This window comes from Scardinius erythrophthalmus (genome assembly GCF_964197995.2).
Source record: "Scardinius erythrophthalmus genome assembly, chromosome: 14".
Taxonomy (NCBI): Eukaryota; Metazoa; Chordata; class Actinopteri; order Cypriniformes; family Leuciscidae; genus Scardinius; species Scardinius erythrophthalmus.
Genome location: NC_138234.1, coordinates 28,924,200 through 28,996,288, shown reverse-complemented (window position 1 = coordinate 28,996,288; position 72,089 = coordinate 28,924,200). Strand labels below are relative to the sequence as shown.

General features: G+C 41.4%; 1 protein-coding gene and 1 long non-coding RNA gene across 2 annotated transcripts; both read right to left on the bottom strand.

The window, feature by feature from the left end:
* Positions 1–36,909: 36,909 nt before the first annotated feature.
* Positions 36,910–40,576, bottom strand: LOC308701444. Its single transcript, XR_014031438.1, has 2 exons — positions 40,434–40,576; positions 36,910–37,121 (listed from the first exon to the last, which is right to left on the bottom strand). It is a non-coding gene; the product is annotated as an uncharacterized lncRNA (long non-coding RNA).
* A 6,751-nt stretch (positions 40,577–47,327) lies between these two features.
* LOC308702208 (E3 SUMO-protein ligase ZBED1-like) lies at positions 47,328–49,680 on the bottom strand (the record flags this gene model as incomplete). Its single annotated transcript, XM_081384873.1, has 2 exons — positions 47,328–48,006; positions 48,569–49,680. 2 exons carry the CDS (start codon positions 49,678–49,680, stop codon positions 47,328–47,330), a joined length of 1,791 nt encoding a protein of 596 aa, XP_081240999.1.
* Between the last annotated feature and the right edge of the window lie 22,409 nt (positions 49,681–72,089).

The following is a 72,089-nucleotide window of genomic DNA, read 5'->3' as shown; positions in this document are numbered from 1 at the left end:
ACAAAGATATGGTATTAAATATGTTATATATTTAGCCTTTTTTTAAATTCTGGCTGATGATTTCATGTTATTGCCGGTAACCAATAAATGGGCATATTAAAACTATATTCTATTTTGGTAGTGTACTACTATAACAGTTTAGGCATCACATCAGTTTAATTTACAGGATGAAAAGTGGATATTCATTTTGAGGTTTACTAAAGAACTGTTATTCAATTTTTACTTTCATTTAAGATTCACTTTAAGTGAGTTACCCAATCTAAATGTAGAAATGAGCATGCGGATAATAGGCTAACATTTAATCGCTTTGATCCATTATAATGTCTTAGGTCTGCCTGCTGTTATTGCTATATCTGTTATAAATAACAGACTGTTTTTTTTGTGGTGTACAGCCAAAAAAACTGTAAGCGGAGAGACACCGGAAGCTATTTGATTTTTAACAGGAATGAAAGCGAGCCTGTGAGAGATAGATACATCTCTTCAGTGGGTTGTACTGTTATTTAATGTGTTTTGTTATGTTCTGCTGACGAAATGCTGCAAAAAAAAATATCTTTCCAAAAAATGTCAGTAGACAAAAAATAAATAAATAAATAAATAAATTAATTAATTAATCCAGACATGAGCTGTGGAAAATTACAAGTGATCTAAGAGCTTTACCGCTTTCTGGTCCTCTTCCTCTTACTTACCCATTACTTACACATCCCAGTATTTCTCGTTCTCTCTTTGTCCTGTTTTAGCTGTTGGTTAGCGTCTCTGGACAAGGCGGGAACGTTTGATCCAAAGCGGCCGATGTTGTGGGGTTTCTTGCTCCCTCTAGCGGTCATGTTGTGTTTTAACACAACTCTGCTTGTCTACTTCTCTCAAACCATCTGCTGTGAAAATCCCAACCTGGGGTGCGTTTCCCGAAAGCATCGTTGGCCAACTATGGTCGCAAGTTCCGTCGTTACCAATAGAGTTCAATGGACATTGCGATGAACTTGCGACCATAGTTGGCCAACGATGCTTTCGGGAAACGCACCCCTGAAGAGGTACGTAACTGAACCGTGAACGAATGTTCCGGGTTTAAATCAAGTCAAAGTGTTATAAAGACATTCCTTTAAGATTTGATTCGGATTGGAAATAGTTTATTGAAGATAATGTAGGCCTAACTACAGTAGGAGCTGTCTAATTCTCAGAGCTTTAATGTTTAATGGCAACATAATATTAGCAGTTCAATAAAAGTTAATATTGTCTATATTATTTTTTGGTTCTTTAGCTCGCAAATATGAAAGTAAAACAGTAGCAAAACTCGAGAGCATGTAAATGTGAATTTGAGAACTTGTACAATAAATATTCGTACTTGTACATGAACATTTACACTCACAGCTTCAATGTGAAAACCTGTACAATAAAAATCTGAAGTTGAATGTTGAAATTTGCACTCGCAGACAATAGTCACAAACCTGTATTCTGAATCTGAAGCTGCAGACAAGTAGACACACATGTGTAAAATGCCATTCACAGAAATACAACGACAGACACAAACTTGTAATACATATTTTGCGTTTAATCTTTCGTTCACATTTGCGGTACTTCCTCAATAGGGCTTGGGCGTCGTGACGTCATACTTGGCGTGGCGGCCATGTTGATGGCCTCGCGAATGTAAACATACAGCAAGTCAACGAGGAGAAGCAGTGTTGGGAGAAAGAAAAAATATGTTAAAATCCCGAAAAGGATGTGGAATTTACGGGGATACGTTAAATAGGGAAGCCAGGGACCAGTATGAGGACAAAATCGGCAAAAAAAAGTGTAGTTAGTAGCTGTCAACCCTCACGTTTTTCCGGGTTTCTCACGTATTTGAGCTCTTTTCCCGCTGTCTTCCCGTTTTAGTATTTACCTATAAAATATCCCGAAAAATTACAATTTTAACATTCATCTTTCTGTTGCTATCCCTCTGCAAAACTGCAGCATTAACTGAGCGAGTTGTGAAGCTAGGTCTAACGTGACTTTGCTTTCAGATTGGCGTGAAATCGTGCTCTCTCACAACAACCACGCTGTTATCTAAAAAAGGCCAATATCACGCTAAGGTTGCCTTCAAGTAAGCAAAACGATGCTTTGAAAACATCTGTTTTTCTGGAAGGGCAAGGGGGTAGCAACAGGACAACAGTACAGAGACTGACAGGTCCGATGGAAGGGCTAACATTAATGTTATGATAGTAAGTTATTAAAATACGGGATATTTTACAGGAAAATTTGTCCACATAACTTACTGGTCCCTGGTTTCCCTATTTAACGTATCCCCGTAAATTCCACATCCTTTTCGGGATTTTAACATCTTTTTTCTTTCTCCCAACTCTGCTTCTCCTTGTTCGACTTGCTGTATGTTTACATTCGCGAGGCCATCAACATGGCCGCCACGCCAAGTATGACGTCACGATGCCCAAGCCCTATTAGGCACTTGCAACTTCTCAAATCGGTCACTGCAATTTCAAATTTCGCGCCTTGACTTTTGCTACTCTTTTCGCGATATATCAGGTGCAAAACTAACTTGTGCACTTGAAACTCAGAGGCGGCGAGAGAGAAAGGGGGGCGGGAGGAGGGGGGGGGGGTCAAAGGAGCCGTTTTATTGGTTGGCACCTAGCCAATGAAATGGGACTTCGATGATGTCACGAAACCCGCGTGCACTGAAACACTAACATGGCTTAATGCATTAGACTGATATTAAAATAAATAAACGATATTATCAAACTCAGTAGACACAATGCTAATGCATACTACAGAAAAGCAGATGAGCACAGAATATGACGTAAAACATATGACGTATGCCATATATAGCCTATATATATATATATATATATATATATATATATATATATATATATATATATATATATATATATATATATATATGGTATATACCATAGACTGTAAAAGACACACACACACACACACACATACACACACACACACACACACACACACACACACACACACGTACGTATATGTATATAATTTATTTATGTTTTGTTTGTTTTTGTGTGTCCAACAGTTAGGCTAGGGTGAATATTTAAAACATTTACATTTTTCCAAAGCGACTTACATTGCATTTCAAGGTATACATTTTACATTCTTATCAGATAATTTAGGTGCATTTTCATATTGCAATGGAATTGGCATATATATATATATATATATATATATATATATATATATATATATATATTGTCACGGTTCATAGATCCAATGTCTCTCCTCGTCTCGTGCTTTGTTTGTTTACGTGTGTGTGAGCGCGTGAGTGGGTGTGTCCGGCTCGTTACCTCTGATCAGCGATCCAGCTGCAGTCACTAATCATCAGCTGCAACCCATCTCATCACAGTATATATTCTCATCACTTTCTCATTTCCCCTGTCAGATCGTTGCATGAAGTCTCTGTGTGTTTCTGGTCCCGTTCTTGTTCCTGTTCTTCGTTGCCATCCTGAGTTCCTGTGTTCCGGTTTCGTCTCGTGGATGTGTTACTTGTCTGGATTACTATCGTCACTTCAGAGCACTCATCACTGTCTTCACCGTGTCTGACCATCAAAGTCCCTGCGCCACCGCCTGCATCACCCTGGACTTTGCATACCACTTCATCTATTATTCTACTACAATAAAGAGTTTTACTTGCAGCCTGCTTCCTCGTCTCTGTCATAACAGAACGATCTGACCAACATGGAAGCAGCGAGTAATTCAGCGCCCTCGTTCGAGGATTACGTGAGTAACAGCATGGCACGTATGGATCTTCAAGAAAAGAATATTCACGATACTGGTCGCGCTGTTCAGGCGTTAGTGGCGCAGGTGTCCGAGCTCACCCGGCAGATCCATCAGATGCGAGCTCCCGCTGCGCCGCCCACACCAGCTGTTCCCCCCACACCATCGGAAAGCCCATCCCAGTCAGAGCCACGCCTACCTGTTCCAGAGACCTACTCAGGTGAACCGAATTTTTGCAGGGCTTTTCTAATCCGATGTTCCATGCATTTCTCCCTTCAGCCCCGAACCTTCGGCAGTGAGCGTTCTAAGGTGGCCTTCGTTCTCACCCTCCTGACTGGGAAAGCGGCATTATGGGGAACGGCGGTGTGGGAAAATCAAGACCCATGCTGTTCCTCGTTCCAGGAGCTCTCCGCCGAAATGAGAAGAGTTTTCGACCGTGCTGTCGCCGGGAGAGAGGCCGCAAGGATGCTGGCCGATTTACGTCAAGGAGAAAGATCTGTTTCAGATTTCTCGATCGAGTTCCGGACCTTGGCGGCGGAGAGCCAGTGGAACGAGGAGGCGCAGTGGGACATGTTCCTGCATGGGCTGGCTGACCGCGTCCAAAGGGAGATCTACGCCTTGGACCTACCCCAATCGCTTAACGACCTCATCGCTCTGGCACTTCGAGTTGACGCACGGCTGGCCAGAGTTGGGAGCCGCACTAGGAGCAGTCACCCTCTGGCAGGAGCCGAGGGTTCACGGCTTGGAGGCGGGGACGCGGTCAGCCCCGTCTACGATCACGAGCCCATGCAGGTGGGTCGAGCTCGGCTTTCCCGGGAGGAGAGGGAAAGGCGGAGGTCCCAGGGCCTTTGTCTGTACTGTGGAGGAGCCGGGCACTATGCTTACAACTGCCCGGTAAAAGGCCAAGCCCGATAGTGAGTATGAGGCTACTATCGGGTGGGATCTCCGCCGAGAAGACCTCATCTACATCTACCCTCCTTCCGGTAAGACTGAGATGGTCAGCACGCACTCACGATTGTCGGGCACTCTTGGACTCCGGGGCGGAAGGTAATTTTATGGACCATTCATTTGCACGTCAGTTCCAGATTCCCCTCAAACCCCTCACTCATCAGATCGCTGTACATGCACTCAACGGACAGAAACTTCCTACCATCACTTTCGCCACTGAAGATATCACCCTCATCACATCAGGCAACCACACTGAGACCATTTCATTCTACATTCTGGACACTCCCCTTGCACCCATAGTTCTCGGTCACCCCTGGCTCATCCGTCACAACCCTAAAGTGGACTGGCAGCTCAAGTCTGTGTCAGCTTGGAGTAATCGTTGTCATGAGTCTTGTCTAGTGTCTGCTTGTCCGTCTGTTTCTGTCTCTGTGTTTCAGGAGGAGGCAATGGATCTGTCTAACGTGCCCGCGGAGTACCTGGACCTGAAGGAAGTGTTCAGTAAGTCTCGGGCTGCTTCTCTTCCTCCGCATCGTCCCTATGACTGTGCCATAGACTTATTACCAGGTACGGCTCCGCCTAAAGGCAAGTTATATTCACTCTCGACACCTGAGAGGGAGGCTATGGAGAAATATATTTCTGATTCTCTAGCAACGGGGTTCATTCGCCCTTCCTCTTCACCAGCGGGGGCGGGGTTCTTTTTTGTGGGGAAGAAGGACGGATCCTTGCGACCTTGTATTGACTACCGGGGGTTGAACAACATCACGGTAAAGAATACTTATCCTTTGCCGCTGATGTCTTCAGCCTTCGAGAGGTTGCAGGGAGCGTCCATCTTCACAAAGTTGGATTTACGGAACGCTTATCATTTGGTCCGCATCAGGGAGGGGGATGAGTGGAAGACCGCTTTTAACACCCCCAGAGGGCACTTTGAATATTTGGTTATGCCTTTCGGGCTTTCCAATAGCCCAGCGGTCTTCCAGGCACTCGTCAATGACGTGCTGCGAGATATGATAGATCAGTTCATTTATGTCTACCTGGACGACATACTGATTTTTTCTTCTTCTCTCCAGGATCACGTGCAGCACGTCCGGCGAGTGCTTCAGAGGTTGCTAGAGAATGGGCTTTTTGTCAAGGCGGAGAAATGCGATTTTCATGCACAGTCTGTTCCATTTCTAGGGTACATCGTGTCAGTTGAGGGAATGCGCATGGATCCTGAGAAGATCAAGGCTGTGGTGGATTGGCCAAGCCCAGAGTCTCGTAAGGCCCTACTGAGATTTCTGGGGTTCGCTAATTTTTACCGGCGTTTTATTCGCAACTTCAGCCAACTAGCCGCACCTCTGACCGCCTTGACCTCCCCCAGAACGACGTTCAGGTGGTCAGACGCAGCCGAGGCTGCGTTTGCCAAACTGAAGGGTTGCTTCGTTTCAGCCCCCATTCTGACAACCCCTGATCCATCACGTCAGTTCGTGGTGGAGGTCGACGCGTCAGAGGTGGGGGTAGGTGCAGTGTTATCCCAGCGTGCTCTCTCAGACGACAAGATGCATCCTTGCGCGTTTTTGTCTCATCGGTTATCGCCTGCCGAACGCAATTATGACATTGGGAACAGAGAGTTGTTGGCAGTCAAGTTAGCATTGGAGGAGTGGCGGCACTGGTTAGAAGGGTCGGGGGTACCTTTTATCGTCTGGACCGATCATAAGAATTTGGAATACATTCGGACTGCTAAAAGATTGAACTCCAGGCAGGCTCGGTGGGCACTTTTTTTCGGTCGTTTTGACTTTACTCTCTCGTACCGCTCGGGTTCTAAAAACATCAAACCCGATTCTTTATCGCGTATTTTTGATCGTTCCGAACGCCCGTCTACTCCCGAGTGCATTTTACCAGAGACCCTATTCATCTCCACACTCGTATGGGAGGTCGAATCGAAGGTCATGAAGGCCTTAGAAGGGGTAACGCCCCCGGTCGGTTGCCCACCGAATCGTTTATTTGTGCCTGAGAGTCTACGGTCCAGCGTTATTCAGTGGGGGCATTCTTCCAATGTGGCTTGTCATCCAGGAGTCAGTCGTACTAAATGTTTAGTTAAGCAACGATTCTGGTGGCCTCTCATGGCTCGTGACATTCACAATTTTGTTTTGGCTTGCTCAGTTTGTGCCACTGGTAAGACTTCCAATCGACCCCCGGATGGGTTACTCCTACCGCTGCCGGTTCCTTCGAGACCCTGGTCCCATATCGCACTAGATTTTGTTACCGCCCTCCCACCCTCTCAGGGTCACACGGTAGTTTTGACCGTGGTGGACCGGTTCTCGAAGGCGGCCCATTTCATTCCCTTGCCCAAATTACCCTCAGCCAAGGAGACAGCGGTGATTGTCGTTAACCACGTCTTTCGGTTACATGGCCTCCCGACAGACGTGGTTTCTGACAGAGGACCCCAATTTGTGTCCAAATTTTGGCGAGAATTTTGTAGATTACTGGGCGCGACTGTCAGTCTGTCTTCTGGGTTTCATCCCCAGAGCAATGGCCAAACTGAGAGAGCCAACCAGGATTTGGAAAGAACGTTACGATGTTTGGTCTCCAAGAATCCTTCCTCTTGGAGTCACCAACTCTCTATGGTGGAGTACGCCCACAACACGTTGCCAGTGTCATCCACGGGCCTGTCTCCGTTTGAGTGTAGTGTAGGGTACCAGCCACCACTCTTTCCTAGTCTGGAATCCGAAGTCGCGGTTCCCTCCGCTCACGCCTTCGTCCAGAGGTGTCACCACACATGGACTAGAGCCCGCGAGACTCTACTCCAGGTGGGGTTGCGCACCAAGGCCAAAGCCGATCGCCACCGGTCTAGGCCTCCCGTTTACGTCGTTGGTCAAAAAGTGTGGCTTTCTACCAAGAACATTCCTCTCCGTTCCGTATCCAATAAACTTGCTCCCAAATTTATTGGCCCGTTTACTGTCACCAAGATCATTAGTCCGGTGGCAGTCCGCCTCAACCTTCCTCCTGCGTACAGGAGAATTCACCCCGTTTTCCATGTTTCCAAAATTAAGCCTGTGTTTCGATCAGCGATTAACCCGCCAGTTCCGGTTCCTCCCCCGCCGCGACTCGTAGATGGGGAACCCACTTATTCGGTCAATCGTGTACTGGACTCTAGGCGGAGGGGACGCGGATTTCAGTATTTGGTGGACTGGGAAGGTTACGGTCCTGAGGAGAGAAGTTGGGTACCGGCCAGAGACATTTTGGATCACTCCCTTATCGATGATTACAATCGGCAGGTAAGGGGGCCTGGGAACACCAGGAGGTGTTCCTAGGGAGGGGGGTACTGTCACGGTTCATAGATCCAATGTCTCTCCTCGTCTCGTGCTTTGTTTGTTTACGTGTGTGTGAGCGCGTGAGTGGGTGTGTCCGGCTCGTTACCTCTGATCAGCGATCCAGCTGCAGTCACTAATCATCAGCTGCAACCCATCTCATCACAGTATATATTCTCATCACTTTCTCATTTCCCCTGTCAGATCGTTGCATGAAGTCTCTGTGTGTTTCTGGTCCCGTTCTTGTTCCTGTTCTTCGTTGCCATCCTGAGTTCCTGTGTTCCGGTTTCGTCTCGTGGATGTGTTACTTGTCTGGATTACTATCGTCACTTCAGAGCACTCATCACTGTCTTCACCGTGTCTGACCATCAAAGTCCCTGCGCCACCGCCTGCATCACCCTGGACTTTGCATACTACTTCATCTATTATTCTACTACAATAAAGAGTTTTACTTGCAGCCTGCTTCCTCGTCTCTGTCATAACATATATATATATATATATATATATATATATATATATATATATATATATATATATATAGCAAATGTGTGTTCAGTGCAAATAAACTTGCTGCCTGTGTTTTATTAATAAAGTAACAAATTATATGTTTTTTTTATTGTTTTTAATTTTTATTTTATAACTGTTGGTCCATTAAGCCTCATTAAGCTTTTCTTGGGTTTCGAGGAAAACGTACAATTAAACGCGTTGCGTTCATATTCTGTGCTCAATTTTTTCTGTATAGGCTATGCTTTATGGTGTTTCCTGAGTTTGGTCTTTTAATACCACTGTCTCAATTAAACGCGTTGCGTTCATATTCTGTAAAACGATTCCAGTAAAACTAATGATATTTCATAAAAATATTTTCCAAGCGTTTTAAAAAATAGCTGATACATATGCATACAAATGTTTGCATGCTGGCTGGCGTTGTTCATTGGTGAGGCGTCGACCAATAAAATGACTTCATTCCGACCCCAGCCCCGCCCCCGACTCTGCTCTCTCAAGTCTGCATTTACAAGTGCACGAGTGAGTTTTGCTACAGGCATATCGCAAAAAGAGTAGCAAAAGTCAAAGCGCTAGGATTTGAAGTTGTACTGCCAGATATGAGAGGTTGTGAGTGCCGACTTGTGGTTGTACAACGAAACTGAACTAAAGCACAAAGATAAATGTGTAGTACACAATTGTGCCTGTCATTTTTTTATGTAAATCACACTTTACACATTTGTAATTATTAATCTGCAACTTCGAATTCAAAACACAGGTGTTCTGAGTTTTGTCTGTGTGTGCAAATCGATAGATGCAGCTTTTCACATCAGAGCTGCAAGTATAAATTTCAACTTACAAATACAAATATTAATTTTACAAGTTCTCACATTCAAACTAGCAAGCTCTCGAGTTTTGCTACTGTTTTACCTTCATACACAAACCACTTCTTTAAAGAAGATTTTGAGAAGTTTCTCTCTGGCTGTGGTGCTCGGTTTGTCCTGGGTCATTGGTTACTTTGTGCTCATCACCCATGACAAAACACTCTACATCATTCTCAGTGTGGTCTTCTGTCTCTGCAATACAACACAAGTGTGTTATTACACTGTTAATAATATTTTTGACACATTATTAATACTAAGGACAGTACATTTTTTTTGGATTTATTCAAGCTGTCTTGCATTGTTTGGTGACTGACAACCTAATTTTCTGTCTTTCAAAGGGTGTTCAGATCTTCTTTTTATTTACACTGAAGTCTTTTCTAAAGACGAGAGCTCGATATAATCTGGATTCTAAGACTGAATCAAGGGGAGAGCCTTAAAACATGGAAAATGGACACAAAAAGCCAAGGACAAGACAAGATGTCTGCTGACATTTATTTTAGTTCAGTTTAATATTATTTAATACATTATTCAGTTATCTCATATACTCTCATTAGGTACTGTACAAATTGATTGTACTTAAAAATGTAAATAATTTCAACCTAAATGACATTAAATTAATTAGTTGAAGCTTGTATGACTTATAAAAAAAGTTGAAAATTGCTTTTGATGAGTTAAGCAATGTAAAAGCATAGGTTGTCATTACTTATTGATCACATAATTGTTTACATTGTATAGTAAACTTTAGATATTAGCCTATAATATATATAATATGCAAACAGTCTTTTCAAAAACTTTACTTTAGTCTTTGATTTATATCAGACTTGCTTTAGGACAAATTATGGATTTTAATTTTCTTACTGTTTATTAAAAAATGTTTTTTTTTTTTTTTTTTTTTTTTTTACAAATATGGGCCCACTTTTATTACATGTCTTTAACTACTTACATAAGCAAATGTTTGGTACAATTTCCTTGTTGTGTTCATGTTTTATTTTGTTATTGAGGTAGGATACAGGTAAGGTAAGCTATAATCATTAGCTTAAACATTTTTTGGTACAATTTCCTTATTGTGTTTGGGTTTTTTCTTGCTGTTATTGAGGTGGGATACAGGTAAGGTTAGGGAAGCTAATCATTACCTTAAAAATTCATTCATACTTGTAGAAAGTAGACATTTTTAATTTCATTTTTAAATTCCTCTACATCATTCATGAGTATCAGCATTAAACATGTTGACAATGGGTAAATAGGATGAATTAATGAATTATTGAGCTTTCAGTCTCAAGACAAAATGTCCCTCCAAAATTTTGCATGCAGGTTTTGGGGATATATAAAGATTGGTAAGAAATATATGCTGTGCCTGTGTGAATAACAAAGAATAATATGTAATATACCAGTGGTTCTCAACTCCAGTCCTCGTGACCCACTGCTCTGCACATTTTGTATGTCTCCCTTATTTAACACACCTGAACCAGATCATCAGCTCATTAGGAGAGACTCCATGAACTGATTTGAGTGTGTCAGATAAGAGAGACATACAAAATGTGCAGAGCAGCGGGTCCCGAGGACTGGAGTTAAGAACCACTGTAATATACTGTTATTGTTTAGCGCTGTTTTGCTGCCTCGTTTAGCTCTGTCTGTAATGTAAGTTTAATTGGAAATGGATGATTATTTCCATGACCGATGGACTTCCCACTCCAGCAAAGATCCAGCCCTTTATAAACCAGACAGTAACAAGAGTTCATATTATAAGTTAGCTTTATATTTGTTGTGTGTAATGGACCACTTTCTGCTCTTAATCTTAACCACAGGTAATGTTCACTTTTGAAATTGTTAGAATTGTAATACACGTTAATTATACATAGTTAATAGTTTATTTATCATAATAATGTGTATATACACACTGTAATACATAGATTGAATTCACCATACTATGTTATTATTATTATTAATAACAATTAATAGAAATAATAAAACAATATTTCTCCACTATTGTCATTATAATTAATTAATAATGGGTATATTTTAGACATTAATGCATTATTATTTCATTGTGATACTTTATCTGATTGTGCAGCAAGACATTACTTCTCATCTTTTGTTTCTTTCTTTACCCTTTTTGCACAACTTGCATTCCTGATTGTTTGTTTGTTTTCTGGGTTATTTTCCACATAGGTGTTTTTCACATCACAGTTCTGTGTAACCACTGCATGTCACATCCTAATTTTCCAAATACTTGAGATAGAAGTAGCCTACTAATTTGACGAAGGCATGATACATATCGCTACAAATCACATGAAGGGGGTTTGTGTGATGTGTTTGTGTATACGGTGCAAAAATTCACAGTTGTTATCTTGAGCTATTTCTGATCTGACCCATATAAATTACTTGTATGGCTATAGTCCAATTTATCCGAGTCATATCAAATAGTTTTTGACTTAATGTTTATGTTTTAACTAAAGTTTTGTTTGAAACTACACAGTTCTGCTAATATTTGATGTTATTTAAAGTATGTTTTTCAACCTGCCTAAAGTGCCTAAATGGCACTTAGAAATAAAAACAAACTGAGATTGGTTGCTTTTCAGGTTAGTTAGACTGATTTTTCCTGTCTTAATGGCTGGTTCTTGGAATAAGTTGGCAAGCTGGACCAGATTTATACAGGGACTTTGGCTCTGTAAAGGCAAGTGATCACAGGTTGATACTGTCAGGGATTTCAAGGAACAGGACTCAAATGTGACTCAAAATTTATTGAGTTATAACAGTCAATCAATGTCCCAGTAAAAGATCAAAGTCCTTATGGGTGGCTAGATAACAGATGAAGAGGTCAGGAGGCAAAAATATGAGCACGTACCTAAGACTCAGCAGAAACGGGAAAATCCAAATCCGAACTGGCAGCCAGTTTATACAGTCCATAAGAACAGGCAGAGGTTCAGACCCAGGCAGACGATCACTTGACATGTTGAAACGCAGACAGGAATAATCCATCGGAGCAAGTCACTAGCCAGAGGTAGCAAGAATCACTGGCATAGAAAAAAGCCGGGCTGAATAAACAAATGAACAAAAAAACAAAATGAGACAAACGTGTAGTCAAATAGACAAAACACACTGGCAATGAAAGAGAAAACTGAAGGGTAGAAATAGGAACACATAAGAAAAGAATGAGAAACAGCTGTTTGCGCGTGCACGTCCGCATTTATTACGAAGCCCGATCAGCTGCGTGCGGACGTGAAAAACTAAAAACAATTGAAGGAGAAGAGACAGATAAAACTTGCAACCTGACAGATACCTTTTGTCTAATGTTTGTCTTTGTAAACAGCTGTTTTTGAACAGACTTGGTGTCAAAACAATTCGACCGACTCTATAAACATCAGCACCTCAACATTCGGCACCTTTACACTCCAGACAACAACCCAGAGATCCACCACTACAGCACCCCTGGACACCAGCACCTCAACATTCGACACCTTTACACTCCAGACAACAATCCAGAGATCCACCACTACAGCACCCCTGGACACCAGCCCCTCAACATTCAACACCTTTACACTCCAGACAACAACCAAGAGATCCACCACTACAGCACCCCTGGACACCAGCCCCTCAACATTCGGCACCTTTACACTCCAGACAACAACCCAGAGATCCACCACTACAGCACCCCTGAACACCAGCCCCTCAACATTCGACACCTTTACACCCCAGACAACAACCCAGAGATCCACCACTACAGCACCCCTGAACACCAGCCCCTCAACATTCGACACCTTTACACCCCAGACAACAACCCAGAGATCCACCACTACAGCACCCCTGAACACCAGCCCCTCAACATTCGACACCTTTACACCCCAGACAACAACCCAGAGATCCACCACTACAGCACCCATGGACACCAGCCCCTCAACATTCGACACCTTTACACCCCAGACAACAACCCAGAGATCCACCACTACAGCACCCCTGGACACCAGCGCCTCAACATTCGGCACCTTTACACTCCAGACAACAACCCAGAGATCCACCACTACAGCACCTCTGGACACCAGCACCTCAACATTCGACACCTCTACACCCCAGACAACAACCCAGAGATCCCCCACTACAGCACCCCTGGACACCAGCACCTCAACAATCGACACCTTTACACCCCAGACAACAACCCAGAGATCCCCCACTACAGCACCCCTGGACACCAGCGCCTCAACATTCGACACCTTTACACTCCAGACAACAACCCAGAGATCCACCACTACAGCACCCCTGGACACCAGCACCTCAACAATTGACACCTTTACACTCCAGACAACAACCCAGAGATCCCCCATTACAGCACCCCTGGACACCAGCGCCTCAACATTCGACACCTTTACACTCCAGACAACAACCCAGAGATCCCCCACTACAGCACCCCTGGACACCAGCGCCTCAACATTCGACACCGTTACACTCCAGACAACACCCAAGAGATCCACCACTACAGCACCCCTGGACACCAGCACCTCAACATTCAAAACCTTTACACTTCAGACAACAACCCAGAGATCCCCCATTACAGCACCCCTGGACACCTTTACACTCCAGACAACAACCCAGAGATCCACCACTACAGCACCACTGGACACCAGCGCCTCAACATCCGACACCTTTACACTCCAGACAACAACCCAGAGATCCCCCACTACAGCACCCCTGGACACCAGCGCCTCAACATTCGACACCTTTACACCCCAGACAACAACCCAGAGATCCACCACTACAGCACCCCTGGACACCAGCGCCTCAACATTCGGCACCTTTACACCCCAGACAACAACCCAGAGATCCCCCACTACAGCACCCCTGGACACCAGCACCTCAACATTCGGCACCTTTACACCCCAGACAACAACCCAGAGATCCCCCACTACAGCACCCCTGGACACCAGCACCTCAACATTCGACACCTTTACACTCCAGACAACAACCCAGAGATCCCCCACTACAGTACCCCTGGACACCAGCGCCTCAACATTCGACACCTTTACACCCCAGACAACAACCCAGAGATCCACCACTACAGCACCCCTGGACACCAGCGCCTCAACAATCGACACCTTTACACTCCAGACAACAACCCAGAGATCCACCACTACAGCACCTCTGGACACCAGCACCTCAACATTCGGCACCTTTACACCCCAGACAACAACCCAGAGATCCCCCACTACAGCACCCCTGGACACCAGCGCCTCAACATTCGACACCTTTACACCCCAGACAACAACCCAGAGATCCACCACTACAGCACCCCTGAACACAACAATGACCAAACCCAATCTGGTGTGTGAAAACAAGGGTACCTTACTAAACGGGATCTGCCTCTGCCCAGACGATTGGACTGGAACTACCTGCAACATCTGTAAAACCCATTTAAAATATTGCATGATATGTAGACTGAATAATCTTGCTTAAGTTCTCAAGTTTACTGACAGTCTTCTCTCTTTTTTTTACAGCAAATTTCTGCCCTGAACAAAGCTCCACACAAACTAGTAAATTCACCTTTCCAAAAACGGTCTTAGGCCAGTTTGCTTCCTCAGTTGAGCGATGTCCATCAAATACACCAAATGGTATTTCAGACTACCTTTCTGTATTTACAATATACTCTCTACTTTAAATATCTCTTCATTTAACATGAATGTTTTTCAGCTGGAATCGCCAAAGCTTCGGCCCTCTGTAACAGATCTACTCACTTATTTGATCCTCCAAACACTCTAGAGTGTGGTTTGACCCTGGACACCATTAATAATGATGTAAGTAATCAATGTCTAATGATTGTAATGTATAGTCATATAAAACATGAATTTTACTCAGATGAAAACAGAAAAGGTTGCATGATTGCATAACTGATTTTTTTTTTTTTTATGAAGCTTTCTGGAGGTCAAGCCAGTGTCCTCAAATTAGCCTCCAGTACCCAGATCCTCACATCCATACCGGAACGGCTAACAGCCCACAACATCACAAATGCTGTAAAAATAACCAACATCCTGCTCTCCCGTAATGAAACTGCACAAAGCACGGTACTTATTAAGCCTTAAACAGATTTTAAAATTTAATGTCTCCTGTCATGAGGGACATTTCCAGATTTTCTCCATTTAAACTTTGTGTGTGTGCAGTTTGGAAACATTACCCTTTTTTATGTTTTTGTAAGAAGTCTCTTATGCTCACCAAGGCTGCATTTATTTAATGTAAAATATTACAAAATATTATTAGAAATTAAAAGAACTGATTATTTGTTCCTGTGATCAAAGCTGAATTTTCAGCATCATTACTCTAGTCTTCAGTGTCACATGATCCTTCAGAAATCATTCTGATATGCTGATTTGATGCTCAAGAAACATTTCTTGTTACATCTTATTCATATATAAATGTTTATAATGTTTTATTATTATCATTATTAATAATAATTATTATCAAAATAATTATATATTATATATTCATTGTATTATTATTATGAGTCAGTTTTTAAATGTTAATTTTTAGAGTAACAATATAGCAAGACAATTTGTACTTGCTCTTGTTCATGTCTTTTTTCTTTCTCTCTTTACTCTGCACAACTTGTTTTTCATAATTTACATGTTGTTATTTCCATATGCAGTGTAAACATTGCATATCAGTGCCAAATTTTCCAAACTTCACATGAAATAGACAGATATACTAATTTGACTACTCCAGGTACACCACAAAACACTATACACTATACATATACTGCGTATGCAACCATGCAAGTACATTTTTTTTTGTACTCCTTTGCTAAGGTTTTTCTACTCAGCACTCATATTGTGATACATCACACCCATCTCACTCATAGAACCAAAAGTATGTCTGCAACATGTTTATAATACTGAAAAAAAAAACTTTAATACCACCTGCCTAATCTGCCGTTGGTCCCTCTGCGTGCTGCCAAAACAGTGAAGACCCACCGAGGCATGGACTCAACAAGACCCCTGAAGGTGTCCTTTGGTATCTGGCACCAAGACATTAGCAGCAGATCATTTGAGTCCTGTAGGTTGCGAGGTGGAGCTGCTGTGGATCAAACTTGTTGGTCCAGCACATCCCACACATGCTCAATTGGATTGAGATCTGAGGATTTTGGAGGCCAGAGTAACACCTTGAACTCTTCATCATGTTCCTCAAACCATTCCTGAACAATGTGTGCAGTGTGGCAGAGTGTATTATGCTGCTGAAAGAGGCCACTACCAGCAGGGAACTCCACTGTCATGAAGGGGTGGACCTGGTCTGCAACAGTGTTTTGGTAGGTGGCACGTATTAAACATGAATGGCCAAACCCAGGGTTTCCCAGCAGAACATTTTCCAGAGAATCACACTCCCTCCACCAGCTTGCCATTGTCTCATAGTGCATCCTGGTGTCATTACCTGTAATTTTTTACATTATAATTTTATTATGTAAAAAAAAAAGGGACTCATTGGACCAGCTGACCTTCTTCCACTGCTCCAAGATCCAGTTTCGACACTCATGTGCCTATTGTAGACTCTTTCGATGGTGGACAGGGCACTCTGACACTCTGACATAGACACTCTGGTCTGATCTACGCAGTGAGTGTGATGCAGTGTTTTGTAGCCAGCCTTGAGTACCCAACACCCTGTTGTCGGTTTGTGGTTTATCACATCTTGGACCACTGTTGGTAAATTCTCACCACTGCTGACCGTGAGCAGCCCACAAACTTTGCCATTTCAGAAATACTTGGACCCAGTTGCCTTGCCATAACAATTTGGACCTTATCAAATTTAATCAGATCTTTATTCCTGCCCATTTCTCATGCATCCAACATGTTGATTACAAGAATTGATGTTGTTTGCTTACCATCGAATCAACCCAGACCTTAATATGTGCTCTTGATAGGAGATGATCAACGATATTTGCTTCACCTGTGACCGGTCATAATGTTTTGGCTTATCAGTGCTTTTACAAACCAGAGTTGTTTAGAGAAACTCTTTTTCTTCATTGTTCAGGATATTGCAGTGTCAGCAGTCGCCACAGTCAGTCAGCTTCTGAGCGCAGGTCATGGGATGTACTTTTCCGTCAACCAAACTGCAATAAATGAGTAACAAAACAATTCACACTCACTGCACTGACACTGACATACAGAACCATCTCAACCAAATTCATAAGCACTTTCTTTTTGACCTGCTAGTCTGACTTTTTAATTGTGTTTGTTTAGACTAACACAGACTCTACAGAAACTCTCTCTGCGTGAGGAGTCAAATCCATTGCTGGTGCAACCGAACATGGCAGTGCTGTCACTGAAGGGGCAAACTCCAATCCGACAAGTGCAATTAACCTCTTTTAAAGGCAAGTTTGAAGCTTTAATATACAACAGAACTCTCAAGAAAAAAGGTGCATTCACGACATGTCAAAATGACAAGATTCTGACTTGTTAAAACTGTTCATGACCTTGTAGAACTCGCAATTGCAGTTCTACAAGGGTCCAACTTGTACCACCAGGCCACTGCAGATTAATTTTGCCATTAATAGTGTTACCATAGAGATGCGTAATTACAAATCTAAGGACATGAACAGCTCTGAGTAGAACGTCACATGTTGTGGACTTGACCTGGTGTGAATGCAGCAAAAGAGGAAGAGTCATGATGCAGTGTTTTTATTTATGTACACTGCTGGTCAAAAATGTTGAATATTTTAGAAATGTTTATGTTTTCATAAGAAGTCTCTTATGACTGCTGCTAAGGATGCCATTTGCCCCAGGAGCCTCTGAAAATATTTCAGTGGTACCGCTGTTTTGTGCTTGAACAGGTTTTGTGAAAGACGTCCTGTCATGGGGATTGAGTCCAACTTCACACAGAGAAAAGAGATGCTCTGCACCGGGGAGAGCTTGCTCTTTTCCCAGTTGACCCGAAGTCCCAGTCGGGTAGGTGCTTGAGGATCTAGTCCCTGTGCGCAAACAACAACTCTCACGAGTGGGCTAGGATTAGATACTGTACCATGGAGGGAGTTCAGTTTGCGAATACCCACTTACTTTAACGGTGCAGGGGCAGCTTCTGCGACTTTCGTGAGACGCGAGGAGACAGGGACAACCCGAAAGGGAAGACTTTGTACTGGTATGCCCCTCCGTCTAAGGCGAACTGTAGAAATGGTCTGTGCCACGCAATGATAGAGACATTGAGACAAGTACACGTCCTTCAGGTCTATCGGCACAAACCAATCTTGGAGTCTGAAACATGAGAGCGTGTGTTTTTGTGTGAGCATTTTCAATGGGAGCTTGTACAGGGCCCGAGTCAGAACTCGCAGATCTAAGATTGGTCTCAACCCACCCCCTTTCTTGGGTTAGATGAAGTAAGGACTGTAAAACCATTCTTCTCGGCTGGTGGGACAAACTCTATCATGTCCTTTGCTAAGAGGACAGTGATCTCCACCCGAATGACAGCAGCGTTCTCGCCTCGTACAGAGGTAGAAGGAACGGCGCTGAATCTGTGTGTGCGCCTGAAGAAAAGAACAGCCGAACCGGACTGTTCTGATGAGCCAGCATGACGGGCTGGAAAGCGCTAGCCAGTGCGTCCAGACTCTTTACTAGCGATACCAATGGAACCGCATTTCATATGAGGCGGGTTGCGAGGGGGAACAGTGGTTGCCACGTCGGGAGGTTTTGCATCCCTTGGCACTCGTGGTGAATGGTGTGTAAAAACACCTACTTTGCTCACAGAATCCGCTGTCGAGGGGGCTGCGCCTTGTTGATTGTCTCACACTTACCTTTACTCTCTTGCAACAAATTGCGGGGAGGCCAAGTGTTCTGTTCGTATCCATCAAGGTTCTGGTGGGAGTATTCGATGTCTGGCCATCGTAAAAAAAAAACAAGGGCCATGAACACCGTGTGTGTGTGTGTGTGTGTAACCCAGCGAAAGAGAAAATTGCTATTTTTCTGACCATGTAAATGTCCCACCCCCCTCCCATGGGAGTGAGGCTCGCTCCAAGTCTGATGCTTGGATGCAGGCCAAGGAAGTCATGGCTGCCAACTCGATGTCAGCCACAGACTGAACTATGACACCCGAAGATGGAAGTTCAGACGAGTCAGAAGGCATAAGCCCGCCCTCTGATGCTGTGATTGATTACTCATCTTCCTCATGAGCCCAGATTAAGAAATTAAGCTCACCCGTGGACGAGCAGCCTAACTCATCCAGAAACTCGACTGGGGGACAAGAGTGTGCTGAAGAACAGGAACTATCTCGGCAGAAACTCTCCCAATGTAACCTCCAGATCGTCCTGGGCACCTGCCGCCAAAGCCTCGTACCCAGATGTAGAAGGACCAGGAGAGAAAGCAGCTGAGGAGACTCTATGCCTCTTAAAGAAGTACGAGAGTTGCGACTGCAACGTTCCCATGGGCATGCTCTCGTAGTGAGTGTATGACCTATCCATGAACGCCATTTCATCATCAGGGTTCGTACCCCTTTTCCAAGGTCAAAATCAAGCACTTTTCAAGCACTTTAAAGGTCCATTTTTAAGTTTTTTTTCCAGAACCTTACACCACCGTAAATTACATACCAATACATAGTTAAAATTATTATTTTGTGTTTTTATCACATTAAAAGAGATAATGCTATAAACAGCCAAAATTGTGTTTCGTAATAGCAGAAAGATCAGATATTTAAGCAAATCACAAATTTTATTTTTCAAAATGTATCACTGTCTAAGTAAATGATGCCTATAAATAATACTTTTCATTATATTAATGTCCAAATATTTCTTCCCAGATAATGTGATTTTCAGGCTGTAAAACTGAAGTAATTTCAAGGGCTGAAAATATATAGACAGGATTTGAACAGAAATATTTTACAGGCCTTGGTTTTGGGACACATTCTTGATATAGACAAGGTTTGAACAAAATCTGAGACAGTGTGGCAACCACCTGTAATTCCATTTTAACCCAGAAGACTCTGACAGTGCACAGGCACCTGCCTGATAAATAGCCTTGTGGCGAGCAGGACGAGGACGGTGGCGTGATTACCGATGAGCAAAACCTGCGCGACACACCGGTCTCGTATTTCTCACGGAGGAGCGGAAGCATAAAGGAGGAGCGACAACAATGAAGAGCGAGAGAGGACAGGCCTGAACTTGTGTTGTGTTTTGTTTTGTTTTATTGTGACAACAGTCGTCCGTGAGGGGCTGCTGTCTTCTACATTCGTTTTGTATTTGTTTTATTTGTATAATTAAAATGTGCTTGAATGTCCTCCTCCTTCCCATAACAATGAACCGCGTTACAAGCCTATATTAATTGAAAAAAAAAATATATATATTTCATTGCCAAGACATATATATTTATCTACTGGAATAGCGCAGTGTAAATATTGCATAAGGCCATCCTCAACCTTACAGTAGGCTACTTGTATGACACTCCATCTGACACGATTTCTGTTCAGCAATCAACGATTGTTGTTATGCACTGGGTTAACGTTTGTAGGTTTTAAGTCGTGGGTAGTTAACATTACAGTTACTGTGCTGTAACTTTGGCAATGTTCACTGCATATTCCACAAACGAACGTGCCATAACGGACATGCATTACTAACATTACATTATCACACCAAGTACTCCGTCACTAATGGCCCTTTCAGACAGGACTCGGAATGTGCTGCGTGATGAAACCCATTTATTTCAATGGCTTGTGCCGCGCGATGACGTTTTGTTGCTGCATCGACCAAAGCGGAGCGCAGCATTTGAAAGCTCGCGCAGATGCTGCGGACAAAGATAAAAATAGTTCAGCTTTTGCCGCTGCACTCTGTGACAATTACCCGCGCGGCCAATAAAAACGGGGCATCCAAACAAGCGCGGAAATCAAAATGAAAACTCCGCCTCCTTTTGCTCTGGCCAGCGTAGCGCAAATCGCTCTGTATCTGAAGGGCTACATTTTATTTCTCCATTCAATAAACAAACTATTCAGTCAGATAGGTATTTGTTGTAAAATAATTTAAAACAATTTCAGGCATTTTATCCAAAATTTAAGCACTTTTCAAACCTTGAAAACACAACATCAAAATTCAAGCATTTTCAATGATTTCAAGCACCCATACGAACCCTGCATCATGAGCGTGGTCCATACAGTGAAAACATCACTCGTGGCCGTCCAAGAGAGAGAGAAATCATCTGCACCCAGAAGGACACGCACGGAACGGTATCTTTTAAAAGAGGCGATCTGTCGTCCAGCTCTTTTAGAGGAATTCACTCTATTATTAAAGGAACACTCCACCGTTTTTTGAAATAGGGCTTATTCACCTTCTTTCCTACATTTAGATAGGTGGGCAAATGCATTTTTGTCTCAGTGCATGCATTGTTTTAGTTTGACATGGTCAGCGCTAGCTTTGCTTAGCACAATGAATGGATTCCTTTGTTGCCAGCTAGCATGTCCTGAGTAAAAGTGATAAAAAAAACAAGCAAAATAACCCCCACCTAATTATTTCTTGTGGCCTGCGTATTCACAACGAGTACAAATAGCGATGCAGATTAACACTAGGCGATTTAGGCAGATATTGACTTGGGACTATATTAGGCGGAAGCACAGGCGAAGCACTGCTACTTGGGCGCAGAGATATCACGCAGCACATGCAATCCTGTGACTTCCGTCAACATTCCATTTAAGGAAATTGCCTCTTTCAGAACGTCACTGATGTGAACTCCCTGCACTTATCTCTGCAAACGCTGAGAGAGACCAATGATGTTTGCTCTAGTTCCACATGACAATTTCATTGACCATTTCTGAATACATCAGAGGTGTTTGGGGCTCCCGAGAGTGACCCCTAGTATCTGTTTTTCAACACAACGTCAGAGAGGGAACTATCAGTACCTACAAGTTCAATTGCAGCACAAGCGAAAAATGTAGTTGTAAACTAGTTGTATACTCAAAGTTTAGTACTGTTACAATTAAAAGCATACTTTTATGCACTAAAAAAGTGGGTCAATTTAGTCCCAAGTAGTATTAAAATTGTACACTTACAAGTATAGTCCTAGTATATTGATATTATTATACTTATACATAAAGTAAAAATATACTTAAACTTTACTTATGTATACTGAATAAAACTGAATTATACTTTTTTTGTAAGGGTTTGGAATGTTAGAGTGCTCCTAACAGTCATGTTTCTCTTCATTTCTTCAGGGCAAAGTGATACTTTTTTACCTGACAGAATAAAACTGGATACAACACAGGCTGAGATTTCCAAAGATAACATTGACCTTCAAATGAAAGTCAATTTCAGTGAAGGTCTACTTTCCCTCTTGTTGTATTTTGTAATTATTCCACATGAAATTATTGGTTGAAAGTGATATTTTAACTATAATAACTTTGTCACTCTTTCTGTAGATTTTGATAAAGATGTTGGGTTTGTCCTCTATGATAGCGACCAGTTCTTTCAGACAAAAAGCTTTCAACCTTCTCTGGATACCAAGAGAAGAGTAATATCTGCTAACCTTCAAGAAAATCTTGGATTTGACCACATTGAGTTTGCAGTCACACCATCGGTGAGCAGCTAGTCCAACCTCACACTTCCTTCTGGGCACACTTAATAATAATGAAATGAGAAAAAACACATTCTCTCAGGCTTTTCACTCAAAAGGGAGTTTTGGTTCCCCCCTAAAGAACCTTTCAGTATATAGTTCTAAACCATTTTTTTTTTCTTAGTGTGACATTGACAGAGGTCGGCACAGGTATATTTTTCATGAATTAATACATTGTTGAACTTTCAGGTCGATTCCACACTAACCCTCAACGACTTTGCATGTGTGTTTTGGAGTTACACTAAAAATGACTGGAGTCCAGAAGGCTGCAACAAAACAAAGAACCCCTCAGGTCATGCAGTATGCAGCTGTCAACCGAAAAAAATTGAAAGTGCAAACTTTGCCATTCTGATGGTAAGATATATTTGTAAAAGGATGTAAACATCATTGATATTTGACTTTGACTAAAAAAAAAATAAAGGTGGTTTTCAGAGCAATGCCATAGAAGATACATATTTGCTTCACCAAATAACCTTAACTGAACAATTCTTAAAAGAACCATTTTTTTCTTAGTGTAAAGAACATTTTTAATAATCAGAAGAACCGTTCTCCACTATAAACCTTTTGTGCAATGGAAATGTTCCATGGAATGCAAATGAACCAAAGATGGCAATAAAGAACCTTTATTTTTAAGAGTGTAAAGTCTATGATGCTGTGAATTAAAGTCCGTTGCAACTATAATTTTAGTGTAATTTTCTGCAGACATTTGATATCAACTATCAGTATTCTGAAGCCTTGCATTGGATCAGCCTCACCGGCTGCGCTCTATCTGTACTGGGTCTGTCTGTCACAGCTGGGTACCAAATCAAAACCAGGTAAAGGCTTATAGTTTAAACTGTTAAGCATAGCCACAGCTATTTGAGTGGTGAAACTTTTTATAGCTTATATTCATTCACTTTGCCACAGGAAGTCAAGAGGAGGCAGTCCTACTCTGCTAGTTGTGAACATTTGCATGAGCATGACGGTTTTCTACCTTCTCTTCATCTTCGGCATAAACAACCCTGTCCAACATCGGAGTGTGGCAAAGTTGTTTGGTCAGAACATAGTTCCTGAGTCAGACCATCACAAGTACCCAGATGAGGGTCCCTGTACAGCATTTACAGCTCTGCTTCAGTACTTCCTGTTGGCCACGTTCACTTGGAACACTCTGTACGGCATTAATGTGTTCCTCCTCTTCAAAAACGTGTCTGGAACACCCCCATGGTTTCCAAAGGTCTCCTTGGCTATCGGATGGGGTAGGGGACATTGAACAAAACACTAATGTATTGTGTAGTTTGTTACTAACGTCTTGGTTTTCAGTATGGGTTAAAATGATATATGCGTAAATGTATCAACTGGTATAAATATTTACATTTTTAGTGCGGTTATGCTAGTGTTACCTGTGGCACTTTTCTGCTGCTGAATCATTAGCACCACAGCAAAATAAATCCTTTTTTTTTTTAAATGTCAAGAAAGCATTGCTTTCTGTTGAGTTTTCCTCACGAACTTTAATGAAAAATTTCTCCTCATTTACTCACCCTGATGTTGTTCCAATGCCGTATGCCCTTCATTCTTTTTGTGTCCACAAAAGGAGAATTAAAAACAAAATGTCCTGCTCATGCTCATCCATTCAATGGCAGTGAATAGCAACCAGCATCAAGCTTTTTAAAAAATATGCCAAAGCATCACAAAATGATCTCATGCGACTCATGCCATATATTCCAAGTGTTCTGGGTGTATACTATAGGGTTTGGAAAAAAACAACAACCAGAAACTTGCAGAAAAATCCCGACCTTAGCCATTGGTCTTCTGTGCACTACTGGGCGACGTGCGAGTTTGAGACTTCCCAGAGATATTTAACTTGGTTAAAATAGCACACAGATACTTTTTGGGGGGAATTTCTTGGCATTTCATGTTGCGTTTTTGTTAATCTTGATTTCTCAAAACTTTCATTCTGTGATACTTCTGGATATTTTTTAAAAGCTATATGCTGGTTGTTATTCACTGCCATTATATGGAAGACAGTGATGCGCGGGTCAATGTATAAACAAACCGCACCCGACCGACGTTTTCAACTAACCCGCCCGCAACTCGGACCGCAAAAAACGAAAAAGAAAATATTGTACCCGACCCGCTTCCTGACCCGCATTTTTTTTAAAGTAGCTATAATGCTCATCGTAGCGTCTTAATATAACTTAATATTCTAATTTTGTCAAGAATTATAAAAAATCGTCAATATAAGCTCATAATTTGTACTAAAATAGTCTAAATGTTTAGTTTTAAAAACAATTTTAAAAAGCTGGCTATGTCTATTTTGATGTTTCTGCGCAAGTTCAGCAGACAGTGAGGCTCGGGTTTGTTCCGATCAGAGCTCGTGAGCGGAGAGCGCATTTCTGAATATTCCGCTCCGCTCATGGTCGCTCGCTCAACCCAGATGGCCTGCTGGTTCGAAAATATGTGGAATAAGGGCTGCCTCCGACTATTTTTTTTTCTTGTCGACTAGTTGTTCATTTAAGCCATTCGTGGACAAATCGCCCCATTATATTAAATTAATTACTTAAAGGGACACTTCACCCATTTGCATTAAGCTTTGCATTGTTAGAAATCCAGTCATACTATTGAATGGTCATGCAACATTTTTTCATTTTCCCCCGAGACGAGAGAAATCTGTATTTACCTCTTTACACTTCCTCCTACAATGACGCAAAAATCGTCATTTTGCGTCATTGTAGGAGGAAGTGTAAGAGGGGGGGATTTCTGTTAAGACTACAAGCACTAGATCCACCCTTTCAGACCCGCCCATAGGGGGTTGGACCTAATGCGCTAACAGACCTATCACAGATCAGTGCGAGTGCGTTTGATTTCAACGGCAGAAACCTGCAGAAAACAGGGACGAAGAAAGCTGAGTAGTAGGGGTTACCATACTCTATTTCCCGGACATGTCCGGCCGTCGAGATCGACAAAAATGTCCGGGATTCAGCTTTTGCTTTCTGCGGTCGCCATCCATTGTTTACATGCTCACCTTTTGTTTCAATCTAACTGAATTCATTCCGATTGGTGAATCTGAATGTAATGTTTACATGAATTTAAACAAGTGATCGGTTGATTTGCGTTTTAACATTGCTAAGAAAATACCCGCACCTCCGTGAGAGATAGCCCATAAGACCGGTGCATCTCACAGGCGCGCTCATCAGTAATCACAGTAATACAGGGAGCAGGACGAGGCTAGCGCCGCGGGAGAAAGACGCGAGGCCGGTGGCCTGATCGGTTGAAAGACGCGAGGCCGGTGGCGTGATCGGTTGATGTGTGTTTTACCATTGCTAAGAAAATACCTGCTCCTCCGTGCGAGATACGAGAACAGTGCCTCACAGGTGTCGGTCGTCAGTAATCACGCCACCGGCCTCGCGCCGTTCACCCGCGCCCCTCAGCCTCGTCCTGCTCGCCACAGTAAACATGATGAACGGCAACTGTAGAACGCAAAAGCCGAATCCCGGACATTTTGGGCAAACTCGTCACGGAGACTCACTCGCAGCCTAGCATTGCCTTGATGGTTTTGTTTTCAACTGCGTGCGCTGTCTTACCGGTAGGCGTGGCTTGGGAGTGGCCTTGTAGGGCAGCGAAGCAAGTGCATTCTGGGAGTTGTTGTCTTTCATCCACATAAGCCAAAAATAGATTTTCTGTCTTTTCTCAGTCTAGAAAGCTCCAAATTCAAAAATAATTTCACATTTCTTCTACATAAATGACCCACTTTCAATACACATTCATGTCTCCACGGGTGAAATGACCCTTTAAATATGGCTACCCAACAGGAATAAGTATAATGACCGCACGCATAAAGCTTGCCACAAAGAACCGGTTAAAGTAATGATTATGAATGTGTCTAAATTAGCAAGGAGACATTTAATTGTTTAGTAATAAACTGGTGTTTTCTGTGTCGCTGCAAAGATGAAGTTGACAATGCGGAGATTGCGGACTCGCCATGAACGCCAGAGAGAAATGCACATTATATGGATTAGCCTACATAATCAGAGTAGCCTATTTATTTTGGTTTGAATATTTTCGTTTAAAAGTAGACATTTCAAGCTTTCTGTAATATATAGCCTATATTTATCAAATCTGTGAGGCACAAGTTGAGTTTCGGCGCCCTCCAGTTCACATGCAGTGATCGCGTACCGGCGCCTTTTTTTGTCTGCTATATATTTGCTTCTTATTTAATAAATACGGGCAATTGATTGATAAAACATTGATCAAAATTAAGATACAATTTATACAAAACGAAAATCTTTTAAAAAGAGTTTTCTATAAAACAAAACTTAATGAAGTCGTCAAAATCATGTTTTACCAAAAACAGCGCCGTTGCTTGGAGGGCGTCAGCGCCTCTGCCTCTCCGCGCCTCTGCCTCGCGAGTGGATGATAGCCCTGAAGACGCCTAGCAATGATATACCTTTAGTGGTAGTATACCTTTAGTTAAGTTATCGCAGCGCGCTAAGAGACAATGTTATCGGAAAATGCAGCCCAGGTAAATGCATAGTGGAGATTCCAAAGCGCTCTTCTTTGGTCAGAACCATGGAGAGCGATCGCGGATTTACTTTTACAATGCAACACAATATTTAAAGAGCATCAAGCTATTAAAATCTATATTATGTATACGCACAGATAATATAACAGTAGGCTATATTAGTCAATATTTTTTTATTAGGTTAAGCAGTGATTGGATAACGTTTTTTTATTTTATTTTTATTTAACGTTTTTAATTTAAGGCCCACCCAATTGGTCTGGCTTATCCAAAACTGGAATCCTGGCGCCGTGCCTGGTTGGTCGTGCCAGTTTTGTGGTTATCAAATGTGTAAATAGCATCGCAAGAAGTAGCCTACACATGACAAAGCCAGCACTTTGGTCATCATCTTTCATTATTTCGGCAAATGTCTCCCACACTTTGCTCTTTCTATTTGTGTATTTGCGGAGCTTCCACTCCCCAGTCTTCACCTTTTCTCTTGCCGCCTCCATCTCTACGTGCAGACTGAGCTCGTGCATCATCTTCGCGCCAGTTATTCAGCCAATAAAGTGTAAATTAAATTTAAAACGTATTCATAGAAAATTGTGTCTAGAACTATATCAATTACAAAGGTTTAATTGGCATCTTTATTTCAAACGACCCGACCGACCGCGACCCGAATATCATTAAAAATATTTTTGGATGACTCGTAACCGCGGGTAACCGCGGGTGACCGCAGGCACCCGCTCATTTCGGATCAACCCGCGCATCACTGATGGAAGAGTGCAAGCAGAATTTTTTTTTTTTTTTTCCTTATGGTCCGAAGAAGAAAGAAGGGCATGTGGCATTAGAACAACACCAGGGTGAGTTTTTTTTTTTTTTGTCATTTTAGGGTGAACTATCCCTTTAAGGTTTGATGAACGTTACTCATCTAAAGTACTGTATGATTGTGTGGAATTGACCTTCTCACTATGATGTTTTCTTACCAGCATGAAGAAGCGATAATGGTGAGGGAAGTACCTCAGTTATTATTAAAGGAGTTGTTCACTTTAAAATGAAAGTTACCCCATGATTTACTCACCCTCATGCCATCCTAGGTGTATATAAATTTCTTCTTTCAGAATACAATCGGAGTTATATTAATAAACACCATGACGCTTCCGAGCTTTATAATGGCAGTGGATTGCAACCATCAGTTTGAAGCTCAAAAAAAGCTTCCAGTCAAACGAACATACGGATTCGACTCTGCTACGACCATGCTACTTCTGTCGTCGTAAGTTGCGCTTTAGACGCAATTAGAATGCTTTTGGCTGGAGGCTAGAATTTTAATTTGTAACATGTTAAATATGGATATTTTTCTTACACAAAGTCATCATTTTTCTTCAGAAGGCCTTTATGAACCCCCCAGAGCCATGTGGAGCACTTTTATGATGGATGGCACTTTTTTTGAGCTTCAAACACATGGTGGCATTCCACTGCCATTATAAAGCTTGGAAGCGTCAGGGTTTTTATTAACTCCAAATGTATTCGTCTGAAAGAAGAAAGTAACATACACCTAGGATGGCTTGAGGGTGAGTAAATCATGGGGTAATTTTCCTTTTAAAGTGAACTACTTCTTTAAGCATTATCTAGAGTAACCATGCGTTTCGAGCATGTCAAGTATTACCGTATTTTCCGCACTATAAGGCGCAATTAAAAGCCTTTAATTTTCTCAAAAAACGACAGTGCGCCTTATAATCTGGAGCGCCTTATATATGGACCAATTGGTTAATTGGTTGATCCATACTGGTTGTACATGGCGCTCAAGGCGCTCTGTCAAAATGGCACCTTTCAAGAGACACGCTTACAGCGCAGAGTTCAAGCTCAAGGCTGTCGGTCACGCAGTAGAATATGGGAATAGAGCAGCAGCAAGAGAATTCAACATTAATGAATCAATGGTGCGGAAGTGGAGGAAGCAAGAAGATGACCTGCGCCAAGTAAAAAAGACTAAACAGAGTTTCCGAGGGAACAAAGCAAGATGGCCACAGTTAGAGGACAAACTCGAACAGTGGGTTGTTGAACAGAGAGCAGCAAGTAGAAGCGTCTCTACAGTCACTATTCGAATGAAGGCAACAGTGCTAGCATAGGACATGAACATCGATGAATTTCGAGGCGGTCCTTTTGTTTTATGAAAAGACGTAATCTCTCCATCCGCACACGGATTACGGTCTCGCAGCAACTGCCAAAAGATTACCAAGAAAAGCTGGTCACTTTCTGCGCATACTGCAAAAAGAAGATCACTGAAAAGAAGATCCGGCCAGAGCACATCACCAACATGGACGAGGTTCCACTCACCTTTGATATTCCCGTGAACCGTACTGTGGAGAAAACGGGGACCAGTACGGTGTCTGTACGCACCACAGGGAATGAGAAGTCATCCTTCACTGTAGTTCTCGCCTGCCAGGCTAATGGCCAGAAACTTCCACCCATGGTTATTTTCAAGAGGAAGACCTTGCCAAAAGAAAACTTTCCAGCCGGCGTCGTCATCAAAGCTAACCCGAAGGGATGGATGGACGAGGAAAAGATGAGTGAGTGGCTGAGAGAAATTTACGTCAAGAGACTGGGTGGCTTTTTCCACACAGCTCCGTCCCTATTGATCTACGACTCTATGCGCGCCCATATCCCCGATGCTGTCAAAAAACAAGTGAAGCAAACTAATTCGGAGCTTGCCGTCATTCCGGGTGGATTAACTAAAGAACTCCAGCCGCTAGATATTGGTGTCAGAGACTGCGAGCTGCGTGGGAGCAGTGGATGACAGAAGGTGAACACACGTTCACCAAGACGGAGAGACAGCGCCGGGCGACTTACGCCACTATCTGGATCGTGGATGCCTGGGCTGACATATCAGTCTCAACTGTGATCCGAGCTTTCACGAAGGCAGGAATAATTTCTGAACTGCCAGGCAACAGCAGCGACACTGACTTGGATAATGACGAGAGGGAGCCGGGCAGGTTGGATGCCGTAGTCGCCCAGCTGTTCAATTCGGACACTGAAGAAAAAGAATTCGAGGGATTCGTGGACGGGGAATGAACTGAAAAAGTGATCTTTTCGTGTTATACATAACTGAACAATGTTGAGTTATGCACTAACGTTTGATTTAGTGGTATCAGACTGTTTCTTTTACTACGTGTTTACTGAATTAGGGAAAAGTTCCCCTCCACGTTTGGGAGAAGAGTGAGCAATGAACTGAAAAAGTGAGCTTTACGTGTTATACGTAACTGAACAATGTTGAGTTATGCACTAACGTTTGATTTAGTGGTATCAGACTGTTTCTTTTACTACGTGTTTACTGAATTAGGGAAAAGTTCCCCTCCACGTTTGGGAGAAGAGTGAGCAAGGCTGGGAGATATTGTTAATATGCACATCAACGTTTGAACAACGTTACCATGGGAGTGAACAGAGTTGTCAGAACGCTTAATAAAGTTTGACTTTATCTGACTGTTTTGTTGACATTCCCTTTAGCACAGCTCCATCTAGTGGATGCATAACGCAAACCCAGTCAAACGTTTGACTGCAGTATCTTCTATTCTATGTGCCTTATAATCCGGTGCGCCCTATATATGAAAACAGTTCTAAAATAGCTCATTCATTGAAGGTGCGCCTTATAATCCGGTGCGCCTTATAGTGCGGAAAATATGGTAACATAGGCCTATATATAATCGGCTTTTGAAGATTACAAAGTTGATGAGGCTTCAGAAATCACTCATCTTGCTTAAACTAAATACGAATAAGAAGTCTTGCTTGTATTGGAAAAAAAAAAAACACACCATTGACTCGGTGAGAAGATATTATAAAACTGTATTTCAAATTATTGTTTAGTTATATTGATCAAGTAGCTTTACTGCAGTGTACATGACTGTATTTTAATTAAAACGTTTTTTTTTAGCATTTTTAATCACTTTTCCAAAAACGAAAGAAAGAAAGGTAGGGGTATACTTGTGTATATTGTTATCAACCAACATTTTTATGAATATTGGTAAATTGTTTTTTCTTTTTTCACCTACCCCTGCATCCTGGGTATTAAAGGCAGGGTAGGTAGGTTTTTTCTAAAAAAACTTTTTCCCAAATTTGTTTAAACTGTCTTTATATACCAATACATAATTAAAATGTAAGTACTCTGAAAAGGAAAGTATAAAAATCGAGTGTCTGGAGTCCTCCAGGGCTGCAATAAACACAGCTACCTATTTCCATTCGGAACGAATGAAATGATTGGCTGGGCGACTGTCAATCTCCCTCGCTACCATGGCTACTACCCCTGCTGCTAAAGGAGCTGCCCACATGCGCACACCCATTTGAGTTGAGGAGGGGAAGAGGCACGGAAGCTAGGAAGAATCACAATTATGGCAGAGAAAGAGCAGTCAAAATTCCCAGTACCTGCATATACAGTCAGCGAAGGCAAACAAGGCAAAAAAAGGAAGACAGTATTCGAAAAGGCTATGACCAAAAAGTCTTTGGATAAAGCAAGAAGTCAGACGAGAGTCAATATCGGCCAACAATGCTTTCATCGTGGAAGCTCTTACATGCAAAACACTGTATATGTTATAAATCTTAACGAAATTCACCTTCATCACATAAATAGCTGTGTTTATTGCGCCCTGAGAGGACTACAGACACTCGATTTTTATACTCTCTTTTTAGGGAGTACTTACATTTTAATTATGTATTGGTATATAAAGACAGTTTAAACAAATTTGGGAAAAGTTTATTTAGAAAAAACCTGCCTACCCTGCCTTTAACTGCAAAATCAAACATAAGACTAAACCCTGAATATGAAATAATATATCCAATACATAATGTCGATTAGGAATGACAATTATATGCAGGAAATGTCAATAAATCTTTTTCTGTTTAGTTCTACCTGCTGTTATTGTTGGTATCTCATTGGGTTCCACCTACAGTGTGAAAGATCCTTTAGGTTATCGACAAGAAGAGTTGTAAGTATCAAATATTTCCCTTTTTTAAAACTCAACTTTATTACTTTTATGCCCAGACTCACAAACAAGGCTTAAACCTAGTCCCAGACTAAAATGCATGTTTGAGCTGTTTTATGTCAGTGCCATTGTTTTGTCTAAAGATGCACACTAATGTTTTTTTAAGGCACCATTAAAAAAAGCTACTTCAGTGCCCTAATTTAAGACCTAACCCTGGCTCAATCTAAGCCCTGCCTGCGAAACCAGCCCTTAGGATAGTTCACCCAAAAAGGAAAATTCTGTCATCATTTACTCACCCTCACATCGTACCAAACCCATAAGACTTTCGTTCATCTTCAAAACACAAAGATCATTTTAATGAAATCTAAGATATTTATGTCCCTCCACTGACAGTCTACGCAACAACCACTTTGACACTTTGAGCAGTTTAGTCCAAATGTAATCACTATATATGATGTACAGATTGAATTTAGGCTTTTATTCACATATGAACATTGTTCAGCGAACTTGAACTTTCTTCCCCGGAGCCTCCTCCACACCCTCGATGGTTGGGTGGCCAAGGGGTACGTGGGTCTCCCCCCAGTGGAGCGTGCCGTTGCGATGCAGCTATGGCTTTAAAATGCTGCCATCTGATGGGGTAATACGCATCTCCCATTCAAGGCCTGTAAGTTTTCATCCATGATTACAGCAATGCTGGACAGGCATCTCTGCCTCTGCCCTGCATGCCATGGCCCTCCTGCTAATGTATCAGGCCAAGGCATTCAAAGAGTTGCACGAGGGTAGTTCTGACCCAGGGTTGATGCAGGAACTAAAAACAGCGACGGACCTCACCCTACGTGCGTGAATGAACCTCATAGGTTCTTGCCGAAGCTTAAACGTGATGTGTAACACATGAGAATGAACCTCATTGGTTCTTGCTGAAGCTTAAACGTGCTGCGTAACACATAAAAACGAACCTCATTGGTTCTTGCAGAAGCTCAAACAATGATGTGTGCAAGCATGCTTGGGCTTCCATATACCATAACTGATGCGGGCTTTGATGAATGTTTATATGTGGATAAAAGCTTAAATTCAATATGTTAATCTTATAAAGTGATAGTCATTGCAGGAAATTTGGACTGAACTGCTCAATTCATGTGGATTAGTTTAATGATCTCTTTATGAACTTTTTGAAGCGTAAAAGTGGTAGTGCGCAACTGTCAACGGAGGGACAGAAAGCTCACAGATTTCAGTAAAGTATCATCATTTGTGTTTCGAAGATGAACTAAAGTCTTATGGGTTTGGAACGATATGAGGTTGAGTAAATTACAGATTTTTCATTTTTGGGTGAACCAACCCATTAAATGTAAAATATTTGTTTTTACATTGTTCTCTCTGGATTTTAGTAGTTCAGTTGTCACTCTTCTTTGATGCAGTTGCTGGCTGGCTTCACTGGACCACAAACAGAAGTTCAGTATGGGAAAACCCATGTTTTGGGGATTCTTGCTCCCATTAATGCTCATGATGCTCTCAAACATGGCAATACTGCTGCACTTCTCTCACAACATCTGCAGGACCAACCCTAACTTAAACAGGTATGTTTACTTTGGGACCAGAAAAGCACTATCAGTTATCAACCAATAGGCATTTATGAGAATATATTTAACCAATAACACTGTTGCTGTTTAGATCACGGAAAACTCCTCTAAAGAAGAAGATTTTGAGTAGTTTCTCTCTGGCAGTGATACTCGGCCTGTCCTGGGTCACCGGCTACATTTTGATCATCACCCATGAAACAAATCTCAAACTTATTCTGAGTGTGGTTTTCTGTCTCTTAAACACAACACAGGTGTGTTAATGCACATTGCACAAAAATGCACATCATCTTATAATGGATTATAAATGAAATCAGCAATGTTTCTGTTTTTCTTTTTTATTTCCAAAGGGTGTTCAGATATTTATTTTATTCACTCTGAGGCCATTATTAAACTCAAACCCAGCATTTCTGGACAGTCTGTGTGCATTAAACATAGGCTTTCACAGGAAGACTTTCTTTTTATGGAAAAATAAGAAACCAGAAAGCAACGAAAGCTACAAATCCACTGATTATGAATTGTCCTGATGGGCCATCAAAGGTAATAACCAAAAGATGATTATTTTGAGACTTCCTTTAATTCATTTCAATGACCTTGTGCACAAAAGGGGGAAAAATGATTTCGCACTTTAAAAAAAGCTAGTACTGCCGTACTAGCAATTTTATGTGTATGTGTGAATTTTGTGTGTATTTGTGTGTTTATACACAAAAATGTTCTGAATTTAAAGGACAAGTTCGGTATTTTACACTTAAAGCCCTGTTTACAGATCGTTTCTGATGAAATAGAACGGTCAAGATTAAAATTTGGACACATGCTGCTGTCCCGAGAATTTTAGGTTTATTTCGCTTTCCCCCCCCACCTACATAATGGCAGCCTATGGGCACTGGAACAATCCTTCATAAAACGCATTAAACTTTCGTTTACAAAGACGTGAAACTCACCGAGTGGTCAGGGGTGTTCACTGATATGCTCACAAAAAAAAAAAAATCGCTGCAAAAGATGCTTTCCAACAGGTGTTTTTCCATTCGTTGTAAATCTGTGGATCTATTTTTCCAAACGTCTCACACCCGTAGATTCTTCCGTTGCGAGCTTGAATAATAGACACTCCAGCCCAGTTGGTGGCGATAATGCACCTTTGCCAATTGCAAGCAAACCGCTGGCATTTAATTGAATGCACAGAAGAAGCAGAAGAAGAAGCGGCGGAGTAATACCGTACCTCACACAGCTTGTCCAATACAAGTCAATGGAGTTGGACAAAAACTACGATAAAACCTGTTGGAAAGCATCTTTTGCAGCGATTTTTGTGTGAGCATATCAGTGAACACCCCTGACCACTCGGTGAGTTTCACGTCTTTTTAAACGAAAGTTTAATGCGTTTTATGAAGGATTGTTCCAGTGCCCATAGGCTTCCATTGTCAAGTCAAGTCAAGTCAAGTTTATTTATATAGCGCTTTTCACAACACAGGTTGTATCAAAGCAGCTTCACAGTAATAAATTAGAACAATACATCAATGTTTGTTTCTAGTGGAACGTCTACGTTCGGTAATGCTGATCAATAGTATCGTTGATTGATTAATTCAATTAAATATCCCCAAATATTGTGTAGGTGGGGGGGAAGCAAAATAAACCTAAAATTCTCGGGACAGCAGCATGTGTCCAAATTTTAATCTTAACCGTTCTATTTCATCAGAAACGATCTGTAAACAGGGCTTTAAGTGTAAAATACCGAACTTGTCCTTTAAATATGTATTTAATGTATATATTTACAATATTTTATTGTGTGTGCCATTAGGAGCTTTTTGGGCTTTGTTCACACTGTACACAAAACTGATTTGGTTTTAAATTTCAATCTTTAGGACTTACTGTTGAAACATTTGTCAGGTTATGAAATCTGACCTGCTAATTACAAAAGTAGATAGGCTCTATTCACCACTAATGAATGTCAAATAATTCACACGAAAATGTGCCACATTCCAAATGATGATGAAAACTGCTCGAAATCTGATCTGAGGGAGAAAACAATTGAAAACAACAACAACAATAAATATAGCTTTGTTAACACCTGATTTCATTGGCTTTATTTGCTGTTCAGACTAAAGAAACAATTTTTTTTTTTTAGATGTGTCTGAACAAAGCTTGACGACTAAGGTTTGGAATTGCAAGTTTATTGTCAGCTGCCAGTTGTTGTTTTTTTTGCAATGTTTGATTTGCTCTAATGTAAAATAATATAAATGTACTGTGAACACACCAATCTTCACACCAAGTTTGGCTCATTTCTTCTTTTTTACTAATCACTGTTGACATATATTAAACATTGATGAAATTACATATAGACTGTTGGGTCTGATTTTATTTTTTCATGATCTTAATGAGATTATATGAATGAGTTTATGAATTTCTTTACTTTAGTTACCATGGTCATTTTAGTTGAGATCATATTGATATAAAGTCAGTCTGGTTACTAATAAGTGAAGCTGGTAATGCTGTTTGTGGAGTTGTTTAATCAGATCTTGAGAGATTTGATGTATTTTATCTTCAGTTGATTTCATCCAAGGTTGTGGCTGGAAGTAGTTCTTGTGTTTCTCTTTCCTTCAGTGATTATGCTTGTTAACAGCAGGTGTTCATCAATAATGCACAATCATTATTCAATCACTTAATTATCTCATTACCTCCAACACTGATTAAGTGTTACATTAAACAGCCTGTAGTGTGCACACTAAGCAGTGTTCATTTCATCTGGGCAAACCCATGTGGGGCCTACATGGAAACCGAGGACAAAACTGTCTGGGCCCCAGTTAGATAGCCCAGGTCAAACCCATTTGGGCCCCACATGGCTATGCTGGCTGGGATGAGTACACCGAAGAAAATTCCTAGTCTGTGAAACCTTTCATTGACAATGGCAATAAAATCTATTCTGATTCTGATTCATAATTGGATTCATACTCATACTGTAATATATATTGTAATAAGGTTCAATGTTCGTATGGGTAAGGAAGGAAGAAGACAGGGGTCGGCGTGACTGAAACACTCAGTTTATTATAAATAAAAGTAAACAAACAAAAAGGGCGCACGTAGCGCATTCACCGTGCCACGCACAGCTTAACAAGAAACAAAACAACAAGACAGCTTCCACTCAAAAGACACAGACGCTCAGTGAGGTTTCAGTCCAACTCTCTCTCTCTCCTCCTCCCGAATGCCAGCTTATATCCGGTCTCTCCACGCCAATCACTGCAATCAGACACAGGTGTTCATCATTTTGCACTTGACCTACTTACTCACCGATCGGCCCCCTCCTTTCTCTCCTGCTACAGACTTCGCAAAACCACGCCCCCCTCGCCACATACCCCCACCGCCCGACTCAGGCCGGGGAGCCATCCGGCCTGCAGCCTCCCCTCCCCTCCTCCTGGAGAGGAAGTCAGCCACAACCATCTGTACACCCGGCCTGTGGATCACCTTGAACTTAAAAGGCTGTAAAGCGAGATACCAACGAGTGATCCGCGCGTTGGTATCCTTCATGCGGTGGAGCCACTGCAGGGGAGCGTGGTCCGAACAGAGGGTGAACTCCCGTCCCAAGAGGTAGTAGCGAAGGGTGAGAACGGCCCATCTGATGGCCAAACACTCCTTCTCTATGGTGCTGTACACCGTCTCTCTCTTAGAGAGCTTCCGACTGATGTACAGCACCGGCCGCTCCTCACCCTCCACCTCCTGGGACAGGACCGCGCCCATCCCCCTGTCCGACGCGTCGGTCTGTAGGATGAAAGGGAGAGAAAAGTCAGGGGCATGTAAAAGCGGTCCGCCACATAAAGCAGCCTTTATCTGGGTAAAAGCCCGCTGACACTGCTCCGTCCACTGGACCGTATCTGGTACCTCCTTTTTAGTTAGATCAGTCAGCGGGCTGGCGAGGTCCGAATAATTAGGCACAAACCTTCTGTAATAACCCGCCAGCCCCAGGAACTGTCTAACCTCCTTTTTGGTCTTGGGTCTCGGACAAGTCGCAACCGCTGCTGTCTTATCAATTTGGGGACGCACTTGCCCATGACCCAAGTGGAAGCCCAGATATCTTACTTCCACCCGCCCAATTGCACACTTCTTCGGGTTGGCCGTGAGCCCAGCTCGTCTCAGCGTCTTCAGGACAGCCCGCACCTGCTGCATATGACGCTGCCAGTCACCACTAAAGATGATGATATCATCCAAGTAGGCAGCGGCATATGCAGCGTGCGGTCGGAGAATCCTGTCCATCAGACGCTGAAACGTTGCCGGAGCCCCGAACAACCCGAAAGGAAGCGTGACAAATTGGTGTAACCCAAACGGCGTGGTGAAAGCTGTTTTTTCTTTGGATAATGGAGATAAGGGGATCTGCCAATATCCCTTAGTTAAGTCCAATGTCGAATAAAATCGAGCAGTACCCAGCCGATCAAGCAATTCGTCAACCCTTGGCATTGGATAAGCGTCGAACTTCGACACAGCATTCACCTTCCTGTAATCTACACAGAACCGAATCGAGCCGTCCGTTTTAGGAACTAAAACTATCGGGCTCGCCCAGTCACTGTTAGATTCTTCTATTACTCCCAACTCTAGCATCGACTCTAATTCGCTTTGCACAACTTTCTTTTTGTGCTCTGGCAGTCGATACGGCCGGCTGCGAACCACCACGCCCGGCTCTGTCTCAACGTGGTGCTGAATGAGGTCCGTTCGACCAGGCAGGGGCGAGAACACATCAGCAAAATCTGCTTGTAAATTATGCACATCAGTGAGCTGGGATGGTGAGAGGTGGTCTCCCCCAGCGGCCAGGGCGAGAGATTTTGTTTTGACATTCGCCTCTGGACCGAGATCCTCCTCTCCGCTCACCACCATCGCCAGCATCACTGATTCCACCTCAGACCATTTTTTAAGCAGGTTGAGGTGGTAAATTTGATGTGCTCCGCCCCTATCTGTTCGTATTACCTCATAGTTGAGATCTCCAATTCGCCGCGTAACCTCAAAAGGTCCTTGCCACTTTGCGAGTAATTTTGAGCTAGAGGTAGGAAGTAATACAAGCACTTTCTCTCCCGGTGTAAATTGACGCAGTCTAGCCCCCCTGTTGTACAGCCGACTTTGCTTGTCCTGAGCCTGTAACAAATTCTCCCGTGACAGCCGCCCCAAAGTGTGGAGTTTTGTTCTCAGGTCCAGGACATACTGAATTTCATTTTTACTAGCTGAAGGTCCGTCCTCCCAAGTTTCCCTAAGGACATCTAACACCCCGCGGGGCTGACGCCCATAGAGAAGCTCGAAGGGGGAAAACCCCGTGGAGGCTTGCGGGACCTCCCGTACAGCGAACAAGAGGGGTTCTAACCACCGATCCCAATTTTTGGCGTCTTCTTGTACGAACTTTCGAATCATGGATTTCAAAGTGCGGTTAAATCGTTCGACCAGCCCGTCTGTTTGTGGGTGATAGACACTGGTCCGGATCGATTTAATGCCCAATAATCCGTAAAGTTCGCGTATCGTTCGTGACATAAACGCCGTGCCTTGATCGGTGAGAATCTCTTTCGGGATTCCCACCCGGGAGATTAATTGAAACAGAGCGCTCGCCACGCTATTTGCGGAAATATTGCGAAGCGGAACTGCTTCAGGATATCGCGTTGCGTAGTCCACCAGGACTAAAGCAAAGCGATGTCCCCGTGCTGACCGTTCTAATGGCCCGATGAGGTCCATACCAATTCGTTCGAAGGGGACCTGCATCAGCGGAATAGGGCACAATGGTGCTTTTGGGTTGGCCGGTGGATTCACCAACTGACATTCACGACAAGACGCACACCACTTGCGTACATTCTCGTGAATACCCGGCCAAAAGAACCGGGCCATGAGACGGTTAAGTGTCGCTGTTTGTCCTAAATGCCCCGCCATTGGATTAGAATGAGCCGTCTGGAAAAGCATTTCCCGACGGCTTTTAGGTACCAACAACTGAGTTGTATCCTGCTTTGATTGGGCATCTTGGGTTACCCGATACAACTTATCTTTTAGGATTGCAAAATACGGATAGGTGAGTGGTTGGTCCGTGTGGAGAAGCTGGCCGTCGATAGAGCGAACCTGATCAAAGGCATGTTTCAGCGTGTCATCCTGGGACTGTTCCAGGGGAAAATCATCGCGCTCTGTGAGAATGGTTCTCTCCAGTGCACTCCGTTCCCCTGAACCAGTACCCAGAGGTTCCGGATCAGCTTCTCCCAACTGAGCAATCGCCACCTTCCCCTTATCCTTTTTTCCCCAAGAAGCATCCGCACATAAATGACCCAATAACTCATTAAATGCTGGCCAATCTGTCCCCAAAATCAGCGGATGCCGGAGGTGCGGGTTAATCGCCACCTCCACACTATGCTTTTGTCCCCTAAATTGAATATCCACAGGCATTAACGGATAATTCACCACTTCCCCGTGCACACACCGTACCTTAACCATGCGGCTATTATCCAATGCTTTAGGTTGAATCAGGCTTTGGTGGACAGAGGTTTGGTTACAGCCTGAATCTACCAGAGCCTGAAAAGTACCCCCCTTTATACTCACGGGTATTTGGTACAGGCCAGCTTGATCAGGGGCAGCTTGCGGCGCGTCGGGGACCCGGATCAGCGTCCCCACCTCCATCACCGGACACCGGTCGATAAAATGACCCGGGTCCCCACAGCGCCAACAAGCCGGCCCGGGCTTCCCCGCCGCTCCAGTGGCAGGAAGCGGGTCAAGGGATTGGCGTGGAGAGAGAGGTAGCGCCGCCTGTGGAGGGAATCCCCCCCTCGATGGGCCCCCTCCCCGGGGAAGAGGCCTGGGGGAAGCTACCGGCTCCGCGGTTCCCCCTGTCCTCCACCTTGGAGCTGGCCTCGGTGGGAGGTTTCCCCGATACCTGGGAAGGGGAGAGGGCTTAGGAGAGGGGTTAAAAAGAGAGAGAGAGAGAGAAGCAGATGGTAGGGGTTCGCCGACCCCCGGGCACGCCACCATTTGGTCCTCCGCCAGCTGGATGGCCTGGTTCAGCGACGTCGGGCGGTGGCACTGGACCCACTGTGCAGTCTCCCGTGGCAACCGCGCCACGAACTGCTCCAGTACCACACGGTCGATGATTTCCTCGACGTCGCTTCCGTCGGCCATCAGCCACTTGCGGCAGGAGTCCCGGAGCTGTTGGGCCATGATGAAGGGTCGGCCAGACTCCTCAAGGTTCAGTGTCCTGAACCTCTGCCGATGTTGCTCTGGAGTCCGGCCAACCCGCTGAAGAATGGCCCGCTTGAGATCCTGATAGACCAGGAGATTCTGGACTGGCAGTTGGTGAGCGGCCACCTGCGCCTCTCCTGACAGCAGGGGTATCAGCCGCATTGGCCAGTCCGTCGAGGGCCATCCCCGGTCCTCAGCCGACCTCTCAAACAGCTCCAGGAATGCCTCCGGATCATCCTGGGGACCCATTTTATTGAGAGGTATCGGCGAGGACGAGTCTTTGTATGTTGGGGGGACGGCCCTAACCTCCCGGTCTATCCAGCTCCGGAACAGCTCGCGGTCTTCATGCTGGCCACGGAGGAGCGCCTCGAACCGTTTGTCCTGCTCCTCTTTTATGGCCAGCAGATGTTGGTGATGTTCTTGGTGAAGACCCGCGAGCGATTGGATGATGTCCGCAAATGGCGTTCCTGGCGGAGTCTGCATGGCGGCGGCGATCTTCTTCCTTCCCGGGTTTCGGCACCAGTGTAATAAGGTTCAATGTTCGTATGGGTAAGGAAGGAAGAAGACAGGGGTCGGCGTGACTGAAACACTCAGTTTATTATAAATAAAAGTAAACAAACAAAAAGGGCGCACGTAGCGCATTCACCGTGCCACGCACAGCTTAACAAGAAACAAAACAACAAGACAGCTTCCACTCAAAAGACACAGACGCTCAGTGAGGTTTCAGTCCAACTCTCTCTCTCTCCTCCTCCCGAATGCCAGCTTATATCCGGTCTCTCCACGCCAATCACTGCAATCAGACACAGGTGTTCATCATTTTGCACTTGACCTACTTACTCACCGATCGGCCCCCTCCTTTCTCTCCTGCTACAGACTTCGCAAAACCACGCCCCCCTCGCCACATATATATATATATATATATATATATATATATATGAAGAGCTCTTTTCCAAAACGGGATAAACGCCATTTTTTAAAAAAATGAGTTTGTCATGTTATTTTGCTGTGTACTGAACCTATTAACTGCTCCATCAACGTTTCATGACAAATCGCTATATTTCCTTGTTTAAAATGTACTGCAAAATGCAGTTTCTTTCCAAAACGAGATAAGCGCCGAACCTATTTTTAGCCTAAACGGGATATATCCTCTCGACCAATCAGAATTCGGTAAGCGTTCTACGCAATCCAAATAGGCGGCGATCTGAACAGAGGTTTGTTACTTTGTTTATGTTCATTCATTCCTCAAAATGAGTGCTTTAAACTGTAGTAACACTTTTGATGGCCTTGATGAGCCAGTGAGACCTACACCAGGGGGTAGAAAACGCAGACTGGACAAAGAAAATCACAAAAAACAACAAAAAAAGAAGGTTCGTCACTCGGGTGGCGCGTTAATACCAACAGTGGGATGTCAACACAAAGCTGCCGCCAAAGGTTTCTGTCAGGCCGAGAGGCTGTCGCCGGACGATCTGATGGTAAATTTCAACTATTTTTATGAAAAACCAAACAAGGTTGACCAGGACCAGGCCATACTTCATCTCCTGGACATCACGCAAGTGACAAGGAAGCGTCCGAAAGTCCAGGACATTAACAAACAAAAAGACCGGAACGTATCTGTTAAGTACAGTCTTTTGTGCAACAGACATCCGGAGAAAGTGCCCGTTTGCAAGGCGACCTTCATAAAAGTGTTTGGTGAGTACAACTTTCGTTTCAGAATTGACTAGTATAATACCGTTTTGTAGGTTTCACCCTCGCGATAAAGATATTTTCCTGTAAGAAGCCTGCTAACGGCAGGGCTGCCAACTCTCACGCACAGAAAAATTGCGGAGCAAAGAGGTACTTTTAATATTAAACTAATTCTCAGCTCTTAGATTTCGTCAATTGTATGACGAAATTCAGACAAAAATACGTTTGGCGCTTGTAAATGTGATGTGACGTGGCAGATCGCTGAGCGCCTCAGTTCAAGTTCAAGTGCAAGTGAACCCATCATCTGTTACTTTTTTATTTAAAGATGCAGTACAACTTACCGAAAGTATACATAATATCGACCAATTTGTGTTTTTCAACCACGGAAAGAGGCCAATATAACAGCAGGAGAACAATTATGTCACATAACGTTACATTTACCTCAGGAAAGCCATTTAATGACCATAGCATGTTAACTGAATAGAAAAAATAGCTAGAGAGGAGATTTTGCTGAGCACTATATTACGTATTATATTTTTACTTATGTCATTAAATAATTGTTATTATAACAAAAACTGCATTATATTTAATTTGTTATTTTTAACCTTTAATAATACCAGCAGATTGGGCCCTTTATGTTTACAGCATTAGGTGAAATTATTTTTTTTAATAAAATTTAAAATAAACATGTATCCAAATTAGTCAATATTGAATCAAAATCGGAATCAAATCACAAGAATGGAATTTAAATCTTGAAATTTTTGTCAAGCAATAATAAAAACTGTATCCTACCAGTCATTAAAAAAAAAATAATAATAAAAAAAATCTCACTCCAAGCTAAACTCAAAAGTTGGCAGCCCTGGCTAACGTGACATTTAAAGTACTGAATAGTTCTACTAGCCTACTGATAGATAGACTGGCCTTTGATACACTGACCATGATAAGGTCCTATGGTAGATTGTGTGTAGTGATAGTGCAAAAGTACAAAATGCAGCCAGTAAACAGTGCAGGGATATGTGCAAAGATGTGATTGTTGTTGCATATGATTGGACATTATGTTGTTGTTACATGGTATGTCATTGCTATAGAGCAGGGCTCACACACACATTTTCTATGAGGTTTTGATGCTTTGGCAATACAAAATGTATTTTTTTTTTTTTTTTGTCATGCCAATAAAGCTGATTGTATTTAGAGAGAGAGAGAGAGATGTGTGTGTGAAAGGTGATATGTTAAGCAAAAGCAGTTCCTAACCCCTGCTAAGGAGAAAACTGAAAGGGGGAGGGAGTAATAGTTAGTTGTGTGTAATTCTGTTTATTTCATACTGGCTCCAATGTATATGACAATCTAAATACTTTCACAGGCATCGGCAAAGGCCGTGTGTCCCGGGTGGCTCAATATTATGCTGAGACTGCTGAGGCTCGCCCAGAGAGAAGAGGTGGTGCACGACACAGTGAGGAGCATGCAAGGAGAAGGCAACTCATTGTTGAGCACATACAGTCTTTCACCTGCAGAGCCAGCCATTATGGCCGGAGAGGAGCACCAGGCCGCAAGTATCTCCCCAGTGACCTGAATGTGCACAAGATGCATGAGCTCTTTGAGGCTCAAAGCCATGCTCAAACCAGCTATTCCCTCTATTATTCTGTGTTTTCCAAAGAATTCAATCTTGGCTTCGGTCACCCAGCTACAGATGCATGCGCTGATTGTGCCAAGTACAAGATCAGGATTACAGACCCAAACCTTACTGACACAGAGAAGAGGATGGAATCGGCATCATTCATCTTGCATCGTCGCAGAGCGCGCGTTTTTTATGACATGTTAGGCAGGGTTGCTGAAGGTCATGTGACCCTCTGTTTTGATATGATGCAAAACCTGGTGCTTCCAAAAACCGCGATAGGACAGGCCTATTACTCACGCCAGATGTATCTGTACCTGTTTGGTGTGGTTGTGCACCATGGGGAGAACAGTTACCAGGAAAAAGATGATGTCCATCTGTATGTGTGGCAGGAGAATGAGGGTAGCAAAGACAGCAATATGATTGCTTCTGCGCTGAATGACTGCCTCAAGGTTCAACTTCAGGACAAAGTCAGCAGATCCAGGGGGCTTCGGCTGTTCAGTGACTCTTGTTTTGGGCAGAACAAGAACATGAGCATGGTGTCCATGCTGATGGAACTTCGGCAGCTTTTCCCCAACCTTGGCATAGAGCACACCTTTCCAGTACGGGGCCACAGTTATCTCCCTGCAGACCGAGTCTTTGGCAGAATTGAGCAGAAGATCAGGAAAATGGACACAATTCTGCTACCACAGGAATACCACTCCATCCTGCAGCAATTTGGCAACGTTCATGTTTATGGCACAGACTGGGAGGCGTTTGATTACAGGTCAGCCTCAAATGACTGTGTTAGGGCTCAGAGGAGCTTTAAAATCAGTGAAGCACGAATGCTTGACTTGAGTACCAACAAGGTGGGTGTAAAGACGACTTACAACGGGGATTATTGTTTCCATAGTGTGTTAAAGCGGGGCAAGCGGTGGGCTGACCTGAAACCTGAAGTACTTCCAAAGCAAAGCTCTGTCAAGGCCGCAAAAAAGAAAGATGTGCTGGCACTATTAGGAGCAATAGGTGTGTCTGATGCTGTGAGGGCTTTTTATGATGATGCACTGTATCAGGTGACTGACAATGCAGGCCTGAGTGATGACGAGTGATCCACACACACACACACCCTTTCTCTCTCTCTCTCTCTGTCTTCTTACACACTCAAAGCACATCTCACACACAGACACTATGTGATTTTTTTTAGATGTATAGCAGACAACTGTTTTACAGGTTCGACACTTTACTGTATGCCTTACTGAATGTATTGCACTATTGAATGCATTATTGAATATTGAATGTTTTTCATGCATATTTGTTGGACAAATTGGTCCTACTTGTTATAGGCTTGACACATTACACCCCCCAAAAAAAGACTCTCTCTCTCACACCCTCACACTCACTCACTCACTCACTCACTCTCTCTCGTGGGTGTCACACACACACACACACACACACACACACACACACACACACACACACATACACACACACACACACACACACACACACACACACACACACACACACACACAGGCTCTCTCCTCTCACATATTCAAAGGACATACACACACACTATGTGATTTGTTTTATGTAAAGCAGACAATGGGGTTAGACACTTTACTGAATTGCCAATGTTTGTATTTATTTTAATTTATTACTGACTGACTTGCCTATTGAATATCGTTATTATTGAATATTTTTAATAATTTGTTTTTTTTTCATGCATATGTAGTGGACATATTGGTCCTACTTGTTACAGGTTTGACACTTTACTAAAATGACTCTAAATGTATTACTTAATAACTTAAAAAAAAAAGAAAAAACTATTACTTTTTTCAGGTTCGGCACCGAATGACTATTAGCCTAAATGTGTTATTAAATGATTTGAATGTATTTTTAACATTATTGTATTTAAGGACTGGTATTTGTATGCGTGTTATTTTTTAATTATTTGTTTTATGTGGTGGACAATATTAGAACATGTCACTGGAAATATTTATTTTATTTTTACTATTTATTTAATTTACTATTTATTTTATTTTACTATTTATTTTATTTGGCTTTTATTTATTTCATGCATTTGCACTTATTTAATTTATATTAATCTATACTATGAGTACCTGATTATATGTTGCACGTTCTCTTGTTTGTTTGTTTTGTAAAAGACAAACCATCATTTTTTTCCAAAAGTTGATGGATTTATGCCGTTTTGAAAAATAAATAAATTAACTTTGAATTTATCATCAACAAAATTGTTGTTTGATTTAATAATCATTGTTCAACATGTTCAGACTGAGCCAAAAAAACATTTTAACAGGATAAATTGAATATTCACAAAATGTGTGGGTCTAGGTAAAAAATGTAATTTTCCTGAAAACTACTGAAATGGATTTATCCCGTTTTGGAAAAGAGCTCCTCATATATATATATATATATATATATATATATTAGTGCTGTCAATCGATTAAAAAAATTAATCAAGTTAATCACAATCATAGCCTGTGATTAATCATGATTAATCGCAAAATGACTTGTAAACATGCAGTGTTGAAATATGCATGGCAATCTGGTTTAAGGAAACAGATTCTTTATTTTTATCAAACATTCACATTTACAGAACAAATGTTCAATAAAATTTGTTGAAGCATCCATGGCAATCTGATTCTTCAGTTTTGGTTTTATCAAAAATTAACATTTATAGAACAAATGTTTATAGAACAAATGTTTAATAACAATTTGTTGAAGCATCCATATGAACTACAGACATATTTAGCAGGCAACTGTTGCAATGTCATGTCTACACGTAGTGACAAATTGCTTTATTGTAAAATGTCTGGATGGTAACATCACCTCAAATGACTGCAACAAAAAGCAGGCCTATTTTGGAAATGGAACAATGTCTTAAGAGACAGAGTGAACAGTCTCTATATTATTGGTTGAAGATTCACTTCAAACAGTGTAAATCTGTGCTACATTCCTTATGTCAATCAATCATACGTCAACTCTCCTTTCAACCAGTTGCTCAAGCAGACTAGCTTGTTCACATTTTCAGACGATAGAGCTGACCTCTTCTTCTGCAGAATGTGGCCTGCCACAGAGAACAGTCTCTCACATGGCACTGTTGTGGCAGGTGTAGCCAAGTACCTTTTTGCAATATGGGCCAGCTTACCATATGCACCTGATTGTGATGACCACCACAGTAGTGGACATGTTTCTATGCTGGCACAGGGCTCTGCCTTGTACCTCTCCAGATATTTATCTGTGGACAGTACATCATCATCATCAGACTCTGACTCTGATCCCATCAGAAGGAGAGCCATCTTCTTCTTTGGTGGCTCTGTCTCCACTTTTTCTCCAGAGGTCTGTGGTGCAGTTTCTCTGTCCTTCAGCATCTCACTCAGCTTTTGCCACACCTCTCTCCTCTCTGCTTTGGGCAAGCACCTAAGGTCCTTGAATCGAGGATCAAGAGCGGTTGCTACCTTTAACCATGGCATGTTTGACTTCTCCTTTCGTATAGTGAGGTCTTTTGTGAATGCAGTCTTGAAGCGTGCTATGTATGCAGGATCGACATCTGACACCTCCATCGTACGCAGGAGATGACAAAGTGCAGGCAGCACCACGGAGCAGGACACATACTTCTCACCACCTAGGAGCTCAGTGATGTACCTACAGTGAAAACACAACACCACACAATTGACTTAATGACTAGTTTTTATTCAGATGTCATCTGTTTAGGGTACAGCCACTATGTCTAAATAACTTACAAATAACACAACTTAAAAATAACATTATTTATCAAATTATTTATAATGACATTTTTTATAATGTCTAAATAACTTGGATTTTGATAACACTTTACAATACGGTTCATTAGTTAACATTAGTTAATAATAAAGCTAATCATAACCTGTTATTATTATTAGTTAACATTAGCTAATAATAAACTGCACATAAACAGCATTTATTAATCTTGTTAATGTTAATTTCGACATTTATACTTTACTAAAATATTGTTATCATTAGTTAATGTACCGTGAACTAACATGAACAAACAATGAAACGCTGTATTTTTATTAACTATAGTTAACAAAGATGAACCAATACAGTAACAAATAAATTGATCATGGTTAGTTTAATAACGTTACATTAACTAATGTATTGTAAAGTGTTACGTAGATTATTATTTTTTTTTCATCAGTAAAATTTAAAGAAATCATATAAACGTTACCTGCAAGGCTCCAGTAACGTTTCCAACTTTGACAGCCTGTCGTATTCAGCTGAAGTTAGCATGGCTAAGTTCTGCTTCTGCTGTTCCAAGGTTGCTTTCAGTGGATCTTTGTTGTGTTGAATCCGCCTTATCATTTCAAGAGTTGAATTCCAGCGCGTCGGTACATCCTGGACAAGGGACTCCTCTATTAGTCCGTGAGAAGCTTGCTGAGCTTTGAGCTCAGCTGTGTTAGCGGGACTGTGTCTGAAGTGGCCGACTATTTTACAGCACTTTGCTAAAACGCTGTCAAATCCGCTGTCCCGTAAAGCCACGGTGATCACCCTTTGTATCATGTGCACCACACACGGCAAATGCTCGAACGGTAGACTTCTTGCAGCGGCAATCATATTGCGAGCGCTGTCTGTTCCTATAGTTGTAACTTTAGCGGTAATCTCCCAGTCATTAGCAACTTTGAGAAACTGGCTAGCGCATGCTTCGGCAAAATGTCTTTCTTCTGTTTTTAATACTCCTAAAGTGAATGAGTGCAGCTGCCAGTTGTCATCGATTAGGTGTGCCGTTACACCAAGGTAGTTGTGGTTACTTACTGAAGTCCAGTGGTCTCCAGTAAGGGCAATGAAAGTACCTTCTGTCAACTGCTTTATTTTGGTTGCTTTTTCAGTGTCGTACAGTTCATGTATTTTCGTAACAACAGTTCCCCTCGAAGGCAGCTTGTATGACGGGTCGCCTGTGGCGATCTGAATGACGTCTTGAAGCCCCCGGTCCTGAACTATGTTGATGGGCCTGCAGTCTGCGGCGATCCATTTAGCAAATGCAGTAGTTAGCTTATTGGTCGTCTTTTTGTTGACAGAGCCGCGGCTGTACTCTGCCAGTGTCGTCTGACGAGCACGGCTAGCTGACCCGGTCTCAGCACTAACATTAGCCTCTTTGCTAACAACAATTGCAAAAATGTGCTTCGCCCGGAGATGGTACTTCAAACTTGTCGTGCTTCTGTGGAAGGCCAATTCATCACTGCAATAAGTGCACACAACTTTGGTTTTATCAAAACTTCCATCAGGAAGCTTTTTATAACGAAACTTGCCGTTCAGCAGAGCGGGCACCTTCTCTTCTGCCATCGTATTTACATTAACGTTAAGTTCACAGAAAAGTTACTCTCGTTTGCCATGTCCTCATCAAAGAAAGCCGCGCCGCGGCCCCGCGCTGCCTACAATAACGGAAAAAAGTTCCGGAAAAAGTTGTTTACATTTTTTATTTGCGTTAAAAAAATACTAACGCGTTAATAATTTTTGATTAATCGCATGAGTTAACGCGTTAACGTTGACAGCACTAATATATATATATATATATATATATATATATATATATAGCCTATATCACATAGCACATCCTGTTTTTGATTTGAACATTGTCTAGAGTTTATCTTATTTTTTATTCAGCGTACATAAGAGTTGCCTATACAGTTTTATCGGTAGATGCTAAGAGACATTTATTTATTTATTACCTGTTTGCAAACTTTTTCTTTTTTCTTTGATGGCACATTTTCCTGACCTTTTTGCTCCCCCATGTGCTTTACAGCTTTACAGGGGGTATGGCTTATCTAAATGATATGTAAATGAGCCCTATTGTCACTCCCAGCAGGAGAGAGAGGTGAGAACTTCACAGAGGCTGCGTTCCAAACCGCATACTCAATGAGTAGGTACCTAATTTCAATGAGTACTTACTTAACGAGCGCTAAAAGAGTAGGTACTTTATAGCCAAATCTCGTTGAGTATGAATGCGAACCGGACATCTGCCATGTTGACGTTATCATGTGACCTACGACGCGTTATCACACGCGCAACAACTTAAAAGATTCGAACGGACACGTTTAATTCATCTATCTGTAAATATCTTGATATTGATTAAACTTGCTCATTTTGTGGTCTTTTTGAAGAAACTGCTGCCCATTTATTTTGTGAATACATTTGGGGTTGATTTAAGTTATTTTATTTAACCCTACTAATGTGAACTACCGTTTTATCCTTAACGATGTTATTTATTTTTATTACGAAATCCCAAAATTGTCATCTCTTGAATATGTTGTTAATTTTTATATCCAAATATTTTCATCCACAAGCAAAAATGGCTAACTGCTTTATTTTTTCCTCTTTTTCTTGGTGAATTTAACTGTCGTTTCATCTCTCAGGCCTATAAATAACAAAAAATGCTTTTTTTAAATGTATTATAATGAATTATTTAAGAAAATATATATTAAGATATTCAACCTTGTTCTTTTTTCCTGTGTAAAAAATCTCATATTATGTATGCAAACCCATTATATATATATTAGAGGTGGGCATAGATTATTTTTTTTAATCTAGATTAATCTAGATTAATTTTGAAATTAATCTAGATTAATCTAGATTAAAATGGCTCATTTGAATTCTGCCGAAGGCATTCAGAATATGTGTGCTACCCAAATAATGACTATAAAAGTAGGCTAAGTCTTTGAGAACGGGTTTCTCAAGCCAGGTGGCACATTAGACCAGGGGCTCATCTCCTGTTTCCACAATGCATCACAAACTGCTTGAGAAAGCTGTTCTACTCATAGACTGTAAAAGGTTACTTCTGTACTGTTACCGTCCGTAGGCAACATAGGCCTATGTTATTATCAACTACTATAGGCTATCAATTAGGGATGGGCGATATGGCCTAAAATCTATATTTTGATATACATTGCAGCCTCTTGCGATAACGATATACAGTATATTATAATAAAACCATTACAGAACAGGTTACACAGACCCTGCTAAACAACTGCTAATTTTTTTTAAAGGGTATATGTAGTTTTGAGAACATATATTGTGCAAAACTTTAAGTATACAACATAATTTTGCAGATAAATTTAAGTACACTAGCTGCTAGGGCTTGCATAGACTAGTCGAGTAGTCGATAGATCGACTACTTCAACCACTAGTCGACGCTGTCGGAAACAATCGACTACTCGAGCGTCCATTAACCATAAATTAATTAAAAATGGTGAACGTCACCAACAGACACCACACGTCAGATGTGTGGAAGTATTTCATCAAGGATGACAAAAATATTGTAATTGGCCAACTCTGCAAGAGGCCGTTCACATATCGCGTCTAAAAACGTGTGGAAAGCGCGTGGCCGTGCCGCTGTCTCCTACAAGCGCTTGCGCTCCAAGCGGGAAGGAAGTCGACCGGAAGTTGAAGTCGGCCGGGTTCCGCCATCTTGAGCGGAACTTCACTTGCGTTAGCAATCCCATTGACTTCCATTCATTTTGGCGTCACTTTGACAGCGAATAACTTTACATCTGAGGCGTTTGAAGACTCTATTTGTCCATTTTTTATTTCTAAAGAAACATGACAATGTATAAAATGCTCCATTACCTTGTAGCTTATGTTATGGCCCCGTAGAAGCAGTTTTTGTAAAAGTATGCTAACGATTGCGTCATAACCAAGCGACTCTTTGTCGCACATTAGAGAGATTACCGTATGGACAGGAGGAGAAGCTCGCTGGCAATCGGGGGGACGTAGAGGCAAAATGACAATATAATTAATTAGAATACCTAGCAAAAGTTGATCCTGCTCCATGCTCATGGACAATTCCTACTCACACTCTCCGTCTCTGCAAGATTCGGAAGGGAATGATTCAGATTTCTCTTGGCACAGCTACTAGAAGACAGACGGGTTGCTCACGTGGTCCGTGTAACGCTTTGCTCGGTTTGAGTCTGCGCGTCAGGAAAGGAAGTGCTAAGAAATCGCTAAAAATGGGCTTCACTTGTCTCAATTGAGTCCCAATGGGGTCGCTGTGTCCATTTCTTTTACTGTCTATGTTGCGCTCCCGCGGCGTCTGTCGTTGCTATGCAACCAAACTGCGCTCTACATGATGACGACGAAGAAGTATCATTCAGCAAAGGATTAAGGCCCCGATCACACCTGACGCGTTTTTCAGGTTCGAAAACGCGAGGTGCACAGTTTTTAGTGCGCTGCGTTTTTTATGTTGCTAGCCAACTACTGAAACAGCTGTCCTGTCAGTCAAGTAAAAGTCAAATCAGCCTTTTATTAACTTTATTTACTTTCTGTTAACATTGTGGTAGTTACGGTTCGTGAAGTCGTTAAGCTCTTGGTAACCCACGAGAGCACCACTAGTTTATCCTCCATCATCGCACTCTCCGGACGTTCAAGCAACTGTAGCGTTCATCACTACAACGGAAGGCCCGCCTCTCCATTCACTCGATTGGACAGTGGAAAAAAACGCGATGACGTCGGGCGCCTTTTCCGCTCGGAGTTGCTTTTTTTTCAACTTCAAAAACGCGAGGCGCAGCAGGCGGTAAAACGCGAGGCGCAGCAGGCGCATAAACAGCGCGCAGAACGCTCGCTGCCATAGGAAACCAATTGAAAACAGGCGCCTCTCACTGCAAAAAACGCGTCAGGTGTGATCGGGGCCTTATTTATTTCTAGCCCTTGCATTAGCTTTACTACTACTAGATATATTTCTGGAGATGAGAAGGAAAAACCCGCCTGGAAAAACTAGCGCACCATGTTGCTTTCATTATGAGCGCGCTCGCGCGCCTACATTTGAAATAACGACCTTGAGCGCAAAAAAGACGCGATATGTGAACGGCCCCTAGAAGCAGACGTCTGAAATGAAAGGCAAGAACGGCTATTTATTTGGCTTTAGACTTTTACATGAAAATTTAAAAATGAAATGTCATAATTATAATGTTTTGAGAGTTTACTTATGTAATTGTTGCATTAGGCTATGAATTAATAAATGTTTATTGCTAAGATCTAGCTATTTCATTTACAGTAGCATGAACGACGAGTAGTCGAGTAACTCGAGTATTGTTTTGATAAGAAATCGACTAGCAGAAATCAGTAGTCGTGCAACCCCTACTAGCTGCAGAGATCTTAAGTAGGTCTAATGTTTATTATAGCTTTGAGCTTATGAAACCCCAAATTTAAAGTCATAATATTGTCGAACTTATGTCTTTTCAGTTAAAAAGAAACACAACAACGATTCTTAAAATCGGGCGTAGACAGAGATTATGTGTTAACGTTACACCACTAAGATATATTGGATTGAGAATAATACGCGTGCGCTGGTATTCAGTGATATCAGTTTCAGTTTCGTTTTGAATTTGAGGTGGTAGAACGGATTAGTCGTGTGTTAACTTACCGAACCGTTCCCCACACACTCGGATAGTTTGCTGCTGTTTGTCGGACGGCTTAAATCCGAACCAAGTCCAAATAATGGATGTTGCAACTTTCACTTTCAGCCGTGTTTACTTAAGATGACGACGAATATGCGTTGCAGCCGGGTTACCTCGCGGCCGCGGGTAGATTGCGTCATCATAGCTTGTGTAGTAGAGCCATCTCCCAACCCTACTTGGGGAATAGATTAACGGCGATATTTTTTTTATCGCGCGATAAGAGTCTCGCGTTAACGCAGCGCGTTAACGCCGATAACGGCCCACCACTAATATATATATATATTAGTGCTGCACGATTAATCGTATCGCAATCGCAATCGCGATTTCAAGCCTACGCGATTATATGACGCAAAATGTTGCGATTTTATATTAAATAAACAAATTAGCGCTGTTAACGCACTTATTAATGCAAATGCTTTTAAACCATTCATGCGCGATAATACATAAAAGAACGAGCTGCCTGTGAATGTCCTCCACAGTAGAGGTGGTTTCGATGTGCAAGAGGTTGCACCTCCCTGAAAGACCTGCAATTAATGGTTTCAGGGAGTACAAGGAGAGTGGTGGAAAAGCAGTCCCAGAGGATTTGAAGCCACTTGTCACTGCACTGGAATCAGTTGCTGTGTCCACTGCAGAATGTGAGAGAGGATTTAATTCTATGAACACCACCCTTACTCCACTTAGGAGCTCTCTTGGGATTGGTAGACTGAGCAGCATCCTTTTCCTGAGCCGCAATGGGCCACCATTGGCACAGTTTGAGCCCATGAGCTATGTGAAGTTGTGGCTGCTGAGAGGACGACAGAGTGCTGACCACTTAGCCTGTAGGAAGAGAGAGAAGGGGAACGTGAAGGAGGAAAAGGCCATCTGGTCACTCTTTTAATTGGTAATTCTAAGTAAAACCGTCTTTTTTTAACAAAGTAAGTGGAAAGTAAAATGAGAATTTAAATAGCATATGTCTTTCTGTTATTCTTTAGATAGCTGGTTGCTGTAGCCTGTGGTGGTGACAACCTGCTTGGATGAAAGAGACCTTGGGGCTGTTCTCAATGTTCATATTGGACAGATTCCTCAAATTGTTATTTCAGAGATTTTCTTTTTGTGGACATTTTAAAGGGATAGTTCACTTTGAAATTAAATTTATTTTATGTTTTAGCTTACCTCAAGGGCATCCAAGATGTAGGGGTCTTTGTTTCCGCAGTAGTTTCAATTTTGATATTTTTAGGTCAAACCGTTCTTGTCTGTCAGTCATGTAATGCAGGTCTATGGTCACCACCTCAAAGAGCATGCACAGAGAAGTCCAAATTAAACAATTCCCCATCGTAAGTACACATTGATGGCCTAAGACACGAAACGAGCGGTTTGTGTGAGAAAACAAATGGTATTTATATCGTTTTTGTGCTGAAAGGAGAAGATGAAGGCAGACACCGATTTTTAGGAACGGCCTCTCCGGTGTTAGATTTGAAGCATCTGACAGACAGTGCTTGTAAACTGATTGTAAAATGCAATGATTTACTTTTGATGTTGTTTTGTCTTTTAATATTTTAGTAGGCCCTACTTTATATGTAAATTAGTTAACTGTAAATAATAAAACTATATTTCATTGAAACTAAGAAAGCTTGCCTGCCAAAAGTCTTTGATTTCTACAAAAGTGAGCTAAACAGACCACAGAGAAATCTTCTGTCCTATGGATTGTGAGTATGAAAATTCAAATGCTTATGATTTCGGACATATTTGACTTACTTTACATAACCTGAGAGTAATCAAAATAAGGTTAAAGGTATCTAGAAATAGGCACCATAAAAATATAAACATTACATTGGACTGGTCAGACAACACGAGTGCTCTGTATAGGAAGGGCCAAAATCGCCTACATTTGCTGAGGAGAATGAGGTCTTTTGGGGTGTGTAGGAGTAGACACTACTGAAAACTTTTTATGATACGACAGTTGCATCAGTAATTTTTTATGCAGTGGTCAGCTGGAGTGGTGGAATCACTGAGGGATAAGAAAAGGCTTGAAAAAATGATTAGGAGGGCCAGCTCTATCGTGGACTGTCCTCTGGACTCAGTGGAGCAGGTGGGTGAGAGGAGGATGTTGGCTAAGCTATCAACATCATGAACAACCCCTCACACCCTCTGTATGAGACAGTTGGGACCTTAGGTAGCTCCTTTAGTCAGAGACTGTTGCTCCCCCGGTGTAAGAAGGAGCGCTACCGAAGATTATTTGTTCCAACAGCAGCTAGACTTTTAATATGAGCATATCTTAGTATTGACACTACCATGGGACCAGTTTTTTTTTTTGGTCTCCCTACATAATTTATCTTCGGAATACAAAGTTGCAATATGTTTTTTTGTCTTAAGTGTAATATTTGTTTCTGTCCTGTTTATGCTGATGTAACGACTAAATTTCCCCTTGGGGATAAAGATCTTGGCCCGTATTCATAAAGATTCTAAGAATCCTCTCAGAAAACTCTTAATTTAGCTTAAAAACTTTTACGTAGGAGTCTTAGCTTAAGAGCAATTCGGAACTGATCTGAGAGCAACTCTGAGTAAGGAAAAGACAAAAACTTTTATCTTAGTAAGAAGGCGGGGTTGACCCCGTTGCTATGTATGACACAATCTTTTGAAGACTGTGATTGGTTGGTTGTCCAAGAAGGGGAAAAAAGTGATTTTAAGTATAGGGTCTATTCTAAGCCTTCACTTTGAAATTACATGCGTAATTTTTCCTATTTGACCGTTCTCACACACACACATTATATATATAAATCCTTATTTTATTAACCATGCTGCTGATTTCCTATAAGGTATTTGCTTGGCTTAGAATGATAAAAATTGTTCCACTCTTTCTAATTACACTGATTGTTGGCATGTCTATTTAAATGGTGGTTTGAATGTTGGTTTTAATGTATCAAACATGGAATTTTCCCAGTTGCCAAATATCGTAATGTAGTGATTACTTTCATTTCGGGCGCTATGGCATTTCTGCGCTGTGTTGGAGATATTAGCGTGTCTCTAAAAAGATCTGTCACAAACATGATCCCTGCATGATCTAATCTATAGCGTCTTATTAACTCACTGTCATCCATTGTCTACAACACATTTCTTCTCCTTCTTCGTCTTTCTGCCATTTTCTCCTCTGCTAAAGAAACTCTTAAGCCTCTTAAAAGTCCTCGTCCGTGCTCCTAACAATTTTGACCTTAAGACCTCTTTTAAGGGTTAAGATGCTTTCTGAATTACTTTTTTCTTTACTAGGATTTTTTCTTTAAATTTAAGAGTAAACGCCCACATTTCTAAGAATTTTCTTAGAATTTTGTCACTAGGAGCTACTCTTTGCATTAAGATTCTTTATGAATACGGGCCCTTATCTTTAGCTGTTGGTTAGTGTCTCTGGACAAGGCGGGAACGTTTGATCTGAAGCGGCCGATGTTGTGGGGTTTCTTGCTCCCTCTAGCGGTCATGTTGTGTTTTAACACAAGTCTGCTTGTCTACTTCTCTCAAACCATCTGCTGTGCAAATCCCAACCTGAAGAGGTACGTAACTGAACCGTGTAAGCCCGAATAAAGGTCCAATGACGGTCTCCAATAATACAGGTGAAAGTTTCTGCGGGTTACTGTCTTTCCTTTTACGCAACACAACAAGATTAAATTAAATACATTTTCTCATATGTATTACCTCGTTATTTCATCTGACTCAATAAATGAAAAAGGTTTGAATGATTTCTGAGCATCATTAAAAGTGAGCGAATGTTTGATTATTCTTTTTAACTCTTTAAGTAGCCTATATTTTACCTGTTCCAGATTAGGAAACTATGACGCTCAGAGGTCATCACGTCACGCGGGTCTCACATACATAAGCTCATCATATTTGATCACCAAACAGAGGTAATTGCTATTTACTGTACCTCAGATCAGTCACATTCACGTTTACACAATCAAAGATACTTTGGTATAGCCCCCATGGAATTGCATACACTTGAATTTAACTTAAACGTTTACTTCAGTAGATGTATGGCCACTATTACAGATATAAGCTGACCAACATTACTTCTCTTATACAGTAATAGCTTTGGATTGGCCATGCCGTTCAGTGGGAGGGGTAACCGCCGTCACCTCCCTGTCATCATGTGAGTAATACGTTGCTTCCTGATCATCATCATGTGCACACACACACATATATAACCTTTTTATATATAAAAAAGTGTGCCGTTAGATGTAACGCAGTTGTCCACCATGGTTACTATGGCAGAGCAAGCGGAAACCAGGGATAACATGGATATTGTGCACACACACACACACATATATAACCTTTTTATATATAAAACAGTTAGGTGACAGGCGACAATGACCAGGAATGAGCCATTATTTAAAATGGGAATTTCTCTGAAATTAAAAATCTTTTACAATTATTTGTAAGTACACAAGTGCAGGAAATATATCACACTGTGCAAGTGATTTTTAGATATATATTTTTTACAAAATTCTTACATATTGTATAAAAACACTGACACAATGATGAACAAGTAACTATAATATTTACAATACCATATTGTTTTACTGAATAATAAAGTAAACATAATTTCTTAATTTATCTTTGTAAAGAAATAGGGCTTGCATAGACTAGTCGAGTAGTCGATAGATCGACTAGTTCAACCACTAGTTGACGCTGTCGGAAACAATCGACTACTCGAGCGTCCTTTAACCATAAATGAATTAAAAATGGCGAACGTCACCAACAGACACCACACGTCAGATGTGTGGAAGTATTTCATCAAGGATGACAAAAATATTGTAATTGGCCAACTCTGTGTAACAGGTCAAATAATGACATATATTTTTGCAACCTTTTATCTTTTATTTTCTATTGTTTGTGAGTTTATTTCACCAAAATACTGTATTGTTCAGTTATGTCATGGTAGCTTTATAGGTATTGGGAGAGTTATTTTTTTGTGTATGTGCGCCCTCTATTGGATGTGAGGTCATATACAGAATTTTCGCGTTCTTTTCTCAGTCTGCATTCTACTTGATTGAGAGAGGTACGTGTTCGCATCAGCCAGGCCCGTCGCGACAAGACAATCAAACCAAGCAATTGCTTGGGGCCCCGAGCTGGCCTGGGGCCCCAAGACAACGACTGGTTAAGATTAAAATGCAACGACAAACTGTGAGCGCCCCTTTGATAGTCAATGCAGTAAAGTGCAATGACACTGTTATCGGGATCCCCCTCAAGGGGGCCCCCCTCAGTAGTCGCTGACAGCAGCCAGCCAACCACGCGATCTCTGCTGCCGGCAAAATACAAAACCTCCTCGGAAGTTATCATGAAGCGAATTATGCTTCAGGAAGACAGAAAAGAAAGAAGTTAAAGGTAAAAAAATATAGTGATACGTGATAAATTACACTGGATAAAATAGCTCTACTTGTCTTGTACAAATGGTGTACTTTTGCAGCAGGTAGGCTAGCAAAAAATATGTTTATGTTAGCTATCTGCCTGACGGCAAATGCTGCTTGTAACGAACAGTTAGTGCAACTTTTTTTTTCGAAAGGACGGAATATGGTTACATACTATAATATGTTTTTTTTTAACGGGATAAGGAAGACGCAGATCTGTTCCAGAATCACTGTTTATCGTATTTAATGACATGACATTGCTATAGCTTTGTAATAGGTTTTGATGAAAGTGGCATGCTATACTAACTATTCCACCGTTATAATCTATTTCCCAAATGGGGGTTAGGAAAACCACACAATAAATTCCGTGCATCAAACATTACCTCGGGATGTTTTTAAGCATTGGTAGTTGTGAAAGCAGCTGCATCCCTTCCCTTCTAATATCAAAATAAGAATAATATAAAATCCATAAAATCCATATCAAAATATGGAATTGCTAACATATCTTTTCGGTAACACTTTTTTATAATCAAATCAAATCAAGTATATTTGTATAGCGCTTTTCACAATACAGATTGTATCAAAGCAGCTTCACAGTATTACATTAAAATAAAATAATACAACAAAGTTTGTTTAATATCCCCAACTGAGCAAGCCAAAGGCAACAGTGGCAAGGAACCGAAAAAACTCCATCAAGTGACCTAATGGTGTCCTAAAACTCCATCAGGTGACCTAATGGAGAAAAAAAAAAACTTGGGAGAACCCAGGCTCAGTCAGGGGTAATAACCAGCATTAATAGATGGTAAATTGTTAGTCTTTAATTTAATCTTTAGTTAATTGTCATTTAACTGTTAGCAAACAAGTCTTTTTACTTAATAAATACTTGTAAGTTAATCCATCTATAAACATTATTTAACCAGAAAGAGGCAGAGGTACATGATTTTTTCATAGCTTATCTTAAAGGAACACTCCACCGTTTTTTGAAATAGGGCTTATTCACCTTCTTTCCTACATTTAGATAGGTGGGCAAATGCATTTTTGTCTCAGTGCATGCATTGTTTTAGTTTGACAGGGTCGGCGCTAGCTTAGCTTAGCATAATGAACGGAATCCTTTGGAGTAAAAGTAATATATATAAAAAAAACCCCACCTAATTACTTCTTGTGGCCTGCGTATTCACAACGAGTACAAATAGCGATGCAGATTAACACTAGGCGATTTCCTATGCAGATATTGACTTGGGACTATATTAGGGGGAAGCACAGGCGAAGCACTGCTACTTGGGCGCAGAGATATCACGCCCAAGTAGCAGTGCTTCGCCTGTGCTTCCCCCTAATATAGTCCTTAATATATAAGTCAATATCTGCCTAGGAAATTGCCTAGTGTTAATCTGCATCGCTATTTGTACTCGTTGTGAATACGCAGGCCACAAGAAGTAATTAGGTGTTTTTTTTTTTTTTATATATATTACTTTTACTCAGGACATGCTAGCTGGCAACAAAGGATTCCATTCATTGTGCTAAGCTAAGCTAGCGCCGACCCTGTCAAACTAAAACAATGCATGTACTGAGACAAAAATGCATTTGCCCACCTATCTAAATGTAGAAAAGAAGGTGGATAAGCCCTATTTCAAAAAACGGTGGAGTGTTCCTTTAATGTGCTAGTGTCGGGATATAGGCTTCTGTAGTGACAGTTTATGCAAATATGACATTATTTTTAAGTTATCAATGGATCTTGAACAGTTACTTCAAGGTTACTGCAAATGTTCAATTGTTGAAAATGTTCAAAATTTTATGCACAGTATATGCAACTGCAGTATTTGCACTGTAAACATTTTTTATTTATATAAAGTGTGGGTGAACTATGGCTAAGCTGCGGTGGGGGGGGGGGGGGGGGTATTGGGGGGGCCTCCATGTCCATTTTGCTTGGGGCCCCCAAATTCCTTCAAACGGCCCTGGCATCAGCGCAATGTAAAATTTAGATATACCTGTTAAAACTTTAGTTTCAGTGCACATGGTAACTTGTATGTGTAATTTATTATGACTGCACTTACATTTAATCGAGATGTGTCGAGAACTTTGCTGTTTTGAGAGTTTGAGAAATTACTAACAGAGGTGGAAAGAGTAATAAAATATTCTACTCAAGTAAAAGTACTATTACTACAATTTGTTTTTACTTAAGTACAAGTAAAAGTACCGGTCGAAAAATCTACTCAAGTAAAAGTAAAAAGTAGCTCATTTAAAATGTACTCAGAGTAAAAGTAACTGAGTTACTTTTTTAACAGCGGGGGTGTGGATTGCAACCATCAGTTTGAAGCTCATAAAAGTGCATCTATCCATCATAAAAGTGCATCCATCCATCATAAAAGTGCTCCACACGGCAACGGGGGGTTAATAAAGGCCTTCTGAAACAAAACGTTGAGTTTGTGAAGAAAGATATTCATATTTAAAACTTTCTAAAGTAAAATAACTAGCTTCCGGCCAAACGAACATATGTATTCGACTTAAATCTAAAGCGCAACTTATGCGAGTAATGCGACGTACTGCTGATATTTACGCTACGCCAGGACGCACTACACTACTTCTGACGTCATGAGTTGCATAAGTTGCGTTTAAGGTGTAAGTAGACTGCGTATGGTGTACTTTTTTGAGCTTTAAACTGATGGTTGCAATCCACTGCCATTATAAAGCTCAGAAGCATCAGAGTGTTTATTAATAATATAACTCCGATTGTATTCGTCTGAAAGAAATATAGCCTACACCTAGGATGATTTCAGGGCTGATAAATCATGGGGTAATTTTCATTTTCATTTTAACTACTCATTTAACAACTTATTTTTTATCATTAATAATTTATTAAAATGTTCAATAACAATAGACTTCTATGAAAGGTATTTAATTCAGAAAAATCCTTTTTGTTTTTATGATTTAAAACAAATATATTATCCAAAACGGTGGTAATCAAATAAAAGTTTAACACATTTTTTTATCCTTTTATTTTTTGGCAAAGTGCTGCAAAACAGATGTACTCAATTAAACCATGGACAAAAATCCTTAAATAATGTTTAAATAATCTGTATTATTATTGTTGTTGTTAATATTATTATGAGAAGTACATTCTATTGTAGGCCCACAACAGTTAGGCTATGTCATCATTTCTTCGTAGTTAAACCAAAATTTTGATGGGTTGTAATGAAGTCCTGTTTCAGAGTGTAGGCTATTTGACAAGGTTTTTCTCAAAGGTCATTCTCTCAGAGCAGCTCTGGAGATGTTCATGTTTTCATGTTCTCATATTGTTTGTGAGATGCTGAAAACACTTAGCACGTCGCGTACTTGAGTATGTAGTAGACGAAACGGCTCGTCTCATTCGCACTGATTCACACAGACACGCAGATTATACATTTATATAGCAGTCTCTTGTGCTTTAATATATAGACTACAGACCATGTCGCAATTTGATTTATTTATTGTACAGCTTTACTTTCATGTGTTTTACGTGACGTCTGCGTTACTGTAGGCTAAATTCCATTTTCATGATAATGAAACTCCGGGATTCCCTCTGCATCACAGAAATCATTCGGCCTTAACTTATAAACGGTTACGGGACATATCTTAATCTGCACGGATGGTGTTCCCGAACACGTTCTATGTGTTTCCTTCTTTTGCAGCCAATTTGCGTCCACAATTTTTGCAAAATGAATAGGCTATGCTCGAGCCTCGAGGACAACCATGCGTTCGTTTTTCTATATCCAAAGTATCCCCATACTTACCAGGGGTTTGCCTCACGTGTGTGTGTAAAGAATCTGTGTTGTCCGTCTCCATATTTTTTGTGGTTTTTGCGTGTCTGTTCTCCCGCCCTTCAATCAATCAATGCTGAGCACGAGCGCGTGCGCTGTTTTACCCATAGTAGGCTAGTTCATTTTTTTAATAATGTGTTTTTTTTTTGTTTGTTTTTTACTCAGTAACGGATATGTTTTAAAATGTAGCGAATTACAATACTTTAAACAAAACATACTTAAGTAAAAGTAAAATTACAGATTTTAAAAACTACTTAAAAAAGTAGAAATACACAAAAAAACTACTCAATTACAGTAACGCGAGTAAATGTAATTCGTTACTTTCCACCTCTGATTACTAACATAGCTAACCTCGTGTTTTGTTTAGCTGTATGTTAGCGATCGTCCTTCTATCCTCTTGAGTCATAGCCCACATGTTTCAGTTGTCCTTTTTTTTATGATAGGCTGATTCTGAGTGACGATAGAATCCTGAACTTTTGCTCTCTTTGAAATTGAACAGGTATGTACTCCCAACACCAGGTTAAGAACATAATGTGTTCATTTAAAAAGTGTTCTTGTATTGATTAATGTTCAATGGCACTGAAAAGCCCAGATTTAAAGCATGTACGTGTTGCTTCGTGCATATTACTGTATGTATGTATTAACTATTGAAAAAATAGTTTATTTCATGTTTCATAATGTTAATGTAAGAGCTAAAATCCCAGAGTGGTGAACAGAGATAACATGCAATATGACACACAATATGAGCCGAATGTGATATGTTTAATTATTATTTTGTATTTTATTTTCTGATTTTTGAATGTGATTTAAATGTTGAGTCTGCATGCTACTTGATTGAGAGAGGCTGATTCTGAGTGACGATAGAATCCTGAACTTTTGCTCTCTTTGAAATTGAACAGTTGAGCTGAATAAAGTGCCTTGAGGAAAGTCAGTGTCCTGTCATCAGTGCACCAGAACACAACGCAGTAGTCGGCGAAGTGCAGACCGCGCCGGCTACATCTGCAAGAAGCTGTTCACATATTGCGTCTAAAAACGTGTTGAAAGCGCACGCGGCCGTGCCGCTGTCTCTTACAAGCGCTCGCGCTCCCGTGGCATCTGTCGTTGCTATGCAACCAAACTGCGCTCTCCATGATGACGACGAAGAAGTTATCATTCAGCAAAGGATTAATAGGCTCTATGCACGAACGCTGCTGACATATTTCCGGTAGGATCTCAGCCGGCGTCTTTACTTCCGCATAGCGCATTCTATAGGACAATTCACTTTAATAAAATTCATTTTCTCAGAAACGGAGACAACGATTTTAGAAACTGATTCGCTAGTCGGATTTCGCGTGATATGAGAGAATACTCACCCTCAAAGTTGTCGATGTAGCTCGAAATTTTTAATTTAAAGAACTTCTCTTTCTTACTCATATTTGTGACAGTTAACTGCCTCACAATATTGTTTACATCATTCACGTTAACCGCTGGAAGTTCTTGTAAACAGAGAGTGTAATTTGCCATTATCTCCACCTAATGCAAAAACGGCTTCTGACGCAGCACTGGAATGACCGGATGTAACTGGGCGGGCTGAGACAAAACGCGGAAGCGATCGTGCATAGAGCCTATTGATTTCTAGCCCTTGCATTAGCTTTACTACTAGATATATTTCTGGAGATGAGAAGAAAAAACCCGCCTGGAAAAACTAGCGCACCATGTTGCTTTCATTATGAGCGCGCGCCTACATTTGAAATAACGACTTTGAGTGCGGAAAAGACGCGATATGTGACCCGCCCCTAGAAGCAGACGTCTGAAATGAAAGGCAAGAACGGCTATTTATTTGGCTTTAGACTGTTACATGAAAATTTAAAAATGAAATGTCATAATTATAATGTTTTGAGAGTTTACTTATGTAATTGTTGCATTAGGCTATGAATTAATAAATGTTTATTGATAAGATCTAGCTATTTCATGTCTTTTCATTTACAGTAGCATGAACGACGAGTAGTCGAGTAACTCGAGTATTGTTTTGATAAGAAATCGACTAGCAGAAATCAGTAGCCGTGCAACCCCTATAAAGAAACCTCATTGCTGAACTGGCTACTCTCTGCTGTCTCAGACGACGACATGTTTTCCTGTCGGCCACCGTAACTTCTGTTGGTTGCAATTCGTAACCTCACCACTAGATGCCGCTAAAAATTACACACTGCACCTTTAAAGTAAATCTTTTTAAAACACAAATTTGATAACACTGCTAAATGTAATATCTCACAGTGAATTCACCTGTAGCATTTAAAACGATTCATTTTAGATTTTAATTATCTGTGCAAAATAGTATAGTTTTTAATACCAGGCATGTATTAATTATCAACCTTAATTGTAGCCATAACTATCAGCTCACCAGTATCAGCCAGAATTTAATATCGGTGCATCGTCAATATTTTTTATTGGAAAACAAGACAGATTTTTCTTCTTTTTTTTTTTTCCAGAATTTCCATTCAATCATGTCTAGCCATGCAACTAATGGTATTTCCATGGTTCTGGTTTGTGAAACAGGCAAAATATAAAAAGTGTCCTCTTAATTTTCCCCCCATATCAAATAAACTTAATTCTTTACAACTCTACAGGAAACTGAGAGGAGCCAGCTCCACTATGCTCTTAGTGAACATCTGTTTGTGCATGACCACCTATTACCTGCTGTTCATTCTTGGAATCAACAATCCCGTCCAGAGCTCAAAGGCCTCTGTTTCCGAGCAGAACGTTATTCCTTCTTCAGATATGCAACAGAAGGTCGATCAGGGTCCTTGTACGGCAATCACAGCTCTGCTGCAGTACTTCCTGCTGGCCACGTTTGCCTGGAACATCATGTATGCGGCTCACGTGTTTTTCCTCATCAGAAACGCTCTCAATGGTCCACCACGAGGTTTCCGCACCATCGCCATGACAGCCGGATGGGGTACATTTAATAAAACAAACTGATATTAAAAGACATGACACTTTGATTCTGTCTGCATAACTGTAAACAAAGATATGGTATTAAATATGTTATATATTTAGCCTATTTTAAAATTCTGGCTGATGATTTCATGTTATTGCCGATGACCAATAAATGGGCACATTAAAACTATATTCTATTTTGGTAGTGTACTATAACAGTTTAGGCATCACATCAGTTTAATTTACAGGATGAAAAGTGGATATTCATTTTGAGGTTTACTAAAGAACTGTTATTAAATTTGTACTTTTATTTAAGATTCACTTTAAGCGAGTAACCCATTCCTAATGTAGAAATGAGCATGCGGATAATAGGCTAACATATGTGTAACAGCCAAAATATGTGTAAGCGGAGCACATTCAAGTTACAAAAGTGCCATATTTGATTTTTAACAGGAAATAAAGCGAACTGTGAGAGATAGATATTATCTCTTCAGTGGGTTGTACTGTTATTTACTGTTATGTTCTGCTGACGAAACGCTGCAAAAAAATATCTTTCCAAAGAATTTCAGTAAAAAAAAAAAAAAATCCAGACAACATCAGCTGTGGTAAATACTCTGGTCCTCTTCAAAGTTTTTTTTTTTTTTTTACAGCAAATGTCATTGAAAACACGGTAAGTGCGTCACAGCCATGGCGCTGCTCTGAAGATCTATTAGCCTACATTAAAAACAAGTTGGACACCCCACATTAAAATATTAATTTTATTTGTAGTATAGAACGCAAACTAAATATTTTTTAAATGTAGAACATTACACTTACACATCCCAGTATTTCTCATTCTCTCTTTGTCCTGTTTTAGCTGTTGGCTGGCGTTGAAAAGTTGAAAATTGCATAACTTATTTTGATGAGTTAAGCAATGTAAAAGCATATTTTGTCATTCATTTTTTACAGTGTATAGTAAACTTTAGATAGTATAATATATATATAATAATAGATATATGCAAACTGTCTTTTCAAAAACTTTACTTTAGTCTTTGATTTGATTTCCAGACTTGCTTTAGGACAAATTATGGATTTCAATTTTCTTACTGTTTATTAAATAGGTTTATTTGAAAATATGTGGTTTGTTTTATTTATTATTTACGGCTCTCAAGGCTCAGTGATGGTGAAACAAAATATAACTACATAATATAACTTTGACTAATGTTGATGCTTAACATAATGATTTGGTAAAGTAAATATTATACATCTATAGAGATAAGGACAAAGGAAACTTTTCGTTGGAAGTCTTCCTACTTCGTAAAGTCAAGTTAGTGCCTCATTTTAGCTATTTAATCTGTCAGTAATGCAAGTTTGTAAGATGCTATCCAATCGATATGGGCCAATGTAAGTTCCACTTTTATTACATGTCTACATGTCATTAACTACTTACATAAAAAAAAAAAAAAATGTTTGGTAGAATGTCCTCATTGTGTTCATGTTTTATCTTGCTGTTATTTATGTGGAATAAGGTTAGGTAAGTTAACCATTACCTAAAAAATAATTCATACTTGTAGAAAGTGGACATTTTTAATTTCATTTTTAAATTCCTCTACATCAATTATGAGTTTCAGCATTAAACATGTTGACAAAGGGTATATAGGATGAATTAATGAATTATTGAGCTTTCAGCAGTGGCGGCTGGTGAAAAATATGTTAGGTGGGGCTGTGTCATATTTGGTTATCTTAAATAGCTTGGCCTTGGTAACCATGGGACACCAGGTCTTATAGCGTTGTGGCTCCCAGGTTGTGGAATGCTTTTGCTCAAGACGTCTGTCAAGCATTCACCCTTCTCTCCTTCAAAAACCTTTTTTTTGTCTGAATATTACTCTTTAGCTCAGAATCTTAAAATGTTACCTTATTATGAATGTTTATGTTACTTGCTTGAATCTTTAACCTAACTTTGTAACTGACCTCTGTATATTTATATCTGCCCTTGGTATGTCTATCTTTGATGTTGAGGTTTATTTAGTTCAATTCCTTAACCTAGGCCTATATTGTAAAGCGACCTTGTTGGAAAGGCTATATAAATAAAAAAAATCCTATTATAATTAATAACCACCCAGGATACCAGTGCTCTGTGAAAAGTAATTATTTAATGCCAATATTAAAAGGTTGAGGCATTTTTGCACAAAAACAAACACATTGCACAAACTTTCTATTTGCATTTGAAATTTAACTCAAACAAAATACTTAGTGATTAATTAGCTGATTAAATACAACTATTACCTGCAACAATTTTGAGTGATTTTAAACAAATGTTCCACAAAATGTACAGTAAATAACAAACATAATATTAAAGGGATAGTTCACCCACAAATGGTAAAACCATTTTTCTTTTTGAAAAAAGAATACCGGTAATAAAAAAGGAAATTTCTCTGGCATTTCTTTCTTTTTGCTGTATCAAAAACGTACCGAACCATTTTTGGGTGTACTATCCCTTTAAAGGTGCTGTATGTAGGATCCAGCGGCCTCTAGCGGTGATGTTTCAGATTGCAACAACAGTGCTCGTGCGCGTGCTCAAACTCAAGAGCGCGAACTCACTACCGGCGGCCACACTTTTCAACACAACGGAGAAAGCATCACACAACATGCTGGAAACTCATGTAAACTCCCACTGCAACATTACCATAATAGGCTACTTTTATCAGCTTGACGTAGAACTAATGCTCCATGCTCGTACCATGATAACGTTACATCGACTGTATTTTGCCGACATGTGGTGTTATCTAGCATTATTTTACTAACTATTTGTGTATCTTTAACAATCAGCAATGTCAATATAAGGTCAATGAATGAAAACGAAAACGGTAAGTCAACTAGACTGGACAATTTCAGTGTAACAATAAGACAGTAAGTAATATTACTGTACTGAACATGTCTGGAAATGTGTATTATAAACAATATGATAGTAGTGGGATGAGTGACGTTAGACAGTAGATCTAGAACATAAAATAAAAGTTACATCCTAAAGCACCTGCTTTTTGTTATCATGGAACAGTCTTTTGTATTCATTTCATGTCTTATGTATGTTATATTTTACCTTGCTATTTCAAAACGGAGGTCTCTCCACAATTCAAACGCTCTGCCGATGTTGATCCGTGTTTTCGTCCTGAGTCGATCCGATTGACGTTTGGCCTGACGAGCTTCAGCAGATATATATATATATATATATATATATATATATATATATATATATATATATATATATATATATATATATATATATATATATATATATATATATATATTTTTTTTTTTTTTTTTTTTTTTTTTTTTTTTTTGGAGTTTGTGTTGGAGTCTGTGTTGTGCTGGAGGCAGGTCGTTTTTTGGTGTTATCAGACTCCATGTCGTTAGCTGCAGTGCAGTTGCAATAGACTGTAGGCTCGGGAGCGCGCATGCACGTCACATCCGGTGGATTTCGCAGAAAATCCGACCCGGAGACTTCACATAAAAATAGGAATACTGGCCTTCAGAGGTAATAGCAAAACACGAAAAGTGGATCAATGTAATGTGTGATTACAACCCCTTCACAGACGGGCAATAAAAAAAGGATTCATTTTATAAAAAAAGTTACATACAGCTCCTTTAAAGGGATACTCACCCTCATGTTGTTTCAAACCTTTATGAATTTCTTTCTTCTGCTAAACAGAAAGTAAGATATTTAGAAGAATGTCAGTAACCAGACAGTTTTAGATACCATTGACTTCCATAGAAAGAAAAAAATATACTATGGAAGTCAATGGTATCTAAAACTGTCTGGTAACTGACATTCTTCTAAATATCTTACTTTCTGTTTAGCAGAAGAAAGAAATTCATAAAGGTTTGAAACAACATGAGGGTGAGTATATGATGACAGAATTTTCATTTTTCAGTGGAGTATCCCTTTAAGACAATTTATATTTATAAAATTACTATGTACAAAGAAACGCACTCGGTTACTAATGTAACCTCGGTTCTCTCTAGAAGAGGGAACGAGTATTGCGTAAGTAGCTTACGCATCGGGAAAGTCTTCTTTCTTCGAGATCTGAAGCCAAAAAAATTATCCTTAATTTTGTATTCATTGTCAACGCAGTGCAGCAGCCGACAGACCTAGGCAGGCTAAATAAGCGTGCTCATTGGCTGCTCGGCTGCAACTGCTTAAGCCTATCGGTGAGCGCTCTGAACGCGCCCTCCACACCCTTCTAACCGTCAGAATGGGCGTGGCCAGCGTGTATATATTCAGCGCTCACAGGCTAAAATTCTGGTTTTCGCAGTCTGAAGCGCAAAAGCTCGTGGCGCGACACGGCAGGTTACGCAATACTCGTTCCCTCTTCTAGAGAGAACCGAGGTTACATTAGTAACCGAGTACGTTCTCTTACGAGAGGTTCTCTCGTATTGCGTAAGTAGCTTACGCATCGGGAACCCTTTGTCAACGCCGTGTGCGCCGAGCATCCAGCCCATGAATCCCAGGGGAACCGGGGAAAACACTCTGCTGGGAAATGTGGCCGGTCGGAGAGACGGGCCAGCGCAGTACATGCACTTCATGCAGCATATGAAATAGAGCGGCGCGGCCGGTCTATAAACATAACAGTACAAACAGTAGGGCCGGCGGAGCGAGCCCATACAGCACATAAGCACTCATAAGGGTAGGAGAAAACGACATAGTCGGTCTCACATGAAGAGAAAAATTCCCACGCGGCAGAGAATAATGCGGGCGGCCAGCAGCGCGGGCCAGCACCGATAACAGCGCGTAACGGGAAATAGGAAACAGAACGGATCAGCCGGTCTGAGTCAAACACTTCACCCTGAGTAGTTACCAGAATAGCGCCAGCATATGAACGTAGTCTGCACACGGGAGCTGGGCAGAGCATACATGTCACTTATACTGACAATATTTTTGCCTGTAGGGCAGGAACTTCCAGGTTATAAAACCTCACGAATGTTGACGGGGAGGCCCAGCTCGCCGCCATACAAATGTCGTGGATAGAAATTCCGCTGGACCAGGCCCACGACGAGGCCATGCCTCTAGTGGAATGGGCTCTGATGCCCAGAGGGCACTGCAGGTGTTTGGAGGCATAAGCTGCTGCTATCGCGTCCACTATCCACCTGGACAAGCTCTGCTTCGAGGCGGCAAGACCTTTGGTGCGTCCGCCGAAGGAAACAAAGAGCTGCTTTGAACGCCTGAAAGCGGCGGAGCGTGTGATGTAAACTCTCAGCGCCCGGACAGGGCATAGGAGGTTATCACTGTCCCCACTATCGGATGCTGGCAGAGCCGAGAGGGAAATAACTTGTGCCCTAAACAGGGTTCCAATCGCTTTGGGGATGTAACCGTGCCTCGGTCTGAGAATGACTTTCGAGTCATTCGGCCCGAACTCGAGACATGCAGGGCTAACAGATAGCGCGTGCAAATCACCCACTCGTTTGACTGAAGACAGAGCTATCAGAAAAACGGTTTTAAGCGACAGATACTTTAGATCCGCGGATTCAAGCGGTTCAAAGGGAAAAGCCTTTAGGGCCGCCAGGACCAAGGACAGATCCCACGAGGGAACCGAGGGGGGCCGCGGGGGATTCATCCGTCTAGCTCCTCTGAGGAAGCGGATAATGAGCTCATTCCTTCCCATTGCCCGGCCGCGTGTCGTCTCAGCGAACGCTGTAATAGCGGCCACATATACTTTGAGCGTGGAAGGGGATCTGCCCTTTTCCAACAGCTCTTGTAAGAAGGAGAGCACCCGCGGGACCCCGCATGCGCGCGGATCCAGGTTTTGAGTAGCGCACCATTTAGAAAACACCGACCATTTAGACGCATAGAGCCGTCTCGTGGAGGGGGCTCTCGACTGTGTGATCGTGTTCACGACCCCTTCTGACAGGTCAACGGGTATCCGTTGATCACCCATGCATGCAGCGACCAGCGCTCTGGATGGGGATGCCAGATCGATCCAGCGGCTTGGGAGAGGATCCTTTCTCACCGGGATCGGCCACGGGGGTGAGTGCGACAGCCTCACTAGCTCTGGGTACCAAGTTTGGTTTTCCCATCGCGGGGCTATAAGCAGCACTGAGTGGTGCGTTTCTCTGATCCTCTAAATGACCTGTGGCAACAGGGAGATCGGAGGAAAAGCATACAGCGGGAGGCTGGGCCATGTCTGGGACAGCGCGTCTTCGCTCTTCAAATAAAACTTCAGGCATTGAGCATTGTCTTTCGACGC